At 32.6% G+C, this 72,089-nt stretch overlaps 5 protein-coding genes and 2 long non-coding RNA genes across 15 annotated transcripts; 3 read left to right on the top strand and 4 right to left on the bottom strand.

Moving 5' to 3' along the window:
* Positions 1–2,375: 2,375 nt before the first annotated feature.
* LOC112278961 (blue copper protein 1b) lies at positions 2,376–5,190 on the bottom strand. 2 transcript variants are annotated; one of them, XM_024512921.3, is made up of 7 exons: positions 4,591–5,190; positions 4,406–4,509; positions 4,186–4,256; positions 3,749–4,066; positions 3,374–3,492; positions 3,098–3,190; positions 2,376–2,982 (listed from the first exon to the last, which is right to left on the bottom strand). In XM_024512921.3, the coding sequence occupies exons 4-7, from the start codon at positions 4,020–4,022 to the stop codon at positions 2,818–2,820; spliced, it is 651 nt and encodes a 216-aa protein (XP_024368689.1). In that variant the 5' UTR covers positions 4,023–4,066; positions 4,186–4,256; positions 4,406–4,509; positions 4,591–5,190; the 3' UTR covers positions 2,376–2,817. The 2 variants fall into 2 exon arrangements, with proteins under 2 accessions (XP_024368689.1, XP_090104624.1); XM_090248498.1 differs by having other exon boundaries at positions 4,406–5,138.
* Positions 5,191–6,927: 1,737 nt separating this feature from the next.
* On the bottom strand, positions 6,928–9,807 carry LOC112281282 (uncharacterized). 4 transcript variants are annotated; one of them, XM_024517636.3, is made up of 9 exons: positions 9,608–9,803; positions 9,167–9,278; positions 8,802–8,945; positions 8,528–8,640; positions 8,252–8,344; positions 8,048–8,150; positions 7,676–7,750; positions 7,454–7,549; positions 6,928–7,101 (listed from the first exon to the last, which is right to left on the bottom strand). In XM_024517636.3, exons 2-9 carry the CDS (start codon positions 9,191–9,193, stop codon positions 7,033–7,035), a joined length of 720 nt encoding a protein of 239 aa, XP_024373404.1. In that variant the 5' UTR covers positions 9,194–9,278; positions 9,608–9,803; the 3' UTR covers positions 6,928–7,032. The 4 variants fall into 4 exon arrangements, 3 of the variants coding, with proteins under 3 accessions (XP_024373404.1, XP_024373397.2, XP_024373387.1); XM_024517629.3 differs by lacking the exons at positions 8,048–8,150; positions 9,167–9,278 and adding an exon at positions 8,000–8,047 and having other exon boundaries at positions 9,608–9,807; XM_024517619.3 differs by lacking the exon at positions 9,167–9,278.
* A 717-nt stretch (positions 9,808–10,524) lies between these two features.
* On the bottom strand, positions 10,525–13,452 carry LOC112280294 (protein BOBBER 1). The gene is made up of 7 exons (XM_024516043.3): positions 13,289–13,452; positions 12,547–13,126; positions 11,868–12,040; positions 11,635–11,683; positions 11,281–11,450; positions 11,022–11,105; positions 10,525–10,798 (listed from the first exon to the last, which is right to left on the bottom strand). The coding sequence occupies exons 2-7, from the start codon at positions 13,118–13,120 to the stop codon at positions 10,760–10,762; spliced, it is 1,089 nt and encodes a 362-aa protein (XP_024371811.1). The 5' UTR covers positions 13,121–13,126; positions 13,289–13,452; the 3' UTR covers positions 10,525–10,759.
* Positions 13,453–26,703: 13,251 nt separating this feature from the next.
* On the top strand, positions 26,704–28,012 carry LOC112283309 (uncharacterized). The gene is made up of 3 exons (XR_002970071.3): positions 26,704–27,234; positions 27,377–27,464; positions 27,652–28,012. It is a non-coding gene; the product is annotated as an uncharacterized LOC112283309 (long non-coding RNA).
* A 2,876-nt stretch (positions 28,013–30,888) lies between these two features.
* LOC112283302 (D-3-phosphoglycerate dehydrogenase 3, chloroplastic) lies at positions 30,889–33,686 on the top strand. The gene is made up of 2 exons (XM_024521847.3): positions 30,889–31,017; positions 31,403–33,686. Exon 2 carries the CDS (start codon positions 31,458–31,460, stop codon positions 33,363–33,365), a length of 1,908 nt encoding a protein of 635 aa, XP_024377615.1. The 5' UTR covers positions 30,889–31,017; positions 31,403–31,457; the 3' UTR covers positions 33,366–33,686.
* Positions 33,687–36,445: 2,759 nt separating this feature from the next.
* LOC141045138 (uncharacterized) lies at positions 36,446–39,091 on the bottom strand. Of its 5 annotated transcripts, none has more exons than XM_090248512.1 (4): positions 38,933–39,091; positions 38,743–38,844; positions 38,023–38,536; positions 36,446–37,732 (listed from the first exon to the last, which is right to left on the bottom strand). In XM_090248512.1, exons 3-4 carry the CDS (start codon positions 38,025–38,027, stop codon positions 37,129–37,131), a joined length of 609 nt encoding a protein of 202 aa, XP_090104638.1. In that variant the 5' UTR covers positions 38,028–38,536; positions 38,743–38,844; positions 38,933–39,091; the 3' UTR covers positions 36,446–37,128. The 5 variants fall into 5 exon arrangements, 4 of the variants coding, with proteins under 4 accessions (XP_090104638.1, XP_073388588.1, XP_090104636.1 ...); XM_073532487.2 differs by having other exon boundaries at positions 38,023–38,232; positions 38,434–38,536; positions 38,743–39,091; XR_012217081.2 differs by lacking the exons at positions 38,743–38,844; positions 38,933–39,091 and adding an exon at positions 37,881–37,945 and having other exon boundaries at positions 38,323–38,601.
* LOC141045142 (uncharacterized) lies at positions 38,289–39,167 on the top strand. The gene is made up of 3 exons (XR_012217082.1): positions 38,289–38,425; positions 38,593–38,654; positions 39,033–39,167. It is a non-coding gene; the product is annotated as an uncharacterized LOC141045142 (long non-coding RNA).
* Positions 39,168–72,089: the final 32,922 nt, after the last annotated feature.

A 72,089-nucleotide genomic window follows, 5' to 3' on the forward strand; every position in this document is an offset into this window, starting at 1 on the left:
TTTTCTAGCAATTAGATCATTTAATGGAATAGAAACATTGACTATGTATGCAATTCTTTATGTATTTTAGTTTACTTCATTGGTTTTATTAAAACTTATATTCACATTTACTTTATCATATTTTTATTAGATTAATGAATAATGGCCTTTACTATAACAATTTATGATTAATATTATCATTATAGCTTATGTCACTAATTATATATAGCATTAAATGTTTCTAATTTATGGCTTGTGGCAAGTTATTTGCTCAAGTTTTCTCCTCATAAATATAGATGATGAGTTTCATAGGTTTCATTTTGACCATGTAATTTAACAATGTTTTATTTACAATGGCATTTTAAGGACCTATTAGAATACTTTCTTGTTTCAATCTCTAAGACTCCTTAAGTGTTAAAGCCACTTACACAAATTTAGTTCCTACTACCAATTAAATATATTCTTAGAGAAGGGTTTAAATTAGGATCTATATTTATAATTTTATAAGAATTTAGAAATTTTGATAATATCTTTACATTTATGGCATATATTTCTATCTTTAGTACCAAAATTTATTGCAAAAGAATTTTTCTTTGTTTGATCACTACTAGTATAAAATCATTTGCATTTGGATAACTTTATGATTTTTTTGTCGACTTTGTTTGATATTTTTGCACCTTGTATTCTACTATTGTTATTTCTTTTAACATAAAAAGTTTTATTTAAATTCTTATTTGAATTATTATTTTTTAATAATTTAAATTGATATTTAGAGCATTCTTATTTCTTGTGATATATTAGTATTTAATATTACTTTTGGGTCAAACAAGGGATTCAAAGGTTAAAAGATATAAAAGACATGCATAATTTAGTATAGAGATAAAATAAGAATTATTTGATTACTTCCTAAAAAATCAATCTTTTGATAGAAGAATCATCTTTTCAGCACTTTATTTAGCAATATAGGACCCTCTCCAGCTAGGTTTAATTCATGTAGTCATTTCTCTAAATTTTCAATAGAAGACAATTCTTTCATAAAATACAATATAATAATATGTTGTTATAAATATCATATTTTTATTTGTCACGAGTTTTTAATTGTAGTGATTTCACAAGATATTTTTCTTATTAGGAAATTAGACAGCTTCTAGCATAACCAAATAGCAAATTCTCTTCTAGCATGGCCTTTGTTAGGTGTGGCTATCCCATTTGCTACTACCTTCTTAACACTTATATCATTTATTGTTGCCGGTTAGGACATGTGTTTATAAGATTTGTTTGTTGGTCCTTTTAATGTTCTTTTCTTTCTTCACTATTATTGTAAGAATATCCAGTGATCTACCTTGATGCAAACTAAGAAATTCTAATATTATCCAAATTTTTATTGATTATTTTTATTTTTCTTTTATATTTTTTTTCTTGATCAAATTATATATTAAACTATCTTTAATTATAAATAAAACTAACCACGTGCTCTTCTAAAAACAAAAATCTATTAAGCACAGCCAAAGTTGCACCAAATCTTATTATTATTATTATTATTATTATTATTGTCTTTTTTTTAATCTTTCATTGCTTTAATAAATGTGTACCCACTCTACAATTTCAAATCTTTTGAAGAAGATTTAGATAAAATAAATAAATAAACAATTCTTGTATTAGTTATATTAAATTTATAATACTATAATCTTTTCTTTAGTACCATCTTGTTTGCTTTCAAACAATCCACTCTTTATATTTCTTTTTCTTTCTTTCTTTTATCATTATTATTTGTATTATTTTACAAAGCTGAATACTACTTCTCAAATTTCATCAATGGATACTAAGTTGTGTATCACTAATTTTACTTTCATGTAAATGTATTGATTTTATATAAATCAATTAACAAGCTTTGCATTCATTTTCACGAGTTTTGTTTACTTCTTTTTATATTTTCTACACTGGCAGTTATTATTTACAAACATGGAGCTTACTAAAATCGTTTTTCTATAGGTGAGTTTATTTAAAATTTATAAAACTATGAAATATATATGTCTAAAGTGACACACTATATATATATATATATATATATATGAATTAGGTGGATAGTTTACACTCTTAAAATTACTATATTATCTTGACTTGTAAAAAAAATCTAATATTTTAAAAATTAAGAAGTGATTAAAATGTGTCAATAGAATTGTTTAAATTTGAAAAACAGAATATGGTTTTTCAGAACATCTGCTTACATGTACATGCAAAAAAGAAAATAGTAGAAAAAAAAAAGCAAGACCGTAAAAAACAATAAGATTACAGGTGTCCTTTGTCTAGTTATTTTCACCATCATTCACAATGTAAATACTTGTTTCAGATACTTTCAAACGATTTCCAAAAATAAGTCATACCAAAGTGCAAACTTTTGTCGCAAATCAGGCGTGCCCACTCATCGCAATTGCGAGAAAAAATGCTCAACAAAGTCATAAATTGGAGCTCAACAAATTTGAAACTCCATCCTAGAAAGCTCCGCCGAACCTACTTCATATAAGCGTCGGTGGCCTTCGAATTCAAGACTCTCTGCAAAACCTGGTTTCAGTCTCTGAAGTACTTCAAATAGCTTTGTGAATTCCACAGAAAAACGGTGCAAAATGTGTATCGTAGCTCCATCATGCCCATCACCATTTCTGTACACGAGCTTGGAAGGAAGAATGGATCTATAGCGATCAGTTTTTTGTTGTTTCACCGGAGGCCTTTGTTGCTGTTTAGCCACCGACAGCAATTACGCATCGCTCGATTCTCCAACCTCGCCACCTCACCGTGATCTACAAGGATGAATGCCTGCAGATTTCGCTAGGTCGTGTTTTACAAAGTTACAGGCGACTTGCTACCGTAGCTTTGAGCTTGAAATATGGAAAGAAGCACGAGGAGGAGCATTGCAATCGTCCCCATGCTTGGGCTGGATGCGTGAGCCGAATCCGGAACGTTATTAGGTGGTAGAGGAGCTGGGGTGGGAGAGACTGTGACTCCCTGATCCCACAACAAGCCAACATTAGTGAACAATGTATGAACTCACGTCGATCCTTGTCCTGGATCGTTTCAGTCCTATAAAGAGGAGGCGGAGTTGAAATGGGAAAGGGCTTACAAATGGTACGATCTTCACTTTCTGTCCTGCCCGACAATGCCCAGAAACGGTGCAGGTGAAGTACAGTACGACGTCGGTGTCTTTGATGGTGTACTGTTCAACAAACCATTCCACAAGCAACTCAGCGCCAAGAGGCTTAAATAACAGAGTTGTGTAAATCAGAGCCTTCATTCAACATCAATAACATGAGTAGCCTCTGATGGAAGTATGGACTCAGTTCAGCGGCCCCATACGTCCCTGAGGTGGACAAAAGGTTGACAATAAAGGGTTTCTTACAGTTGTCGGGGTTCCATACGGGAGGGTTTGTCCTGAACCGGCAGTGAGAGCGCAGCTCGTGTAAGCTGACTTGGTATCGACGAGGTACACAGTGTGTTGTCCTCTCTCGTAGTCAAAATCTGGACGTCACGAGCACAACACTACGGTAAGAAATCAATCGTGCATTGAAACTCGCAGTTTAAAGCATCATCAATTGTTGGGTCAAAATGGCAGCTCTGCTTGAGCGCTGAAATGGCCTTGGGTGAGGCAGTAGCAATTAGCGGCTTTGAAAATGCTCCTAACCCTAACTCAGCGTGGATTCTAGAAGCTCTTAAAAGTACAACATTTTATAAATTCTGAAAATCGAAATGTATCATTGGTGCACAAGAATCTCACTTATTGTGTCGCCCACTGTAAAATTCACCGAATCGGCCCACTTCTGATAAGCGGCCTCCAGAGCAGCAGGTTGCGACAATCCGTTAATTGTGTTCGTCCAACTAGCGTTGCCTACGACATTCACATAATCGGCCCCTACGGTGTAATTTTTGCCTTGAACATTGTGAATGAGTCCTGTTTCTACGCTTATCGCTAGTAGCAGAACTACCTTGAACAGAGCGGGAGCACGTGACCAGCTCCATGACCTCAAAAGCATGTCTACTCTAGAGGTCATTCTCTGAATGCGTTGCGCTCTTCGCTGTTTAAAGAAAATTACGCCTGGTTCAAATGCAAATCAGAGAGACAATATTAATCCAAAGTGCTGCAAAAACCTCAGGGAAAAGAAATCTGAAGAGCTTTATGAGTGAAGCCTAACGGATTTACAGGTCATTGCATACCCGCACGATCTGGCGAAATGAATCTCGTCAGCGTCGCTGCGAGCTCTTTGTCGAGGATTCTATCGGATTATCTGCAAGTACACGCAAAAACACACTGAGTGAGAATGCTTTCCAACAAGGTTACGGCTGTAGCGATGCAGGCTACTATGGGTTAGATCATAACCAACAAAAACTTGTCCAAGAATAGAAGAGACTAGATTCGGTATTATTTATTGATCACCTTTGCAGAGTTCCGCACACGGATACTACTTCTAATGCTTCCCAGTCCTGCAGAAGTCTGTGCTCCCGATCTTCACCTCATTCCTTGTGTTCTAGCTTTGAATGCTACACGTCGATATCAGTAACGATCATACACACGAATACCGATACAAATGAGTGATAGTAAGGTCCATAAATGAGCTATACCAACAAATGATCTGCTCGGCTTGCGGCAGACGAAATCATGAAAACGGAAGAGATCGTGGCAACCGTCAGAGCAGAATTGAATGGGAACGTGTAGCCAGAGACTGATGAGCGTCTCAAAGCTCAACAGCGTTATGTAAAAACCTGTGCGTTACTTCAACACCTCAGATAAACCATCAAATTTTCTAAACCGAATTTCCCTATCACTAAGCACCCTCGTCAAATCATTTACTCTGGCGATGTAGCAATCCCACACGCGCCGCATGAGTTTAATCACAACTACATATGCAGAGAACGAAGTAAGACATTCTCAGAGGACAGTCTACGAGTACAAAAAGTCTTGAGACAGTGCCATTAGCCCCCTCCCCTGAAAGTCCAAGAGCGCACAGTCCGCGACAAACATGGGGAATCTCCGATTCAACTCCAAAAGCGGTTCCTACCAGCGCTGGACCAGTCGGGATCCGCGGAGGACCGCAACTATACCAAATACTGAGAGGGGTGGAAATCGGTACTACCATACTTTTCTAGAAATAAAACAGCTATACATCATTATTCTCATTCCTATTCTTGTGCCAATGGGGGGATGCTTTACACCTCTCCACAATGGCTAGCAACATGCGGAGGCACACAGTGATCGGTTAATATCAGCAAAGCGAGGGGGCAAGGTTCTCGTTCTAGAAACGGCACTTGACTAGTTCTCCTCCCTCCTCCTCCACTGGTTAGAGGGTCTTCCCTGGGCGAGTCAGTGTTGGCGTCAGATGCTTTATTATTATTGTTATTATTATCCTCTCTCTCATGCCTGGAACCCCAATCCCACCCCACCCACATCTTATAATTTTCCCTTCCCTGCTGCTTTCCTGTTGGACCTCGTCTTCTCCCCAAACCCCTAGTGGTGGTTTCTATTTGTGTGTTTGTGTTGTGTTGTGTTCCTTGGGATTTTGAGGTGTTTTCCACTCTCTCAATGATTGATTGATTGCTTCTCAGCACTGCTGAGAAGTTGTTCTGGGTGCTCACCCCATCACCATTCCTCTCTTATGTTCTTCATCTCCGCAATATTGGATCTTCGCCGAGAATCCGCCGCTGCCGTTGGACCTGGTGGATGAATGAATCGATGTTGGATGTACGGTGGATGGGTGGTTGTGGATGGATGTATGTGTTGTGGATGGATGGTTGCATCCATCTACACTGGTGGGCAGGGGGGCAGAGGAGCGGGGGCCATGGCTAACGGCCCCCCTTCATTAATTATTTTGAGAATTATAATTATTTTTACAAAATTTATTATATGATTTCAAGAAATTAAGTTTCAAGAATAAATTTATTGATAGGATTTTTCACTTGGTTAATTTTTTCTTGTATAAATAGGATGTTATTTAAGATAAACCTTTTTAAAAGAAAATTAACTATGATTTGGATGAAACTATTTTCTAAAGATAGGTGATAACCTTTATTTTATTTTGTGCAAAATAGTTCAATAAAAATTCTAATTTTACTGTTTTAAGATTTTTTTTATTGTCATATTTTTATATAGCAATATTAAACTCATGTATTTAAAATAGTGTAGTAAGTATTGTATTTTTCTTTCAATATTTTACTTATTAATTTTCATAGTATAGAAGTAGTTATCTTTATAAAAACCATCAAAAGATTAGACTTGACATACAATGTTCAATAGAATTCTTTATATATGTTTTTTAACCTTATTTGATTTCTTAGTGCACCTTTTTGTGTTCTTTAACTCTATAATTGCTAATAATATATTCTTCAATGACTAAAAAAATATTATATATATATATATATATTCTATCTATCTATCTTCAAATCCTAATCTCACTTTCTTGTTGATAATTTTTTATTTTTAAAAATAATATTTAATTATATTTTAATCTCTTTTGGTCAATAGATTTAAGATAATAGCTTGTAATTGTTATTTAATCTTAAAATCCTCTTTTTTAAGCTTCATAATATATCAAGCTCTATAACTTATTTAATTTATCAAATATACTTTATAATATGTAATGAATGTTTTAATTATGTAGAAGAAATTCGATATAAACCATGAGTTTTATCAGTATAAAGAACAATAAATAAAAATAAATGAACCTTATTCAACTCATTTACATAGCCTAATTTAGATTATAAATTTAAATAGCATGCATCATTTAACAAATTCCTATCAAATTCTAAGGTTCTCTTGCAACAACAAAGTCTGTTCTTTTTACATTAGAATATAGAATTTAGATTGTAGCTTATTCAAACGAATCTTCTAATTTTATATAATATAAGTTTTAATTTTATTCAACCTAAGTAGTGAGAAGAGAAGAACCAATACTTGTATATATATTATCTTTTGAGAGATTTGAACTTTCATTATTGTTTTTATAGGAGACCACCCAAATGAAGAATATATGATTCAATCAATGCAATGAAGTCTACTTGCATTGAAACTTATGCCTCACTTTTTGGCAGATTGTAGTACACCTTGGTGACTCCTTTTCTCACACGAATTTGGGAGACCTGCATAAAAAATCAGTATATCATAAAAAGTCAGAGTCCTGTGACCAAACAGAAAACTATGCGGTAGTGTTTCATTTACAAAGATGAGATTTTTGGTCACTTGATCCAGAAGCTTTGCCTACAAATGAAATATTGAGACTGAGCACTCACAATGAAACAATGTTCAGATATATAATAATCAAATCGGAATGGCTCAGACCTAGCTGATATGGCTGCATAATTTCGCTACAGCAACTAACATATTCAAGAAATCGGGAATTACTTTTACAATCTTGAATAACATTCCTGTCAGAGGACTACAAATTTCACAACGTGGGTGTAGAATATTAACGACATGACGAGATTCACCTACCTTGATTTCTCCAATTTCAGAGATGGCAAGAACATGAGTTCCTCCACAGGGGCACCCCAGGTTTTCACCCAAGCAAATAATCCTTGGACAGCTTTCCTGCACCATGTGAACTTTTGAATCAGCAGATCAACATTATCGTCAGCTAAATATTATATCAACATTTGAAAACTGATATACTCAACAACATTCCCGGTAAGAGACAGAGCTAATCCTGCTGACAACCTTGGCAATATAGTCGGGCAATCTTCCACCACACAAAGCTGCAGCTTCCGAATAGGATGCGACTGTTGCTCGTACCTGCAGAGACTTGCCACATGTAGCTTCCATTAGAATAAGATTAAAAGAAGTGCTCAGACAAGCGGGCATTCTTCAGACGTTCCATAACAATACGCTTCTGAAACCAATGAAGTATGCAACGGTAAAAGAGGATTTCGAAAAGCAAGTTGTTGAAACGTCAAGAAAACAGTTCATAAAGAGACACAACTGAAGAGCACACAAAAAAACAGCTTCATTAATCCTAGAACGTTACTGAAGCAAAATATTTACCAAATAGAGCATGGTGTAATAGATTTGGAGCCTTCAAGTCGTACATACCTGGCCGCCCAACGCGATCAGATGATTAGCTTCGGATTCTAAAGCATCTCGCTTGTTTTCTAAATCTGAAGATGGAATAGTTCCCTTGTACTCTACAAAAGGGCTGCACAGAAAGTTCACGTCATCGAGACACTAGACCATAACCAGAAAATGCAAGATTTCTTTAAGTGAGAAATCAATCACTGCAGAAGCAAAGAAACATACCCATCAGGAAAATGATAGCCCTTTCCAGGCTCCAGTGAACCAAGTCCAATATTGCTCATGCACGCATCCAGGAGATGACCAGCAGAATGTAGCCTGTTCCTCTTCAGAATAACCGACTACCCTGATCAACGAGACATTCTGGGAAATTCTTCAAAAAACAGAATCGCCGTTCTGACGGGTAGATTGACAGCAAAATTCTACGAAATTGTTTCATCAACCAAAAATATCAGAAGGATATTTACTGTTGCTTGCAAAGAATTGGGTATGTCAACAAACCTGGAATTAAGTGTACGTCGAGCGCCGTCTACAGAAATTTTAACTTCGTGTCCAGGCTCGAAGCCGGTTGCCTCCATCACCCTGTTCTCATGGTAATTTCCATAGTGATATACCTGTGGATGTAAAGCCAACTGAGTGATCAGACAAGTACAAAGACGGAAGTTCAGACATGCTCTTGAACCTCACACGTGAAGTTACGGTTTCGGAAGAATGTCCCTAAGAACTCTTCAAGTGACTTGTGAATCAAACTGTGATCGAGAACTTTAGAGCTTACCACACCAGACTTTGTACGAACATCGGTGACACAGAACTTGATCGTTCCATCTACAGCTTCAATAGAGCCCGTGTCGAATGGTTGGCCTCCTCCCTGAGGATGTAAAATGGTCTGGTCTAGCACAACTGCCAGCCGCTCTCCTTCCTATCTTAAAGAACACAAACCAAAGAAGGAAAAAAATAAAAATAAAAATGTCAACAAATTAGAAGGGTTTTGATATAAACACAACCCAAAACAACAACAGCATGCCGCATGGATCTGGCCCTTCATCATCACCCGTGCAAGTACCAGATATCATTTATCACACACAAAGATGCAAAACCCGCCAAATCAAGAAAAGGTGCGAAGATGAGAAATAATACTACCCAAGTGACATAAATGACACCCGCCATGGCTAGTGACGTTCTAGTAAAGAAGATGCGCCACCAAACCCCGTCACTGTGGCAACAATTTCTTCAACAAGACTTAAAGGTAACACTGCACGAAACAACGATCAAACTGCAATTGAAAACTCCCACGATAAGGAGCGTCGCAATGCAACCGCAATGCAGGCAGTCCCAACAACCATTCACAATAATCTACATCACAGAAACTAACGCTTTTTTCCGATCCGTCTAGCACAACAGGGAGTGCGAGACCCAAGTTCTTCACATGCTGCGAAAGAGCAGCAGAAACCTTTAAAAAAATCATAACTGAATCGTCACCTACAGTTGCTCATCAGGTCACAATCAAAACCCGTTGTGTACAATTGAAGCAAAGTGTCATAACCGAAACCCACAACATGCAAAAACCTTATTGTTCCTCACCGTGATGACGCCAGCCACAATGGCATTGGAGTGGAGCTTCCTCATGTCATCGAAGTAGGCTAAATTGGTAGGTGGGAGAGCACCATCACCGCAAGAATGTGAAGTCCCTGGCACACCCATGGCAACGAGCTCCAACGTACAGCAGCACAAAAAGCAAAGGAAAGCAAAGAGACGAAGACGACGAAGAAGAAGAAGCATGCCGAGTCCGATGTGGAATGAATAAAGCCCATAGGGCCATGGAGATCGATTAGAAAAACCTTTTTGTGAATTTTTTTGGAAATTTCAATTGATGATCTCTAGATCCGGCAACGTTTCTACTGAACTATAATTGACACTCTAGTTGCTAGTATATATATTTTTATTAAAATTTATGTTATTTTTTCTATATCTGTTAAAATATATATATATATATATATATATATATATATGTATATTGAGTAGGTGGCGAGTTGTGGTGACATCAGAAATACCCTATTACAGTAAGATTCTTGATAGAAACAATCTGTTTTACTAAATCACATAGTTTAAGAGTTGGTTGTTTGAGGAAAATTTTGGTAACATCACTGGTGAAGGTAACATGTGAAGAGTTGAATGCAATCTCAGTTGAAAGGTTATGGATTGTTAAAAGCTTGTACGAATTCAAGGGAAGACCTTTGTCTTAGAAACCAGGCATTAGAATTTGTTTCAGGTAATCATTCAATCCCAGGTTGTAAAGCCTGATGATGGCCTTAGATTTTTCTTCCATGCAAATTGAAAAGTCGTAAGAAATAAATTAAGGTACAAATTACAAGCAAGTGGTCCGCGCATAATATACCAAAATTTCAAGTATGAAATTCTGCAAAAGTTTAGGAATGTAGAAACACATCATTAAGGATGGCAAAACACACCCAAAACTCGACACTCAGAATTACAAGTCGTTTTCAAAAGCACATGCAGTGTGCAGCATCCACATGCAGGTTTATTATAACACGAATCATCTGTTTCCGTCCGTTTGTTTCCTGTACAATAAAACCTGCAACTGTGCTCTATTAAAAAACGCCACTGATATGGTTCGTGTTTGCCTACATTAAAGACTGTATTCTCGGCCTCCTGTATTGGAACGGATTTCATGTTCACTTAAAACTCCAATTGCTGCCGTTGTCCTTCCAAAGATCAACATATTTTCGCCTTGGAGAAGTCCATCTCAGGATGCTGTTTTCATAAGCCAGAGACACATGTAAACCTAAGATAGTGCTCTGGTAGCAACAAGGGTAAGGCAACAGCTAGGTATTGATTTCTTAGAAATTTCCTAGGAAGTGAGTCCCCTTGAAAGGATCTGATTTATCCAAAATAATATATCATATTGTTCAGACCTGGAGAAACTCAGATACAAAACCATTAACATCCAGAGATAGCTCATAGTCAAAACCTTTACCTGAGCCATAAATTTCTTCAGGATGTCGGCTTTGTTTTGTTCGTCACTCGTGGGTAAATTCATAGCCTTCTGACGTTGGTCATACTGATTCAAAAATAGAACATTTCGTGAGTACGAGAGCAGGCGTCAATACTCCCAACTATACTTGCTCAAGGTAACTCAGTTAGAAATATATAACACAAATAGTTCTTAGCAATCAAAGTCACGAGGACAAACCTCGAAAATAACATAGGAATCGTCATGTATCCACTGTACTTACCATCATCTTTTCGACTGTCTGGCGGGTCTCAGGATCCAAATCCTCTAATTTGCTGTTCGCAGGTTCTACTTTCTGCGTGTTGATTTCAGGTTCACCTTTCAGCACACTTTTCCACCACTCCATTTGGTTGTGCTTTGTCAGCAAAATAGAAAGTGTTGAACCATTGTCCTCTGCATCGAACAATAATGTTCACTAGTAAGCACAAGTTCAAATTCGCTGTATGTCCCTATACTGAACCTCAGAAGTAGTAAATTTAGCGCATTTGACTTCAGTCAAAAGCACCAATTAAAAAAACCTCTAAGTCGCCCTCAGTTCTAGAAATAAAATAACTCAAGCAACCGTACAAATGAGTACCTAAACTCCAAAAACAGTCATCGGCCTTCACTGGATTATAGAATTCGCCCTGCAAAATAGAAAGCACCGTGTAAGCTTTCTTCTTTAAAACCCGTAAACAACAAATCCAGAAGCATATTCGAAACCAGGAAGTAAAGAGGAAACCAACAAGCACGTCCTACACGACAGCCAAATACATTAAGTGAGCAGTACAGAGGCATAAATATACCCCATCAAAAAGTCTACATACGCACCGCTAAAATTGGAGGCTGGCCCTTGAGACCAGCTTTCATGCTTTTACTCTTGATATCACATGCCACCATCCTCGACTTAGTTCCTCCTGGAATTTTAATTTGAACAGTAACCTCTTGAAGAGTTTGCGTCCAAGAATACTTTTCGTGATCAAACCCGTTTCCAGCATTAGGTTCTGCAATCGATAGTAAAAACGTAAGAAAATGGGTGACCAATAATGCCACGAAGTCGACTTTCCAACCCTACGCAACCCTAATTCTTTCGTATCCACCCTGCAATAAAAGATCTGTCTGAAAACGACGAACCCATACTTAATCTATGAGCTACACCTCTGAATTCGACACATCGCCTAGCAGACTGAATTTGAATTACGACTTTGAAGCAAAACATGCGAGTCCGTGACCTTCAGTTCCGGATCCTCTGATGTACTGTGACTGACCGAATGCTCCCAGATATCCTATTAAGCTATTGCAGTGACTACAATCAAAAGGCATTTGCAGTATAGTCTTGTATATGCGATGACCATCCAGTGCAAGCTCTACATGTACACCCTTTGATAAATGGCACTGAAGAGGGAGACGGATGCGTATGAGCTCATCGAACAACGAGCTCTACAGGCTTTCAATCACCCAAAAGTGTCACATCTCAGGCCGACAGAAATGTCAAGAAGAAAAAACTTACTCAAACCCTTCCCATCGATTTTTTCATCATAATCGTCAACTCCGGAAACAATATTCTCCGTCGCACTTGCATCGGCAGCTTCAGGCTCATCCTCAACCTCAGCCTCAGTCACAGGCGACGATGTTATGTTCACCTCTTCCACGTCTTCAACTTCCGGCGCTAGGTTGAGGTCTACGACCACTTCCTTGGGCGATTGTTTCACGCTCGCCTCGACCTTAGCAATCTTTTCTCTCGCAGCAGCATCCTCTAGATCACACTCACTCTTCCTCTTCTTCGCCGCGGACAAAATCTCAGAAACCCTAGATTCTACTCCATCTTGCTGGGCGAGGTCCGTCTCCCTGAATAAGTAATCGATCACGGTGGTGAGCAGTCCCAGCGGCTGCTGATTGTGCTCGTGCAGCAAGGTACTCAACACCACATCATGCCGCTTGCTGAGCTCATAATCCCCCACGGGCGTGTCCGCGGGAGGCGTAGCAGTCCCCGGCGTGAGATTGATTTCTTTCACCTCAGCTGGCGCCTGCGGCGACGAGGTCTGCACCGGCTCCTCCTCCTCGTACTCGGAAATCACAGCCATACTCACCTAAACCCGTTCCCAAACCCACAAAAATCAGCATTAAAAAAGCACACAAACCTAACTCCCACAATCGACGCAGACTTATCTCAAGCACTGCGGTCGACACAGGAACCCTGAACGTCGATGATTTGAAAGATGAAGATGAAGGTGGACAGCTGCGAAACTTACTCAAAACACAACCAAATCGAACAAGAGAAATGTCGTAGCAATCAGCGAAAGCCGAAGAAGGTGGAAACTCGCTTCGATTGAGGCGACAGTGGTGTTGAGTGAAATGGTTATTGAATCGATAGCAGCGCTTCGAAATCCGGCGGGGGGTAGTGGAGGGGTGGAATATGCGCTCTAGAAATATCGAGGGGTCGGAGGAGCATGCGGATGCAAATACTGAAGGCGGCGTTACTGCCGTCTGTGGCGGGCTACATTCTCCTAATAGTAAAAGTAGTCAAATCTTTAAAGTTTAAATGAGGGGAGATGGAAACAAAAAGGGCGAGGCACAACATAAAAAAAGAAAAAAAGAAAAAAAAAAACGGAAATAAATGAATCAAAAGGGCTCAGCAGCAATTGTGAAGGTTGAAATCAAATCGGATTTTTGTAGATGTTAGTTTTCATTCTATTAATGTAATTATAATTATTATTTTAATTCTTAAATGTCAAGTAGTTTATATTGATAAAAATGATAAATAATCAAATAATAAAATCTATTTAATAATATTATTCAATTTTATAGAAATAATTAGAAATAAATAAACGTGGATTACATATAAAATATTATTTATATAATATTTTAATAATTTTTTTATATACATAATGAATTTATAAGAATTATTTTATATAGCATGTAATAATAGAAACTTCTCTTAGAAGATTTGTGGATCTAAAAGATATTATGGATATATCTTTTAAATTTAATATTTTTTTGACATCTTTATGGTTTTTAGAAATGTTCTATTTAAGTATTTTATTAATTAGTATATATAATGATAAGATTAAAGCTATTTTTGGCTTTACCAATACTCTTCTTGTATTATAGTTATAAATTATATCGGAAGTATATATGGCTCAATTACCAAAGGTCTTTTAGGGATGATCACCACCACATATCTTACATAGTAGCAAGTAATCATAATAGTGTCTTAAGAACATGTCTCTCAAAGAACTAAAAGGATAATACACTCTTATGTCACTCAAAAAGACTAAAAAACTACTCAAAGATTATAGAGTATTAAATTATAATGGCTATTGCCAAAGACAAGAAGACTAAAAAGTCTTGAAATAAGACTACAGATTAAAAATGCATTGATAAGAATAAAGAAAGCTTCACTCTTGCTTCCATATATGCTTTCTAACTAGGAGTTATATGGCGATCTTCTATAGGATCTCCAACATGTGTTGACTTTTTTAGACATATGTCTTAACTTGCAAGGCAAGTTATCTATATAAGCACCACATAGTTAGTTTCTTCTACAAACTACCAACATGTATGATACGTAGTTAATTTGTTGACCAAATTTCTAATCTACAAATCAATTACAAACACATGTGAAGTCAAATTGCATCTATGAAGCTTCTAGGAAGCTTTTCAAGAAGATATTATGAAATTAATCTATATTTATCTATTTCTACTTAATCATATAAGTAACTATTAGAATAAATGTGTATGTTTGTGACATTATCTCACCTTCTAGAGATAAGTTCTATAAAGAGAGATCATTATTTTTCATAGATCTTACTTTTCTTCATCTTGATTTTAATGGATGTCATTGATAAAAAGTCTCAACTTTCTTTATTGTATTTGCTAGATTCTATGTTGGCTTCTATGTAATTTTACTAATATCATATTTGCACTAATGAATAAGATATTCCAATCTATTTTCATGATGCTTTAAATCTAAGACTTCTTCTACTTCAAATTCTTGCTTATTATCTACTTTTATAGGAGGATGTGGCATTTGTCTTCTTTTCGAGATATTCATTGTCTAATATGGCTCAAAAAGAGACATGTGGAATATAGAATAGATCTTCATATACTTTAGTAGATGTAATCAATAAGCAACAAGATTGACTTGTTCACATATAAGAAAAGGTATAAGCATATTATAGCCTAACTCGTTACAAAGACGAGTAGTCTTGATATTACAACAAAGTAATAATATCTTTTCACTACATTGGATTGTAGTTGTTTCTTGTAATAAGCATCTCCATTCATCTTTAGTCGATCTTGAACTCCCTTTAATTATGTCTTCATAATTGTATATAGCTCTAATAAAAAATTAGTCAAATCTTTTGTTATACAATTATGAACTTTTGAAAAGTCAAATGTATTAAGAAATAGATGATAACCACAATTGATAAAGAAAGATGTTTATTGAGTAGAAAAATATATCAAATTATTTTATACAAATTTTACCAATGGCAAAAGAATTGTCCAATCATCTTCATAATAGTTGATGGTAAACCTTAAATACTTCTCCAAAACTTGATTCATTATTTTTATTTGTCCATCAATTTGATGATCAAAAGTCAAAGAGAGCTTTATATTTATCTTTATAATCTTGAAAAGAATTATCTAAAATCTTAATACAAATTGAATCCTTCTATCTAATATAATATCTTTGGACAATGCATAATAGTGATAGATATTGTCAAGAAAAAACTTAGTCGTTTCTTTACTTGTGATAGATTTTACACATAATACAAAATATGCCATTTTGGTAAAATAATCTACTATTATGAATATAGAATCATATGAACCTAAGACTAAAAGATCTATGATAAAATTCATGGAAATAAAAGACCATGGTTGTTTTGAAATAAGTAATGTTTATAAAATACATGTTCTTCTATATTTTAAGAGTAGATTAGAATATTGTTTAAATAACAAATAACAAAATCATCAAGAAACTCACAAAAAGAATCATTTATGATATGTTAAAAAGTAATTGGTGCATTTGTAAATCCAAAATATATGACATTATATTTGAAATGTCCATATCTAGTTTAGAAAGCAATCTTTTATTCATTTCTTTCTTTGATATAGAACAAGTTGTATGCTTTTTATTAATCTATTTTTATATAGATCTTTATTTGATTGAGTTGATCAAGAAGTCTTGATGTCTATTCTTAATGGTGATCTTATTGTGTCTCCAATAGCCTATGCACATCTATAGAGATCTATCATTTTTCTTCATAAATAAGATAAGAACTCATGCTAGAGATTTTGAATGGTGTATGAAGTTTTTAGCCAAATTCTTCTCCATATATTCATTTTCCAATTAGCTATAGATTAGTCCAAATGGTAGTTTAGTTCTTTTTTACAAATCAATTGAACAATCATAGGATTAATATTTTAGAAGAATATTTATATATTTTTTTAAAAAATATCCTGAAAATCCTAATATTAGCTAAAGATATCACTTGATGTCTTTCTACCATTAGAAATAGAAGTGACATATTTAGCAAAAATGATCCTTCTTTTGTCATAGTAATAAAAAAGAATTCATCCAATAGTAAAGGTTTGGATATATTTGATATATATATTTTTACTTAACTAAAAAATTTTTGAATCAAACCGTAAGAAAAATTAAGATTACTAGAAATTCAATTAACTTGAAGATTATACTTTTCTGAGCATGATAATTCTAAAATAATCGGATTGGGTGGAGATCTTATTATATTAAATATCATTACGCTATTATGAACTTTAATTGCTACATTTGAAGGAATAATCTAATCAATAATATCTCCAAAAGATAACAAAAAATCATTTATAATCTCTACATATATGAATTTATTTTTCTTGATTAACAATATATCTTATTATCTGAAAAACAATTGTCTATAAAACAAGTTGAAACTTGTGAATCTAAGAAGGCTAAGATTTTGTGATTTTTTTATTCTAAAATAAATTTCTATTGTGAAACAAGATGAAGGATTTGAAGAGAGAAAAAGACTTTTATTAGGTATTATGCAAGATTTTATTTGCACGATTCCTATTATAACAAGAAAAACTTGTTGTTCAATACATGGTCTTCTTTGGAAACCATGCTCCTCATTTTGTGATTATGTTACTTCTTTAGACAATGTTGAGCATTGTGCTTGGATTTTCTATAATATAAGCAGAAATCTTCTTGACAACAACAAGTCTTTTTTTTCTCAACAAGAGATTTAAAATGTACTGTGTCGATTTGTACAAGCTCTAGCTTAAACAAATAAGCTTCTAAAAACTTAGAAGGTGTTGCTATGGCTTGACTTGTACTTCTCCAAGAAAATCTTTGTTTTTAGCATCTTTTAAAGAATCAATTTTCACATGCAATGGCTTAAGTAATAAATTACTTAAGTAAATTTTTTCTTGGCATTGCTACTAATAAATCTTTAATAATATCTTTTAACACATATCAAAACTGATTGATAAAGTCTTTTTCATTCCAATCCTTGTTGCAAGCAAGATTTTGGAATTCAACTACATATGTAGTGGCTAAACATGATCTTTATTATAGCAATATATGCTTAATTTGTATTATCCTTTTTTGATCATTTTCTCCAAATGCAGCCACAAATACTTCTAAAAATGAATTCAAATCATAAAATAGTTATGAATCTTTTTCCATCAAAGATGCAAACTAAAATAGAGTACTCTCTAATAAAAATTCACATATGAAACCTACTTGAATAAAATCCATTGAGATATTCAAAAAGATGTAATCTTAAATAGACCTAAATTTGTTGCAAAAATCTTTGAAATTTTGATCTTGTTCTATCAAACTACTTGGGTATACTAATCCTTGCCTCTCTTGTACTTATAGAAGCAAGACTTTTTGAATTTGGTTGAGAGACTAATCTACTTGCTTCTTTCAACAACACAACTTCTTTGCACAAACTTTGGACTTCTTCTATATATATATATATATATATATATATATAAGAATAGTACCTCCATGATTCATATTAGAAATATATGAGATTTCTATTCTTAGAGTGTTGACAAGCTCATGAAGATCTGTAATGGTTACAAATCTATTTTTACTTCCATTGAGAGTAGGATCTATAGTCATTTCTCATGTAAACAACTCAAACAAATTCAAAAAGTTAAATTTGAAGAGGGTAATTTGCAACCTTAAATATCCAATGAAAATTTCCACAAAGAGAAAAAATCTAATCTCTTTAAGGAAAAAATTAGTGTTAGAAAATTAAACTATTTGTTTAAAAATGGGTAGTTTGTAACTTTTAAAATACAACAATAGAAGTAAATAATTCATTCACTTCTAAAATAAGATAAAAATAATAAGTTAGCACTTTTGTTAAGTTGTCATAGACATGACCCTCAAAAAATTAAAAGGTCAATACACTCTTATGTCACTCAAAAAGACTAAAAAACACTCAAAAATTATATAATATTAAATTAAAATAGCTATTGTCAAAGACAAAAAGACTAGAAAGTCTTAAAATGAGACTAAGGACTAGAAAGGCATTGATAATAGTGATAAAGGCTTCATTCTTGTCTCTATATATATTCTCTAACTAAGCGCTACATGGTGATTTTTTATAGGACCTTCAACATGTGTTGACTTTGCTATACACATGTCTTAACTTATAAGGCAAGTTATCTATATGTGTACCACATAATAAGCTTGTTTCACAAGCTATCAATATGTATGATACATAGTTAACTTGTTGATCAAGTTTCTAACCTATCAATCAACTACAAACACGTGTAAAGACAAAACTACATCTATAAAGCTTCTAAGAAGCTTTTTTAGAAGATATTATGAAATTAATCTCTATTTATCTACTTCTACTTAATCATATAAATAACTATTGGAATAAATATATATGTCTATGACATAGCGTGAGTACTTGTAAGAGAGATGGTAAGGTTGGATATTATAAAGTTATCATTTATGGTGTCAATTATTTCCACAATGTTGGGATGCATGAATATAGACATTTGAAAGTATGCTACAAATAAGAGAGGCTTTTAGAGCTTTCTTATTTATTATTTCAATGAATAATGAAGTCATATAATTAATGTTGTATTAATTCTACATGTTCATGATCTTTGGTCATTTTGAGAATCTTAACAAATATGACTATTAATGTTTTGTTTCATTAACTAAATAATGCAGCTACTTTTTAGTGCTTCAATTCTTGTTGGTTTCATGCAACTTGATGGGACATCCAATTTTTCAATAATTAAAGGAAAAATCACATCTAAAACAATGTATTATGAAGTTGATCTTGCAATAGGGTATTCTAAATAAAATTAAGAGCAATGCAAACATTGTCACAACTCTTCCTACAAATGGTGTAATTACCAATCCAAAACACTTGATAAGTTACATATTTTGTGTTTTTTGAATAATGCATATTATTACTTGGTTGAATCCTTGTAAATGAATGAACTAAAATGAGAGCTAATAATCAAGCTAGAAATAAAGAGGGTCGAGCAAGAAGAGGGAGTATTGGCATGGAAGTTACAAACAAAGACAATGGAAGTTAGAAATAAGAAGGTTTGAATGAGAGCTAAGAAAAAAGAGAGCATGGCTCAGAATGAAGGGGGTATAGATGATTGTAATGATGGTTTTTATAGAATTGGATTGCTTTAGTAAAAGTTTAAATTGCTTTAATATTCTTCCATATATATATATATATATATATATATATATATATGTGTGTGTGTGTGTGTGTGTGTATGTGTGTATTTATGTAAGTATATACCTTGATATTTTTAATTTTAATTTTTTCAAAGAACAAAATTCAAAAAATGCCTTTATAATAATTTGGTATTTTGTATATTATTTCTACTAAGAAAAAAAATATAAGTCACAACCATAAATTTATCTCATAAGATGCTTATAGTAGAGATATATTATTTTTAATAAATATATATTAAAAAACCATATACAATAAAAATGTTATTTTTAATAAAAGCTAGACTCATAAAAAATAGTTATATATAAACAAAATTATTTTTGCAAAAATCTCATTAAATAATGAATTATTTATATCTCTAAAACATTAAAAGTAATGAAAACTTAAAAAAATAGGAAGTCAATTCTAATAAAAAAAATAATAATTACTAAATACATTTAATTTAAAACTAATAATATATATTTTTTGTTACATAGAAAAAAACATTCTACATATATTAGGCCTTGAGTATTTTAATTGAAATATTAGTAATAAAAATAGTAAGATATGAATATTAAGATATAAATAAGAATAAAATTAATAAAAATGATTCTTTAAAGAAAATACTACCTTGTTAAGAATTAAGAATCTATAATAAAATCAAATACATATGAATACTTAGTTTTTATAAAAAAAGGTCACCTGTAAAATAAAAATAAAAATAAAAATAAGGTTAATTTTTAAAGTAAAGTATCTACAAAACGACACTTAAAAAATATTAATTAATATTATGAAAAAAAATTAACAAAATTTTGTATTGTTAAATTATTTTAGAAGAAATCTAATAAAATAAAATAAAATCTCCCTATTGAATTGTAAATAAATTGATACCTAGAATATATATTCTTTATATCTTATTTATTCTAATTAAGATTTATTGTATTATTAATAACACAAATAAAATACTAAAAAAAAAAGATAGATTAGGTAAAGATTAAATTTTATCAATTTTTATAACACATGATTAATTTGGCATGTTGTAACAAAAAACTAAAAGTAAGAATTTTTTTACAAAAATGATAATATAAATGACTGTAATATTTTTAAATATACTATTTGATAATTATAATAAATGTGTTTTTCTAAATAATCTGTGAGACGTTTATTCTATAAGATTAAACTTACATTATGAGTCTGTGAGGATTAAAAATAATAATGCTAATCAACGGATATTTATTATTTTATATTTTTAGTTGATATCTTTTAGTTATAAAAAAATTCATAAAACACATTTGGACCAAATGATTAAACTAAATAATTAAATTATATTTCTTCAAAGCTAATAAAATAATAGATTAGATTTTTTATTTTAATATTTAAAAAATATTTATATATGTGTAAATCTGAAATTTATTTTCAATTTTTTTTTGACAATGGTCAAAATTTTGTAAGGTAAATCTGCTAGAATATGCCATAAAAATAAATAAATAAATAAAATAAAATATTAAGAATCTTTTTTATTTTTTTATTTTGATAAATTAAATATACAACCTAATGAAGCATAAAGTAGAGTTTAGTAAAATCTTATACTTCGTAAATATCTAATTTTATATAATAAAAAGGTTGTAATCTTGTCATTGGTCTAAAATTTTAATTACACATCTTCATAATTTATCTTTATGTTTATTATTCTAATTTTAAGAATACTTGCATCTATATTATTTGTATTGTATATATAAAATTTTAAGCACTAATTTTTAGATTTTTTTATAGACAATTGTGCTTAAATAAATAATAGATAAATATATTATAATAATTTTAAAATATGAGTTATAATTTTACTATCTAATTAAAGTATAATTATAATTATCTAAATAACTATGTTTATTTAAATATTAATTTAATTATCATGTAAATAAACTATAATTTCATAAATGTCTTTTGATTCTATTACTCATTTATTTACTTGTTTTAAAAATTAATACCATATTATGTAATATATTTTTGTTTTTAAGATTTATAAAATAATATTTACATTAACTCTTATTTTACACCATATATATATATATATATATATATAGTTTTTAAAATGATGATTATAATATCTTAGAATATATATCGAAATAGACATTAAATCTAATAATATGGTTATTATATGTAGAAATAATCTTTGAATAGTAATTAAATTATCTAAGTACAAAATAAAATATATAGAATTTACTAAATTACATATTTTAATAATTCACTTTTTATAATCGATATTATTAATATTATTAATCGATATATTCTAATCGATATTATTTTACTATTTTTAATATTTATTTTTAAAATAGAATAAAAAATAAATCACATATAGTATAGAATAAATGAATTTTTTTGTAGAAGAATATTAAATTGACTCCACAAACTGTTATTTTGATCCATCCATTATCAAAATGACTAAAAACTGCATCATTATCCAATGACAACAATATACATGTGAATATCATATTTGAAATTAGATTGTCAGGGTGCAACATGTCACAATAATTATCTCTGGCTTTGCAATTGGATTAATCATGGACACTCATTTTTTTTAAATTGATTTATTGAGGATTTTTTATGAAAGTTGTTTTATCAATGCCTTTTGTAATGTTTGTCACACTATTGTTGGTGATAATAGTAGCACTTGATGGGATTGAATACAATACAAACATGCCTTGCAATCCATCATTTAATACTTGAATCTTTACTTTGAGTTGCAAGAATACTACCAAAGTTGCATAGTACAATATTGGAAGTTACAAACTCTAAAAAGAGAAATAAATTATAATATTAAAAATAAGTTTTTTGAATTATAATAAAGACAATGATAAGAGTTTGAGTATTGCAGATACATCATAATTCTTTAATAAAAATCTTAGATAGGTAAATCATATAATAAATTAATAGGTAATGTATTGACTTGTAATGAATGCTTTAAAATTAAATTAAGCTTTCAACCAGCATTGAGCTAAACTGTGCATGGCATTAGCCCCATATTGTACATCAAAATTGTACCTAAAGTTTGTTATGAATTTAAATAATATTATGATATCAAAGCAAGCTTTGATACCTACAACATCACTAAAGTGACTTGACAATGATATTTCCAATTAACCAATATCTATAATATCTATTATCCAATAAAATTGAAATCTCTTTGATATCCATTTATTAACCAACATCCACAATGTCTACAATCTTATTAGTTCAATATAACTAAAAGAATTAGAATTTAGTTGATTGAGAAGAAAGAAGGCAAAAAATTGAAAGCCCTAATTTTCTTTATATTTCTCTTGCATTCTTTACTTTAAACCTTAATATCATATATAGAATAAAAGAAGATAATCTCTCTCAACAACTTCAACATCATGCCACTTTCATTTTGTTATGTTACTCTAGCTCTATCATATGCTCTTGCTTTATCATGCTGTATTTATTTTGTCGTACACTTTTGATATCTCTTGCTATTTGTTGTGAATTTTCTTGAGTTTATCATCCTCAAATATTTTAGTAGCTAAATAGTAGTGGCCTTATACACTATTATGATAAATAACCTAGTTTAATGCTACCACATGATCAATTCAAGAATGGAATTTAACATTATCGTGTAGTAGTACATCTATTTGGTGAAAGAAAAAAGAAAGTATTTTATTATAGAAGAGCCTAATTAAAAATATATAATTAAAAAATATGGATAAATGATGGACAAGTACTAAAATCTATTAGTATTAAAATTTTCTTTTATGAAAATAGATTTTATTTATTTTGTAGAGCTATAAGTAAGATAAACAAGATAGATAAAAAAAATAAAAAATATAAACATGTGTAAGAGAGAGTTAAGAGTTGATTTTAGCAAAAATTACTTGAAGAAGATAGAATTGATATCTAGAAAGGAATAATTGCTAATCAAGGTTAAAATTAGATCTCAAGGCATAAATCTAAGTAACTATAGCAATTCTATGGTTTTTTTTGCAAATCAAAGAATAGAATTTGAGAGCAAACTTGAAGAGAGATTTTTGAATGTTTATTTCATATAATTTGGATTAATATTAAGATTTTCAAGGATTTTCAAAGTTAGTATTGTACTTGGTGAGTTTAGATTTTGAGAAACAAAAATATGTTTACAAATTTAAAGGTTTCTTGAATTTGTAGCATATATTTGGGTGAAAATTAGACAATTTTTTATTGTACTTGTTGTAAATGTGTGTGAAAAATTTGAGGTCTATTGAGTGGTTAGATTGAAGCATATGAGGATTTTTGTAGGTTATGATTTTGAATAATTGAGATTTAGAGTCAATGAAGGGTTTTGCAATCTGATAATATTTGCTAGTTTGATTGAAGAAAAAATTGGTGAAACAATTTTGACTTGAATATCTATATACAATCCCAATTGTAGAACAATTGAATAGTTCAGCAATGAAAAATCTATATTGAAAGATCAACGTTCAAGTTAGTAAAAGAAGGCAGCCAACACCAAGAGGTTTTGTGAGCTTTGCTTGCCATTAGTATGAGTGATCTTCTTCAAATTTTTTATGCTTGTTGCTTACTTAGTTGTTGCAAGATGTGCAAATTTTGAGTCAAAATCAATAGTTCAATCATTAATTATTAAATTTTTAATCTACCATTATTATACAATAACATGACTATATAGTAAAAAATAAAAATATGGATGTTATTATAGAAGAGCATAGCAAAAAGATGTAGTAAAAAAATAAAGATAAATGATAGAAAGTTATTAAAGGATTTAATCTCAATGCTATTTTTTTTTTTTTTTTTATAGAAGGAGCTTTTATTTAATTTGTAAAGGAATAAATGAACCAAATTAAAGTAATTTGAAATAGGCATATTTAAAAGAGACTCAACAATAGGATAAAGCAAAATTTACTTTAAATTACTAAAAATTGATACCTAAAGAGGACCAATTGTCAACATGGGTTGAAATAAGATCTTGAGGCATAAAATCACATCTATATGGCAACTTCAAGATTTTTTGATAGATTGAAGAATAAAATTTGAGAAAAAACCAGAGGAGAGATTTTTGGGCATTGGTTTTATGTCAATTGAATCAATATTGAATTTTTAAGAGATTTTCAAAATTAATAATGTTCTTGGTTGGTTTTGATTTTGAGAAATAAAAATATATTTTCAAATTTGAAGATTTCTTGAATTTTTTAGTGTAAGTACAAGTGAATTTTGGATAGTATGTTGATGTGCTAGTTGTAAATATATATACAAATCTTGAGATCAATTGATAGTTAGATCAAAGTGTCTAAAGGTTTTTGTGGATTGAGGTCTCAAAAATTGGAATTTGAAGGTTAGTGAGTGTTTTTTTTTTTTTTTTTTTTTTTTTTTTTTTACATGGATATTAGACTTGATTTCGAACATTTTAATAAAATTTAAATGTAATTCAACAATTCAAGAAAGAGATATTGGTGTTGGAAGTTCAACATTTAGGTTGCACTAGGAAGCCGCCTAATACTCAATTGGATTATCTTGCATTTCTCTCAATTAGTAAGTGCAATGGATTTCATCTTTCTTGTGTTTGTTACTAATTAAGATATTAAAAAGTGTGCAAATATTGAGTTGATATCAATGGTTTAATCATTAGTTGTTAACATTCCATTTTACTATAAGATTTGATTTGGAATTTGTCTATGATTTGATTAGGGCATGGATTTGATTTAAGATTTGATTAGAATTAGGATTTTTTAGGAATTGGTTTAAAACTTAACTAAAAATTGATTGTGGTTTGTTTAGGATTTTATTAGAATTTAGGATTTTATTAGGATTTCAATAGAATCTAACCTAAGATTTAATTAAGGATTAATTAGAATTTTAATTAGAATTTGACTTAGGAATTAGTTAAGATTCAATTAAAGTTTTTATTTTTAGTATTTTTTTGAGATAATTGTTATTTTTTAAAAGATTTATTTTTATATTTCTTTAAGATTTTTTGTTTTTTTTTTTTTTTATTTTATATTTTTTTTAGATTAATTTAGGACTTCTTTGTGTTTCTTTTATAACTTCTTTTAATTTTTTTTTGGATTGGTCAAAGTTTGATTAGGATTATTAAAGTTTATTAAAGTTTATTAATTTTTACTTAAGATTCTATTAGACTTGATAGGATTGTTGTTACATTTTTACTTACCTTCCATAGTTAGATGCTTGGTGCATTCTCAAGTAAGAACACACATAATACAACATTGTAGGATTGTTAAGATTTGTTTAAGATTTAAAATTTGATTAAAGATTGATTAAGATTGATTTAGGATCTAGGTTTTGATTAAGATTTGGTTAAAGTTCAGGATTTGTCTAGGATTTGATTAAGATTTAGGATTTTATTAGAGTTTAATTAAGAATTGATTAGAAATTGATTAGGATTCGTCTAAGATTTGTTTAAGATTTGATTAGGATTTTACTAGGATTCATCAAAGTTGGTCTATGGTTTAAGGTTTTATTAGGATTTTATTAGGATTTAACTAAGAATTTAGTTTAAATTTATTAAGATTTTAATCAGAATTAAATTAAGATTTAATTAATATTTTAAAGATTTATTAATATTTAATAACCTTTATTGCACTTAAAAAAATACCACCTTTGTCAAAGCAACGTCAAAAAACTATATAATTGTAGACATCCAAAAATTGATCTAAGCATCTCTTCATTATATGTGTCAAATGACTCTTCTAGAAGAAGGCCCATATCTAGCACATTTCTTATTTTAGAATAGAAGAATTTACATGGATACTACTATCATCAGATAATGAGGTAATTTCTAGTCATTGTGATGATGGGTTGGTTAAAATAATGGCTGGTAGATAATGAGGTAATTTCTAGTCATCGTGATGATGGGCTGGTTAAAATAATCGCTGGTGGGATCAATTTAGCATTCCCCTTTTTGTATTGTGTGTCGTCAATATTTAATTTAACTACATTGGTGTCTTCAACATTCATTGCCATAAAACGTAGTGTTTTACTCCCATTTTGCAGACAAGGATTTCAGCAACTTCGGTGGGTGCCAAGCGGAAAACCCAAGATGCTTCATGTGTGCATCAGTGTCTTGCAGGAATCAAAATTTTCCAGTACCACACAAAAGCCTGATGAATTGACACTATCACTTGAAATTAGTGTATGTGAATCTCTCACACTACTAAGTTGTTTACTGATCACAACGTTCGGCCTGAAATTTGCTTTGTTCATTGTTTCCGCCGACTACTTGCTACGTCTCTCGTCACTCCTGGAACTGCGAGAACACTTCTCAAATATTTTGACTGAATTTGTGACAACGGCGAAAAGTAGAGAAGTATAAGAGGGAGAAGTTGTCGACCCAGAGAGAAACTTACGAAGTACTCAGTTTCCAAGTAAAGAACTTGAACCACTAAAGATCGCGGAACTGCACAGTGATTCCCCAGTTTCCATACCCAGGATATCGACAGGAAAGAGGATCCCGACTGTTGAGATAATTGGTGAGTCGAAGGGAGAACAATTGAGCAAGTTACACTTTCGGTACACTTTCTTTTCGATCGATTTTTAGAGTTCTTGCTGAATGTAACGATCGACCCATGTTCGTGTATTTGATTCTTAATGTTCTTCCTCTCGGTTTCGCAGAACCTAATAACGGGAATGGACGTGGTCACGAGGAACATTTTTTGGCGCAAACTCTTTGAAGTTTCGTTGCTCATGTGTTTGATGATAGGTACGTAAGCAAACACAGTTTTATGCGAAATGAAGGCATAGACGTTGAAGTCGGACATCGAGGATTAGCAGCCCGCTCTAGAGATGGGTTTCCTGCTTCCGCGTAGCTCCTGTTGTGCTCTTCAATTGGGTCATCGTTCAAAAAGGTAAAACAATCTTCATGACGTTCTTCTCACATGGGTGTGCAGGGCAATGCTGAGAGTCATGAAATGTTCGCGGTGTAGGATTCGCTCAACAAGTGAACCTCACGTGGAGGGTCAGATTTATAATCTGGTGAAGTGTGAGGACTGCTTTGAGAGCATAGGTCACACCTCGAAACGCATGTGGGCTCCGGCAGGCTCCTGGGAGCGTCTTCTGTTAAGCTTGGGTTCCGAAGTTCTGGTCCGTTGTTTGATTGCGTGCGCCTGATTGATGCCTTAATATGTAGACGAAACAATACCAGCAGACTCAAATGCGCGAGACAGAATCAGAAGCGTTGCATTTTTGGTTAGACATGCGGCGTTTGGATTTGTCTGCGCACAGAGGAGGATGAAACGTCATCTATTCATTTTAACCAATTGCAGCAGAATGGAGTGGTGGAGATGCGTGGTGAGAGGAGAACATGAGAAGTGTTGGACATTTTCATCGCAACTCTCAATCTACCCTAATAGTCACGTACAGCTTGAAACAATAATAGCGTCTGTTTTCCGTTGAACAATTATTTTATTCGGATCATTCAAGATCCCTTAACCTCAAATCACAAAGCTGAGGGATATGTGATCCAAATTGCACCCCTAAACTTCGATTTATTTTAGAATCCTTCAGATTCTGAAAACTGGCTTGACCCTGATCACAGCATCCTTTGCGAGGTCTTCCCCTTCAAGACCTCGGAGGTGTTGGCACGAAAGAATGAGAAATCCAGGAGATTCTTGCTTATCCAAAAAAATGCCTTGCAGTGAACTCTCCCGACTAAGTCCGCCTTTTAAGTTAATGGAAAGCTCGTTTTCAGGAGGAACAATGCAGTGCCGACCTTGGATGATACCGTTGTCAAGTTTTGTTTAATAAACGATAACATTGAGCTTCACTTTGAAGAGGTTAACTCCACGATATCTACGTCATATATTCTCGGAGTAAGAGCTTGTTGCCTACCACGCATTCCAACTACTACAGCTGTCCGTGTTATTAGAAACAAGTTCTCTTCTAAAATCAAAACCTCCAAAGGCCTTCGAATCAATTAGCAGCCTGCGAATCGGCGCAAGCTCAAAATATCAATATGAAAGATTCTAATTTCCCCCGTCCTCTAAATCTGTAAGAGTACATCAAATTTAGTCGTCTCGAAGACAAGAATCACCTTATCGTGCCTCTGAATGCGCATAAATTGCAGACTTTCGTTTCTCCGATTGCTCGCTTGGAAGATGACTTGTTCCAGGGCCAAGCATTACAAACTCCAGTTCCTTTCAGACGAATCAAGTTGCTGCAGCCACTGCCTGAATTCACATTAGGTGAAACTCGTGAATAGCTAGATTCATGGAATGGGTCCGTAAAAAAGAAAGAATTAGGAAAATGGTGTACGGATGTTCAGAAATTAACTAGGATGGAGCATTTGGTGACTGGTTTCTGACAGCAAATTGGGGTTTCATGGCTGGCAATTCTCAGATTTCCCTCCCGGAGCCTATCGTGCAGCATTTCAGGAATGTTCCGACGATCGGGGCATCTTCATTGTCACGTGCATGAATCGAGGTGTCGTCAGTGGACAGCACAAGGATCTGAACCCACCCGACTTATGCATTACCAATCGAAATGTGGGTCCTACCATCTTTGTCCTTTCAGAAGCTTTAATTCGGGACCCAATTAAACTGGCCGTTCACCTCTTTACCTCACAAACCACGCTTCAGAATTTCTCATCACGAGTTCGTCCTGTCAGTTCCATCAGTTGACGTATCAGGTGAGTGGGGAGCAGGTCAACTTCTCAGCATTGGTGGTACTTTGCTCGTCTGGAGGTCGGTTATCATTCAAGCATGGGTCGCAGGTCGTGGTACGGTAATTACTAGCAGCAAGAAATCGAACTACGCACGAACCCCCTCCCCCCACGAACGATATTGAAGAGTTTGTACGGTTTTCCCACATGCGAAGGTATATGCTCACAGATCTCTTGCGTAAGAATCATATCGACCTGATTAAATTTACCTTGCAGCAAACCGGATCAACGTCCAGTTTCGCTCCCATTCGCGGAGCTACAACGATGGTTCATTCGTAGGCCACTAGCATTACTTCTAAGTCTAATTTTCTGATAAAACATAAGACTGTAGCCACGTTCTTCATGCCACAAGATTCATACTAAAACCTGCACTGGTCCTCCGTTTGATTGATCGTTTTCTCGCTTAGTTTCATTGCCGACTTGATTTGCCACACGTAAAGCTAGGTCCGTATGATTGTTTATACTTCGAAAGGAAAATTTGTCTGAATCGGCAGATTCTGTCGTTTTTCAACTAGGACTTCACAATGCTATGTCCAGATGCGTGAATTTATCAGTGGATTTTGCCGTCAATCGCCTCTGCAGTCCAGGTGTTCACTGTAGACCTTGAGCAAGAGGTGCTTTCAAGTTAAGTGATGAAGCTCCGTTGCAGATGCAGGTTAAGGTCAGGAGGTTGCGTAATAGAATGAATTGAGTCAATAATAGCTGGACCAATCTGCGACCCTGAGGAATCTCTCCTGCCCTTTCGTTGTACTCTCAGTGCAGTTCCCAAATTTGTCCTTCCGAATAGTTGTGAATTTTAAACTTGGTAGCGCAATTTGATGCCACTTACTATTTCTTATGGTTTCTATTGAAATCAGCGAACGGAAAAAGCTCATGATGCGAGGACAACTTATTTTCTGCAACTTATTCTGCACAGTACTGTCCGCAAATAGCCATATACATCGGCTTGTCTGTGCATGGATATAAAATTGTTAGCAAAGCAACGAATGGAGTAGTCCATTCGGATTCATTCAATCGACCCATCCGATGCGTGTACTTCGAAGCAAATGAATTCGCCTTCCTTTTTTATGGGTCGGAAAAGGTTCAAGTAATTGTGTCAATTGTCAAGAGCCACCATGAGGTTTCCAGCAAAAACAAGAATCAGGTGGAGTGCCCCGAGGTAGATAGAGTTGAATCGAGAAACTGCAAGGTTTGTTCGCAGAGAAGCAGGTTCACAAGAGATCCTAAAAAATATACTTTCTCATCTACAACGATCTCACCTGGGAGGTGAGTATCGCATGGATGAGGCGACCAGTCAATTCTATGACCATCAGTCATCAGTTATGATGAATAATTCGATTTCTATCGAGTCTAGAGCCTATGATTTTTGATTCTCGACTCATTCTTTACGGTCTATTGTTATCCAACGGGGCCTGCCAGTTGCATATAAAGAACTATTGCCCTCTCGGTTGGGAGAGAAGACCTTCATTATTTATTAGTCCAGTTCAATGCCCTCTGGCTCTTCTGGTGTCCCTCCAATTTCTTGAAGCCTTGGAGGAATCACAATCGGAGGCAATCGTTTCAGTGATTGAGGTGGGAGTGCCTGCTTGCTGCGGAGGTGAGCATAAGTTTGTGCACGTGACCTGTTTTTAGTATGCTCACTGTGACACTGGATTGTTATGCAGTGTTTCTTGTGATGCTGGACAAGAATGAGACACAGGGCGATAGCACTGAGCAGTCTTCTTTGTGGCCTTGTTTTCTTTGAATTAGCTGCTATTCGGTGTGACGTGTCTGTCGGTGAATGCGTGAAGACAGGGTTGCCATAGCCGTGATTAGATCCTATTAATGAGTTCTTTGCCTTTCGAGGAGGTTGGTGGTTTGGGTGTGTTTCTTGAGTTTAGCATCTTTGGTGGTGTCAAATGCTTCGAGAGAAATAAGGAGTTGTGTGATCCGGAAAGAGAAAGAACATGCATCCAGTGCTGATGATGATTTGGGGTGTGAAGGTTGCACGAACTCTATTGTGATTCCGTAAAAGATTTTACATCAGCTGCTTATTCCATGGCGACAATTGCGGGGCTAACCATGGCAGTAAATGTCAAGGAGATGTTGCAAAGCGTCACGGGACTGAGGCAGCAAGCACAGTGCAACAACCAGCTACTAGCATCCCGTGTGTCGCTCCACAAGAATTCCTTGGAAACTCGTCGCCAGCCAGTTTGCAGCCGGAGGCACTCCGTGGTGATGAACGTGACCACCACGCATTCATCATCCCCCGCTGTGACACAAACTCTGTCTGAGCAAAGCAATCAGAGTCGCAACCCTGATCTTGCTACCGTCTTGGTGTCTGAGAAACTCGGAGATGGCGGGCTTGACATCTTGCGCAAGGTTTCTAATGTTGATTGCATCTACAACCTCACCAACGAGGAACTCTGCGCCAAGATCTCGGACTACGACGCCCTGATCGTGCGCAGTGCTACCAAAGTCACTCGTAAGGTCTTCGAGGCTTCGAAAGGCAAACTAAAGGTTGTGGGCAGAGCTGGTGTAGGGATCGATAATGTGGACCTCGAAGCAGCAACTGAATTGGGCTGCCTGGTTGTTAATGCGCCCACAGCCAATACTGTCGCTGCTGCAGAGCATGGAATCGCTCTCCTCACGGCCATGGCGCGTAATGTTGCACCATCAGACTCCTCCATGAAAAGTGGCAAATGGGAGCGCAACAAGTATGTGGGAGTTTCTTTGGTTGACAAGACCTTGGCCGTGATGGGATTTGGTAAGGTGGGTTCTGAAGTAGCTCGCAAAGCCAAGGGCTTAGGAATGCACGTCATCTCCCACGACCCTTACGCGTCCGCCGACCGCGCACGTGCAATAGGCGTGGAGCTCGTGAGCTTCGACGATGCACTCGCTCGCGCTGACTTCATCTCGCTCCACATGCCTCTGACTCCCACCACAAAGAAGGTTTTCAATGACGATACATTCCGGAAATGCAAGAAGGGTGTCCGTCTCGTCAATGTGGCACGCGGAGCTGTCATTGACGAAGAGGCGTTGTTGCGTGCCTTGGATTCTGGGATCGTGGCGCAGGCCGCATTGGATGTGTTCGCGGTGGAGCCACCAAAGGGAGGCGACAGTTCGTTTGCCCTGGTACAGCACAAGAATGTGATTGCTACTCCCCATCTTGGGGCCAGTACTGTTGAAGCCCAGGAAGGCGTGGCCCTGGAGATTGCTGAAGCTGTGGCAGGAGCGCTGGCAGGTGACCTCGCAGCAACTGCTGTGAACGCACCCATGGTACCCGCGGAGGTAATCGCCGAGCTCACCCCGTATGTGGTTTTGGCAGAGAAGCTGGGAAGGCTCACTGTGCAGTTGGTATCGGGTAGTGCCGGAGTGAAGCAGGTGAAGGTGGTGTACAAATCTTCCCGGGACGACGGCGATTTGGACACCAGGCTATTGAGGGCCAGGATCTCGAAGGGGTTGATCGAGCCCGTGTCGGACGCAATCATCAATTTGGTGAATGCAGATTATGTGGCCAAGCAGCGGGGTTTGAAGATTAGTGAGGAGCGGGAGCCAGCTGATGGTGAGAGCGGAGTACCACTGGAGAGTGTGTCCGTTACAATTCAAGATGTAGAGTCAAAATTCGCCAGCGCAAGAGGGGATCACAGCCGGAGCATCACCTTGGAGGGCAAGGTGAAGGACGGTGTGCCCCATCTTAGCAAGGTCGGAAACTTCAGTGTCGACGTGAGCTTGGACGGCAATGTCATCTTGTACCGGCAGGTAGACCAGCCAGGCATGATCGGGAAAGTGGGTTCCATTTTGGGTGAGGACAATGTGAACATTTCATTCATGAGCGTGGGCCGAACCCTGCGCGGCCAGGCCGCTATTGTTGCCATTGGCACGGACGAGGACGTGAGCGACGCCACCATCCAGAAGTTGAAAGAGCTTCCTGCGATTGAAGAGCTGGTGTTTCTTCGGCTTTGAGTTTCTCCCGAATGTAATTAAGTGTAGATTGTTCACTCCTTTGTAAGCCAAGATGTATATTATCCAGGATAGGTTTCACCCATCACATAATGTTGTGAACAGCGCAAGCATCTTGAGGTAATCCCACGAAATCCTACACAATACATAGGAGACATTGGCACTTTGCTCTCAATTAGGTAGAAGGTCTTGAAAAGTGACTGACTGAGTGGCCATCAGCGTCGTGCACCTTTGTTGTTGGAGGTGGCGGCAACTCTTTGTTTAGAGTGTTCATTTGTAAGAGTTAGGTATATTCTATATATGAAAACAACACTAATTGTCAAAGTTTGCGACCTTTTCCATGGCAGTGTCTGGTGTAACATACACTCACCCAAACACGCGCGCGCGCACGCACGCACGCACACGCACACACACACACACATATATATATATATATATATATATATAGATATAAGTAAATAAATGCATATGTGGCATTCTGGTATAAATACCACTGTTTATGTCACTAGTGTACTTTTAACACGTTTACAGCTTTATAAGGTAACAAAACTTATACAGCATTTACAGTGTTTGTGAGATAACAAGCAGATTATACACATCAGCTTTCTCTGCTTTCTTGATTGCCAGAGAGGTGATGCCATGGCCGTGCCGTGCATAGCTAAGAAGCTCCTAACTCCTATCATCGTCACCCAATCATCTCAGTATGTAATTAGTATATTACACAAGTTTCTGCACATCTGGATTGGTGAAGAACAGTCCTTCTCAACTCGAGACGCCTGATTTAAATATAGGATACTGACAATTTCCAGCGGTTTATCACGCTTTCAGAAATCTTGCAAGACGAAGATGCTCATAAGAGCTGTTCAAAAGACACTGCAGATGTGGCGAATGGACGCACTGAAAAGCTGAGGTAAGATAACACTTCCATTCAGAGAATATTTTATTGCAAGTGACATGTCTGGTGCCCTGGTCAGATGCAACCAACGTGCTGCACAAACCGACATGTATTTTTATCTTATTATGTTGAACTTGTCAATTTATCGTTTTTTAATCTAAAGTGGTTTGAAAAGCAGCATCGGGAAAATAAAAACAAAACAAAACAAAACAATATAAGGAGAAACAATAGCAGAGCAACAGAGAACGGGCTTCTAAAAGAGAAATAACAGATCCTTCCTAATGTCTTGTCGTTATCGGAATTTCTCCCCGGCCTCTGGGTGCAACCTCGTTTTTGTAGCATACAGTGAGATCAACCTTGGATACCTTGCCACGTCGTCAATTTATCACCAGGACACGGTCTGAGAAGAGCCAGTTCGGTAGATTCTTCTGCTTGCTCTCGTCTCGGACCTCTCAGAAGTCGCAGAGCGTGACAGAGCCATCGTTATACCTCACCATGACCAAACTAGTGCAAGTATTATTGGGAAAGACCCTCCGGTGGTTCTCTTGGTCAGAAATCAATGCAATCAACCTTCGATGTATAGCTGGCGTTCGTAGCAACTGTCGCCAAGCTGGTAAGGAAGCAGGTTATCCCCATTTTCACCACCGCCACCAGGGAGGTTGACATGCGATTCATCGTTACAGACAACGATATAGAGAACGTTCATGTATGATCAGCTCATGGCACTGGCAGTGGTTTTGAAAGCTCTCCGAATCAAAACATCGATACACCAAGAAGTTCTCAGCTTGTCGAAAACATCATCACGATTTACTTACTGGAACATATGAAACGAACTGATCAGATCTTTGCAAGCCAGCACCCATTTTGACTCAGCCCATATATCAACTTCAGCTGTACACTACGACGCAGTGCAAAACCTCAGCGTATCTACACACATCTAGCATGAAAACCGCGAATGACAAGTTCGGCTTGCAGGTTCCGGATCCACGAGGTACCAGTGTGCACACTCCGCTTCGGAGTGCCCCACCGTAAGACGGGCTGATCGGTCGATTGCTCGACAACAAAGTGTGGACTCAAACCACGCCGATCTAGGAGCGATTGAATCAAGAAGGCTCAGGATCGAGACCATCGTGACTGAACGAAATGATCTGGATCAAGCCTTGAGTCGATTCTGTGCCACTGTCGGTGGACCAGTCACCGACTCGGGTCCCGTTCGAGTCTGGGATAAACTTATCGGGGGCTACTTGTGAACAATCTGGGCCGTTCTTAATTGAAAGCAGAATTTATCGGCCGAGTTGAGATTTTTGCCTTCTGTGAGTGTAATTTTTCTTTTATTTCTCAACACAATAATAGGTACATCAATCGATCAATCGCAGGCGATGACGAATCTGGAGCTTCTTCAGAAATCCAGCAAGAAACAAATCGGGAGCTTTTTCGTAAGAGTCGGCTATAAACGGATGAAAATGTTTAGTAGATGTTATTCTAAATCAATAATTTGGGTAAGCTTTAAACTCCTTTTGGCATGTTTCGTCAAGCTGATAGTAGAAAGATGGTACGGTCAAATGAAAATACATTATTTCTAATTGGTGTCATATGAATCGTGTAAATTGATAACAGAGGAATGTCAAGCCTCAGGTAAAGGTTTGTGTAAAACCACGATCTTTTATGTATATTGAGAATCATTCTTACTGCACATACAATGTTTTTCTTAGCATGTGTGGTCTTTTTGAAATCAAGGAATATGTATAGAATTTATGGTGCAGTAGAAGAGCAAAATTCGTTAATTAGATTCAACTCCACTGATGATAATGTGCATGATAGTATTTACAAGATAAGATTGGAAAAGTTCTTTTGCCAAGGCTATTCAATGATTGTCAAGAGATGAGGCATTTCAATTCAGAAGGTGTTTACTCACATTGGAATTTGATTTGATTCTAGTTTTTGTTTGTTTGATTGTTTGTGGAGCACAACAAAGATTGCCTTTACACTCAACCTTTATTTTTTTGTTTAGTGATAGTTTTGGATCTTTGTATTAGGATATTAGGTATAGATAAAGATTACACACCTTAGTTGGTAAAAAAGTGATATAATAAAATGCATCTTTTTTCACCTTATATCTCTAATTTTTTTTTCCTCAATGAATATTGTAATTATTTAAATCTATCAAATCTAAATTATAATATAATCATTTAGATCTAATAGATAAATTTTTGTATTTTTTTTGAATATTCAATGGAATGGTATTAATTATCTATTAGATAAGTTTTTGTTTTTATTTTTTTAATCTAACAAAACTAATAATCTAATATCAACTTCTAAATATTAGAAGTTGAAATTAGATTAGGTTTTTAAAATGAGTTTTTTAAAAAATAACTTTGTTTTCAAATAATATGATTTTGTAATTTCTTGTTATAAATAATATAAAATATGTAAATTATTTTAATTAATTACTTAATATTTATATAAATTTAATCATAATATCAATATTTTATCATTGTAAAGAAAAAAAATATTATAAGAATGTATTCAATATTAGACAAATAAAAATAATAAGAATACAATAATAAAAGTTATATTTATTTCTTATCTTCAATATTTATGTAATCAAATTCTACATCTATAGTTTCAAATAAACTAAATTAATAGTAATGTAATTATAATTTTACTCATTATGTTTAGGAGAATAATAAAGCAACCCAAATTTTTACTAAAGTGACCCACCTTATCTTAACCATCATTACACCTTTGTAGCCCCTATCCCTGTTCCCAGCCCGAAGCAAGTTGGGGGCCGTTCCCTGTTCCTTAAATCATGTTGCACCAATAAGCCCATCACGCCAACAGGCCCTGGGGCTTGACTATCCATCGATAAGCCTACATTGCTATCTGTCGCAGAGGAATGATGCTCTCTTCTCTCGCATCGCGAGCGGAGGCAACTGTGCGGTGGTGCTCGTGAATTGTTTCCCTACACCAGAAGCGCAGTACCCGATCCCCATCGAAGAAGCCTATGCAGCGACCAAGTGGATTGCGGAGAACGAGAATGCAATTGGTGTTGATATCTCGAAGCTTGCGGTTTGTGGAGACAGCGTGGGTGGCAATATGTCCATTGCTGTGACCATCATATACAAGGAACAATGCTTGTTCTACCCGATCACCGACGTATCGTTCAATACCAAATCGTGTAAGGAGTTTCACGATTGGCCGTGGCTCACTCTTCAAGCCATGCAGTGGTTCTGGGATTAGTATGCATCGGATCAAGGTGTATGGAGGGAGCCAACTGCTTCTCCATTGAGGGCACCGATGGAAGTATTCAAAGGCATGCCACCGGCTCTCGTTATAATTGGTGAGTTTGATGTGCTGCGAGACGAGGGAGAGAACTTTGCAAAGAAGCTCATTGAAGCTGGCGTGACTGTCACTGTTGCTAGATATCTGGGCACCATCCACGACTTCGTAATGTTGAATGCTCTCGCTCAAATACCTACCACAAAGGCAGCCATTGCTCAGGCTTGTGTCTTAAGAATGCATTCAAGTGAAATCCACCTTTGAAAGTTGTTTTCGTTTATTAATCAACTCATTGTTCATTGCAACTTGACATTAGGAAACGTCAATTTTAAATTATAATCCACCTAAAATTGGCTTTTCCCACAGCAAGAACTTCATGTCAACTCCATTAAAAAGTTATTTTTGGTATCTACAATGGAAAAAGGTTAAAAAGCTGCTAAAGTAATAGATGGGTTCTGCGAGATCAGTTGGAGATGCGAAGCTCACTTCATGTTAAGAATGGAATCAAAGATTTCAAAATCACTCTTTCACTTTTCTTTCACTTGAAATTCTAGAACCACATGAGTGTCATTTTACAATTAGACGACTACTGATATTCAAAAAAGTGGTCTAATCTGTCCAGGGTATTCAAACAGTCGTCAGAGATGGATCAAGTTTAGACTGTAGCGGCAATGTCCTTGTTACAGCGCAAGAAATCTGTGTGTCAATAAACGACATAATTTAGATATTTTTATCATTTTAAAACAAGAGATCACGCGGTGAAAAGAACAGAACTAGGTGGTTCACCATTCTCTTTTCCATGAAAATTTGTGCAGAAAAATGAACTCAAATTGGAAAGTCAAGCAATCAATAGCATTCCAATTTTATCCTTCTTAGCCCTCTGTTTCTGGTGAGTACTTGATGCCACCCTCCTTGCAGCTAATCTGAATTTCGCCTCTCAAACCGAATAGTTTTCTTATTTGCGGTATTACACCTCCAATCAACTTCAGAGAACCAAATGCTACAAATGTACAAAAGTATAAGTATTTGACTCAAAAGGCATATTTCACATCGCAGAATATCGGAACTGAACTCGAAGCATGTTCCGCCGTATCAATATTCATAAACAACTCATGCTGGTAAGCTGTACATAGAGAAATGTTCCAAATCTAAGTTGAAGTGAGCACTGGGTTCAAGATTGACTTCTTCTGCCGTTTGCTCTTCTACCTGAAGGAGGCTCGCTCACGGAAGTAACGAACAAAAGGGCTTAACAGATCCATGTTCCCTTTGAAATCCATGCTCCACATGTTGAGGAAACCCATGTTGCCCCTGTTTGAGAAATCAGAGCTTTGGTTCGTCTAAATTTGTGTCACAGACAATTGGTGTCAATGGAGTGATCAGGGTGTGGAAGTCTTGCCTTGCTCATGATCCATAGTCCATCAACAGCGTTGAGCGATCGCAACCAGGTGAATTTAAGAATTTTTGCTCACAATCTGTACTCTTTGGTTTAATTGCAGGACTCAAATTTTAAAACTTTGCTCAGCCACCATGAACTTAGAGTCGAATTAGTGATGTCCTTGAAATGAGGACGGAGGCTGGGAGGTCGAATTGGAGACAAGGACAATAGGGGCAGGGGATGGGAACGAGGGGAATGGTGGAAACGGTTGAATGGGGAATGGTGACAACGGTTGAGGGTTGCAGAGGTGCAATGATGGTTAAGATAGGATGGGTAAATTTAGTGAAAATAGTAAATAGAAAAAATTGAATACAAAACTTGACCATTTTTTTTTTTTTAAAGTCTCTTTTTGCTAGAATTTTAATTTTGAAGTGAGTACATAGTCATCTAATGAAAAAACATGATACTACTATTATCTCTATTTTCAAAATTATATATATATATATATATATATATATATATATATTTGCTAATAATATTGTATTGGAAAATCAACATCTTATCAAAAAGCTTGTTTTTATAACTTCTAGATTTTACATTTGAACAGTAGGAATTAAAATCTAGAAGTTATAAATACAAGCTTTCAACAGTAAAACAAGTTACACATCCCAAAAAAAATATAAAATTATACATAACTATTTTAAAACACGCTTCAACAATTAAAGTTGCCAACTGTACACCAAATGAATCATCATCAAAGAAAGTGACATATCCTACCCAGATTATCCCAATACGCACCGATATAATGTCAAATTAACCATTTAAATCTCCTTTTAAAAGAAGGGGTTTCACACGCCATGGATCACGTGTAATTTTACATTGAACATTACTGGTCACACTCCAAAATAAATTAATAAACTCCAGCAAAGGCCAGGCAACGGTTTACTTAAAATACTTATGGAATTTAGGGTAGTCAAGACAGCCATGTGGAACGATTAACGAACGGGGGCCCATTCCCGTCAGCCTCACGGTCATACAGCCCCCCTCCCCGCGCTTCAAACGTATTATACACTTCTGAAATAATACCGCTCAAGTAAATACGTAATGAGATACGATGAGTTTGAGTTTTATAGCGAGTAATTTGAGTTTGATTCCTGAAAGATGAGTACAAATGAGTGCCAGCACCATCTCTGAATGGGCGAGAACGACGACTGCTCAAATTCAATTTGCGGCCAAGGCATGACACACACGTTTCCCTCCCCCGCGCAACGTAATCTTCTCGCCTTCGTATTTTCGTCGACTTGCCGAATCCGCAACCGCTACTTAAAGACCTTCACGGATTTTGTAGATTGAATGTTGCCATGGCGAGGTTCGATTTGGTAGACGAGGCAGCGTGGAGTGTGAGCCGTGGTCGTTTTTCCAGTGGATTTCAGAGTAGGAGATCTTCGCTTGTAAGAAGACGTAGGTAACTTGCTGGAGTTTCAGTTGGATAGATAGATCCTTGCGCAAGGATCTAGAGGCTTCCAGAGTCTGAAGACTTTGAACGAGCTTGGTTGACTGGTTATTACGGCGCATGACGTGTGTGTGATGTTTACGTCTCGGGTGGGAAGCTTCTTGAGGCAGTTTATGGCTTTGAAGCATTAGGTGGTTGTTGTTTCGAGCTGCTGCCGTTGTAATGCTGCACTAGTGGAAGATGTGAGCGTCTTGAGCTGTCTCGAAAGTATTCTGATGTTGCAGATCCTGCATAGCTGGGGTCCTTGTCAAGTGTGCTAGGATTCCCCTTCTTGACGTGGAGTTGGTGCTTCAGTTGGGAGACAATATTTGTTAGGTTTGGTGTTCAAGCAGATCAAGATGCTTCACTTTGCCGCTATCTTGGTCGGGTTGGTGTTGTTCGAAGCCACAATGGTGATGACAACGTCACTGTGCGGAGGATGCACAATGAGGAAAAGGAAGAAACTTGTAAGACATGACGTCCTGTGCTGTGGAGGCCGAAGTGGGGTGGGCGCCGGTCCTGTTGTTAGAGCTGAGGTTCGAAAGGACTTGTTTCAATGATTATGAGCGAGGATTGACTTCTACTACATGTCTGTTGTGACTTTTTCAAGTTTGAAGGGAATCCGGAGATTTATGGATGACATACAGCGCTCATTCTTGCTCCTGCAAGATTCCTTCTGATGTACACCTGTGGAGCGGGAGCAATCCAGCCATTGAAGAGCGATCAACTTAGATATTCTTGGCTTTATAATGTTGTGGTAATTCATCTCCTCATTCAAGAATGATTGCGGGAATTGCTTCTTGATGGGCCTGACAATCGTATCCTCAGAATACATTAGTGGACAGGTTGCAACCGGTGCGATTTTTACAACTTCTCGAATCGTTACGTTTCTTAACATTCTTTACTTGTACTATTATACGTGTTAGCTACCAGACCGATGATCCACCTTCGCTTGATTCATTGCGAAATTCTTGTGCGGATCATTGAAACTTCTAGTGTATATTTTCTGTATCACATTTGCCCAGGCGACTTCATGGAAATTCCATATGGTCGTGTTGCAGCAGCAGAAGGATTTTTGCTCCACACTTGAGAAGTAAATGAAATTTTGTGCCTGAGCATTGTCATATTACGACAGACTCCTGACATCTGAATCATTGGGTTTTTCTTGTCCATGATGCTGAAATCCAGCACTGGAAGATTATCTTTTCGCATTTTTTTTCGAGTACCTGTGCAGATTGCATTCTGTATACTAATTGACAGATGTATGGCCTTGACCTGGCGCTTGTTGCCGTTTTCCCTCCAGGCATCTTCTGTTTTTAGCAGTCCGAGGGCATCTACCTCACCTTCTTTATCTTCAGTTGATCAGATAACCAACACCCCATTACTTTATTATTTTTTTTTATCAAATTGGTCATTGGACTGGGGGTTGATGAGGAAAGTGATACTCCTCACTGTCAGTGTTCTTAACATACGAGGTGCATTTTCATTACTTTAATATATTTGGATGATAGTCGTTTTCTATTCTTATAGACATTCTCTCAATACTGTTGTTAAATGAGGATTCGTTGAACGAGGATTGACAGAAAGATGTGCCCTTGCTGGAAGTAATAATTTTCACCTGATTGTAAGTTTGTGAGTTTTGACAATATATTTTTCAATATCTTTGTGAGACAATGTTCATTATCCTTACAAAATTTCGCAATTTTTGAAAAGGTAAACATTAAAGTAGAAAGTCTATTTACAAAATAGTCATTTAAATTTCATTTGCCATGATTTGTAAGTGATTACAACATAGGTTTTGTGCATCTTTCAATCTCCATTAATTGACATTTGAAGTAACTTGTATTTCATTGTATTTTGCATTTTCACTCTGATTGTTTTCACACCTTAGAATGATGCAGAAACACACAATTTCAAATATCAAAACCTATTAGCAAACTTAAATAATTTGATTTGAAAAGAAATAATTCCTAAAATTATTTTGTATGAAGTGAAAAAGCTTATAAGTAGTAATATATAAATGCAAACAAGCATATTTAATTTTAAATTATCAAAATTAAATACATGTGCATACATTGTATAAAGAACAAATAAAACAATCTTCAAATTAATTTCAACATACATGTAATCTTAAAGATAACTATTCTATTGGACAACAATGTAGACACTTTTGACAATGGTAATCTTACTAGAGTTGTTATAGACAAGTTTAATTACATATATATACTAAAGCCACTAACAATATTTATTAAGATGCAATACAATGATAATATCGTAAATTTCCATATAAAAGCATGTTATCTAAAATATGTTGTACTAAAATCAGTCTCTTTCTAACATTTACATACTTGATTCCAATTCCAATCCCAATCCAATCTCTTGAGGTCAACAACATTAATATTGGAAGTAGCCACTTTGACTCAATCTTTTGGCCATTGGTGTAGTGACTACATTACTTGATATATGAGATGTCACTATCATCACTTAAAAACTATATCATATCAAAGTGACAAGATTCTAAACTTTGATGTTCTATTGAAGATACTATATGAAAGCAGTGGTGGTGTGTAAGGATGCTAATGGCAAGACTATTGTAGTAAAGGAAGTAATAGTAGAGTTTGAGATAAAAGACTTCTCTAGTTAAGAATTGTGAGTTGATTATTTAAACATTTGAGATGGTAATGACTTCTACTCTTTGGCCAATTGTAGCCAAGGTTGATTTACTTTTAAATGTTCTTTTTATTAAGCTATTTGCTTACATTACATTGTTGCATACTTTGTATCAGATCAAGATTATTTTTTCTATAAAGACCACTAAAATGATTCCAATTATCAAAAGGGCCTAGTAAGCCAATGATATAATTAATTATATACTCAATCAAAATAGTATTCCAAATAATTGGATCAACATTGATAAAGCCTTGAACTACATTGTAGGCATGAATCCACTTGGTTTTACTCTACAAATATGCAACGGAGAAGATTGTTGCAATAAGTTTGCAGAGGAGAGAGGACACCTTATGTTTGCTACTTAAGTCATTTTGAAGCATACAACTTGTTACACATCTAGTACCTAGAAACAATATGTTGTATTTTTCCTTATATACCAATCCACCAATATTGATTCTATAAAAGATTATAAGTTTATTTCATATAAGGATGTTCCAACTCTTCATGGATGTGAAGCATCAACTTTTCACATTCTTGTAGCCTTGATACTATATGTTTCTTTTAGTTTGACATCTTCCTAAGTAAATGGATCTCCTTCCATTCACTTAGGAAGATTTTGTTTGGCTTTTTGTAGGATCTTATCTGTCTCTTTAAAAATTATATCCAATAGTAATTCCATTTTTTTAGAATTGGTGCACAAACCAATCTAGCCTTAAATTCTATAATTTTTTTTTTTTATTTTTTATTGCTCTATATTTTTTTTTATCATTTTTTGTAAGCATGGTTAAAGATTTTATAATGTAGCTAAAATTTACAACAAACTTTTGATAAAAATTGACTAATCTAAGAAAAGCTTTTAATTTATTCATATTTTTGGATTTTGAAATACTTGCTAAGACTTCTATCTTATTCTTTATAATACCAAGATATCCTAAATAAATTATATGCTTTAAGTATTTTACATGTAAATAAAAGAATACACATTTATTTAGATGCAATTTTAGTCTATTTTTTTAATTTAATACTCTAATATCATTTTAAGATATTTTTTTATACTTCTTCATATTCTTATTATAAATAAAGATATTGTCAATATAACATCTTACAAAAGTTAATCTTACAAGTACTCTATCCATCATCTTTTAGAATTCAACAAGTATATTTTTTAATCCAAATAGTAGAAACATCTATTAATATAATTTATATTTTTTAAATTCATCAATCTACCAAAATACTATTTTATGTCTATTATCTTTTTTCATTGGAAGTTGATATTATCTAGATTACAAATCTAATGTACTAAAGATCTTTGTATGCCTAGTAGTATTAAATATTTCTTCAGAGATAGGCAAAACATATCTATCTGACTTCATTCTTTTATTGATAGGCCTATAGTGACTACATATCCACTTCTTTGTTTAGCTCCAAAAAATGTGTTTTTTAAAATGCATTGCAGTAGCTGATGCATATTCTATGTTAAAAAAGTCTACTAATTTGGCATCCAACAACTCTTTAGTTTGAGCTTTTATCAATTCTTTTTTTACTTTATTATACTTATAGAATTTTCAAAAATAGAAGCATCATCTACTAAATCAATTCTTATTTCTTATTTCTTATTTCTTATTTTTTTTAAATTCCTAAATCTTTTAATCCAAAAGTGAAGCAAACCTTAAATTTCTTCAAGGATTATTGTCCTTGATTTTTTACTCCCTTTTCAAGCCACATATTTGATTTTAAATTCTCTGGTATTAATAGAGGCAAGTTCTCTTTTGGAATGGATAACACTCTTTGTCGTTGCTATGGATTCCTAATGGATACAAAGTTTTTTTTTAACTGTGTGCCAAATATATTCAATAACTTCTTTCTTTCTAATAAAAATTCTATCCAATCTGATGTCTTGGCATTTCTATTAACAAACAATTTTTCTATATACTCTTAAAGGATTTTATAATCTTGTGAAGATGAAGCAAAATGTCCTTCAAGTGATTTTTTTTGTATTTAACAATTTCGAAGGATATAATGGTTGTTGATCTTTGCTCCTAGCTATAACATCATGTTTCTCAAGATAAGATGGATTTTGTATTGTAATATGTAGCTTTAAATATGATAGTACAATGACTTTGTAGCATGCAAAGACTACTGCTCTTTTACAACCATAGCTAATATCTATGTCAAAAAATTTAAATATATTACTTATTCAAGTAACATCCTTTGTTAATACTTAATAATCAAGCAATTGGATAATGCAAGCAAAATATTCTATGGCACACTTTTGCTCATCTTTATTGGATTCTTTAATAAAATATTCTATACCACTTGTATCCAAAATACTGATTGATCCATCCCCACAAAATATATATAATCTTAACAAATATAAGAAATAATCTTTCTTACTCTTTGAATATATTAATTATTATATAAGGTGGCTTATTATTCCATCTAACATTACAAGGTCTATGATGAAGATCCAATTTTTTTTACACAAATAAATGAAATGGTTTCTTAGTATAATCATAAGTGATTTATATAACAACTATTAAAATCAAATTATTCTATTATTGAAAAGCCTTATGAGTTCATGATCCTATCTTGACTGTTTCAATAATAATTGATGAGCCTTAAAGAACATAAATATATTTTTTACTTTTCAAGTTTATCTATTTAGATTCTAAAACCACAAATACATTTTCAATAATATAACTTGGAATGCTTGGTTGTATAACCTAAAAAATCTAAAAAACTCTAATGAATTTTCAAAATGAAGTATATTGCTTGTCTTGTAATCCATTTTGATTTCCTACCATGCATAAGTCTTGATAAGGCTAACATATGATAATTAAATCTATTGGACCATATACTTTAAGTTGAGCATCATCAATCAAAGTAATGCCTTGTACTAATGTAGTGAAAGAAGTCTTAATTTCTTCTCATTAAAATAAATTTGGATAGTACTTTATGAGCTTCTTAATATATTTAATAGCTATGTTTTTAGCTATAAAATCTTTTTTTATATATATTACTTCTTAAACTTATAACTTGTTTATAAAACAATTGTTAATCTAGTATTAATGCTACCAAAATAATCTAATAAATAAATATCTTTTTTTAAAAGGCCACCAAGTAATTGATCTAGTCACAAATAGAGAGGGCTTAGAAGTGTCATATGTACCCCTAACTTCTTTAAATAGCAAAAAATCATTACTCTATATCTTAATAAATATATTCTTAGCTTGTTTCAAAAGTTCTTCTTTAGACTTCTATACCAATGTTACCTTGTGTATTTTGGTCAAATGTGTCTTTTTGCTATTATATTTTGTAAGAACTATTGAAGATAAAAAAAATTCTTTATGAGTAATTCATTTGTTTAAAACTTCATTTGATTTTGTATCTATCATAACATACTTCACATGGTGACTTTCTTCCTCACTTTTAAACTGTATAAGTAGAGTGGCTTAGCATCTATAACGAGCTTGCCATCTAGATCTATATGAAGCTATTTTATTATAAAAATCCAAAGTAAAATCCATAGAATAAAATATTATAGTATCCTTCAATATATCATATGACTTAGCATGAGTGACAATAGCTTTAGTCTTAATGATTACTACATCTATAATAATATTAGATTATAGTTTAATCAACAATGGTTAAATTATAATTTCAACAATATTCTTTGATTTTATCATAGATGTATTAATAATAAAAAGATAATTTTCTAAAATACATTTATATAAATCCAAAGTTTTAATGGGAGCCTTGTAAAATATCAATGGTTAGGCTCCAAAGTCCAATAAAGCACTTTGAGGTGTAAAGATCCTTCTATTAGATCCTAAAATCTACAATAAATTATATGTATTGTCTACTACTATAATTCTTGGTGTAATAGAAGTTTTTTCAATGGTTGGTCTTTGTAGCATGGTTGAAACTTATATTTGTTGTTTTATAAAGATTCACTTTTTTTTGGTGATTCATTCTTTGATTCATATTTTTTAAGTGTTTATATGTTCATTGTTGCAATGGATTGGCATTACTTAGTCTTACATAGAATAACAAGTATCTCCAATACTTTAGCTATATTAATTTGAAGTGCCCAATTATATGAGCAAAAACTATGGATATATAATAAATTGTGGCTAGTAAAGATGAAATCTCATCTCTATTTGGCAACTTATTATTATTTTTATAAGAAACTATTATCTTTGCATCTTTTTGTACTATTTGTAGTACTTTAGAAATCAAATCTTCAAAGATAAATTACTATGACAATCTAACATGTTGTTGTGCCTCTCTAACTTATTAATCAAATAAATTAGAGACATTCATTCGTATCTTTTGTTATACATATGTCATAGTAGTTATTATATAATTTAGCTTATACATATTATAAAAAAATATCATTCTATACTCCATAAAGTGATATATATATATATATATATATATATATATATATATTTTTCTTACAAAAGTAACTTTGATTTTCAATACAGCTATAAGTGATGCTAATTGAGCTTCAATTATCTTCAAATTAGACTCATTCATAGTTTTATTTATATAATTTTTTAATTTTTTTTTCAAAAATTTTATCTTTAGTTTTTTTAGTCTTATTTTTTATGTATTGTTATCTTTGGCTTTTTTCTTAGATTTCTTCATATAAATTAGCCTTAATTTTAGATGAAGAGTCCAATACTTAGCTGTAAGATGATAAAAAGATCTATATTTTAAGTAAAACTTCCCTTTAAGTGATTTAGGTTTGTATTATTATATCTTTTTGACCAAAGCATGTAAATATGACAACCTTGGCAAAAACTCCATGGCCAAGAAGATATGCTTGAAGGTAGGTAGATTGCTAGAAAGTAAATTGAAGATTCTAATTCTAATAAAAATTTTGAGGTTAGAATCTAAGATATTATATTAGTGGTTGATGGCTAGTATAATTTTGATTCTTTTTAAGTTCTCTACTAATCTTTTGAGTTAGTATTATAATACATTATCTTTTTTGGAAATGCATTAGGTACTTGGCTGAGAAAGGTAAAGTTATGTTTTACAAATATCTAAAAAACCTTAATAGATTTCATCCATATAAGAAGAATGCAATTCAAATTTTAATTCAAAAGTACTAAAAGCCAATACAAAGTGCTCAAGAACACTCTTCTTAGTAACCTCAATTATACATAGATCCCAATTGCCTTATTATTTTTATAATTAAGTAATTTTGATTTTTCTTTGCAACCCTTAACTCTAGCTAATGAGCTTTGGTAAGCTATAACTCCTAATTTGGCTCTCTACTTGGTGAAAAATTTTGCACGAAAATGCTACTATGAGCTTCTTATATATTCAAAAAAATTCAATCCAATCCAATTTACAGATTGTGAAAGAAGTCCAAAAACTACATTGATGGCACTTGGCCACTAACTTGAAAGTTGATGCAAATGTTCTAGGAGCAATTTCTCCCTCTTGGACTATTAACTTCAACTCAAAATTGATATGTAGCTTAATATTGAAGTCTTTTAATACCTAGCCAAATTCCACCTTGATTCAACTAGTAGAACTTTGGATATCATAGAAACTCTACCTAATCCTAAACTACTAACTTCTAATATCTTCTTGTACCAAAACCTAGATATCTCTCAATTTTACTATTAAATTAATATAAAATTTTATATACACTTAGTACACCTAATTAAATAAGCATTATCAAATTTTGAATTGTAGATGTGACACCAATTGCACAAACTACTTGAGAATGCTTGTCAGGGACAAGAACTTGATGAAAGCTAAAGAGTAAGTGAGACTTTTCTCAAAAAGAAATAGGACAAAATAGAAATATGTATATTAAGAAAGAAACTGGAATGGCTATTGCCAAAATACAAGAAAACTAGAGACCCTTGAAACTAGACTAGAAGCAAGAAAGGAGTTGACAAGAGTGAAGAGGGCTTCACTCTTGCCTCTATATATACTATCTAACTAGAAGCCACGTGGCGATGTTCTATAAGACCTCCAATATATGTTGACTTTCTAGGCCACATGCCTTTGCTTGCAAGGCAAGTTTTCTATGGATGGACCACGTAGTTAGCTTGTTCTTTAAGCTTCCAACATGCGTGGCACATGGCTAACTTGTTGACCAAGTTTCTAACCTAAAAGTCAACTATAGACTCCTATAAAGTCAAAGCAGCGTCTATGAAGCTTCTAAGAAGCTTCTCTAGAAGATATTACACAATTAACCTACTTTTACATACTTTTATCTATTCATATAGGTAATTATATGTATGTCCGTGACATTACCCCCCCTTCTAGGGACGAGTTCCACGAGGAGCGGTGATTATATATTGAGAAAATCTAATATGCGGCGAATTGTATTTGCTACATACTCTGATCTTTGTTCTCTTCGAAGATAGTTGATGGGTCCTCTTAGCCATCGATAGTGTCCCATTCCAGGGCGAGAAGACCACCCTGTTATTTGATCACTATTGAGGCCTTCATAACTTCCTCAATCTTGTGTCTTTTATAAGAGAGGTTTTCATCTTGGTTTTGATGGATGTCGTTGATGAAAAACTTTGACTTTAGCTGATGCATTTGCTAGATTCCTGGATGGCTCCCATGTGCGCTCACTAATATCATATCCGCGCCAATGAACAAGATATTCCAGCTTATTTCGGCGTCGCCTTGAGTCTAATATCTCTTCCACCTCAAATTCTTCATTATTATCTACTTCTATAGGAGGCGGTGGCATTTGTCTTCTTCCTTGTATATCCACTGTCTTATATGGTTCAAGAAGAGACACGTGGAATACAGGATGGATCTTCATTGACTCCGGTAGATGTAACCGATATGCAACTGGGTTGATCTGTTCAGAAACAGAAAAGGGGCCAAGCCTACGATAGTCCAATTTGTCACAAGGTCGAGTGGTCTTGATATTGCGATGAAGTAGCCATACCTTATCACCCACGTTGAGTTGTGGTTGCTCTTTACGATATACATCTGCATTTATCTTTTGTCGTTCTTGAGCTTTCTTCAACTGCGCCTTCATTATTGCATGTAACTCTGACAACCGATTTGCCATATCTTCTGCTGCAGGATTATCAACTTTTGAAAAATCAAAAGTATCAAGTCGTGGATGATAGCCATAATTGGCAAAGAAAGGTGTTTGTTGCGTGGAGGAATGTACCGTATTATTATAAGCAAACTCTGCCAATGGCAGAAGGTTTGTCCAATCATCTTGTTGGTAGTTGATGGTACACCTTAAATACTGTTCCAAGACTTGGTTTACGCGCTCTGTTTGTCCATCAGTTTGAGGATGGAAAGCTGAAGATAGCTTTATGTCCACTTTTAAAATCTTGAAAAGAGTCCTCCAGAATCTCGACACAAATTGAGTTCCCCTATCCGATATGATATCTTTAGGTAATCCATGATAGCGATAGATATTATCAATGAAAAGCTTAGCTGTTTCTTCACCTGTGATAGATTTTGTACATGGCATAAAATGTGCCATCTTGGTGAAACGATCTACTATCACAAATATAGAATCATAAGATCTTGAGTTTGGAAGATCTGTGATGAAATCCATAGAAACAGAAGACCATGGTTGTTCTGGTATAGGTAATGGCTGAAGAAGTCCGTAAGGTCGATGTCGAGGAATTTTTGATCTTGAACAAATATCACATGATTGTACAAAGTCTTTGACTGACTTCCACATTTGTGGCCACTAAAAATCTCTTGATATGAGTTCCAGAGTCTTATTATATCCAAAGTGACCTGCTGCTGGAAAGTCATGACGTGCTTGAAGAACACGCAAACGTGCTTTTCCTTCTGGAACATATAGGCGTCCTTCAAAATATAATAGATTATTCTTGAACTCGAACTTAGAAGAATCATGAGACTTGGAAGAATTATTCTCGATATCATGAACAAGAGGGTCTGAGGACATACTGGACTGGATTTGCTTGAGAAAAGTTGAATCAACAGTCAGTGTTGATTTCACTGCTCGGAGATGAAATTGCTCCGGTTTCAAGAGGACCGTTCTTTGTTGCTCAAAAGTTGCATCTCCTTCTTTTGGTGCAAAATAAGAACGTCTAGACAGGGCATCGGACAAACCTTGTTGTTTTCCTGGCCGATAAGTGATAATGAAGTCGAATCTTGACAAAGACATACTCCAACGAGCTTGACGACGATTCAACACGCGTGCTGACATGAAATACTCGAGGTTCTTGTGATCTGTATACACAGTGACTGGACTAGAAGCACCTTCTAGATAATGACGCCATTCTTGAAAGGAATCCACGATTGCAAGAAGTTCTTTATCGTGGATCTCATAATTGATCTCGGCTGCTGAGAATTTTCTTGAATGAAAAGCTATCGGATGAAGTTTGTCATCTGTTCCCATTTGTGATAAAACTGCACCCAAGGCAAAATCCGATGCGTCTGTTTCCATAAAAAATGCCTTGGAAAAGTCAACGCGATATAAGACTGGTGCAGAGACAAACGATGTCTTCAAGGCTTCAAATGCTGCTTCCGCTTCTTGATTCCATTGGAATTTATCTTTACTAGTCAAGCGTGTTAGTGGAGCTGCAACTCGTGAGAAGTCTTTGATGAAGATCCGATAGTAATTGGCAAATCCCAAGAAACATTGGACATCTCTCACAGTCTTTGGAATCTTCCAATCCATGATTGTTTGGACTTTCTTAGAATCCATCATAAGACCATCATTTGAAATGATGTATCCTAAAAAGTCAACTTGAGTAGTGTGAAATACACACTTTTCCATCTTGGCGTACAATCCTGCATCTCTGAGTTTTTGTAATACTTGACGAACATGTATTTCATGTTCTTCAACATTCTTAGAATAAATCAGGATATCGTCTAGGTAGCAGACGACAAAATTGTCTAAGAATTCACGAAATACATCATTCATGAGATGTTGAAAAGCAGCTGGTGCATTCGTGAGTCCAAAAGGCATGACATTATATTCAAAATGCCCGTACCTGGTTCGAAACGCAGTCTTCCATTCATCTCCTTCTTTGATCCGTACTAGATTATATGCTCCTCTTAGATCTATTTTTGTATAGATCTTAGCTTGATTTAACTGGTCAAGGAGTCCTGATATCAAAGGTAATGGATACCTGTTCTTGATGGTGATCTTGTTGAGTCCTCGATAGTCAACACACATTCGTAAAGATCCATCTTTTTTCTTTACGAATAAAATTGGAGCTCCTGCTGGAGATTTTGAATGGCGTATGAAATTCTTCGCTAAATTCTCGTCAATATATGTCTTGAGTTCAGCCAACTCATCTTGTGATAAACTGTAAATTGGTCCAAATGGTGGCTGAGTTCCTTCCTTGAGATCGATTGAACAATCGTATGGGCGATGCTCAGGAAGAATATCTGCATTCTTTTTCTCAAAAACGTCTTGATAATCCTGATATTGACTTGGAATGCCACTTGAAGTCTTTACGCTTTCAGAAATAGGTGCAGCATAAATAGCAAAAGTTGATCCTTCTTTTGCTGCGTGTATAAATGCTTTTGCACCTATAGGTGTGAGTTTTACTATACTAGACTCATGGTTTTTTACTTGGTTAATAGAACTGTTACTAATGCTCTGAGGAAAATCAAGTTTACGAGAAATCCAATCTATTCGAGGATTATACTTTTCTAACCATGATAAGCCTAAAATTACTGGATTAGAGGGAGATCTAATTATATTAAAAATTACGCAACTACTATGACCATTTATTACTACATCTACAGGAAGTGTTTCGTGAGTTACATCTCCAGAAGACAACGGACGACCATCTATGACTTCTACGTGTACAGGTTTAGTTTTTTGTATTAATGATATTCTATGACATCTAGCAAATTCTTCATCTAAAAAACAAGATGAGGCTCCTGAATCTACCAAGGCAGAGGCTTTGTAATTATTAGGTCCTAAACGCACATCTATTATAAAACAAGGAGATGGTTTTGAGGAGAGGATAGGACCTTTATTAGAAGTTGTACAAGATTCCAGCCGCACGGTCCCTATTGTAGCTGGACGTACTCGTTTTCCGACATACTGTCTTCTTTGACAGCCGTACTCCTCATTTTGTAGTTACGTCGTTTCTTTGGACAATGTTGAGCAGTGTGCTTAGGTTCTCCACAATATAAGCACAATCCTTCTTGTCGACGACGAGACTTTTCTTGCTCAGTAAGAGGTTTGAAACGTACCGCATCAATTTGCATATCCTCTACTTTCGAAGGTATGTGTTGAGGAGACGTCGGTGTCGCCATTGAATTGTAGTAACGTTGAGGCCCACTTGTGCGACTCTCGGATCGAAATTCAAAAAGTCGATTGTCGCACTTCACAGCAAAGTCAATTGCTTGACTCAATGTTTGAGGATCAGGTAAATTAAGCATCAATTTCTTTACCTCATATTATAATCCGTAGAGAAATTGACTCACAAGTGCGGCATCATCCCACTTGATATCAGTTGCAAGTTGTCGAAATTGCGAAGCATATAATGTTACTGATCGATTGCCTTGTCGCAAAATACGGATCTTGTTGGTTGCAACACGAATTGCATCATGTTCTCCAAACATGGATCGAAACTTCGCCAAAAAAGCCTCCAGATTATCCAATATTGGATCTCGTCGTTCAAAAAAAGATGAAAACCATGACAATGCTGAACCTGAAAGAAGTGTACCAATGAATCTTACTTGTGACCCTGGAGTTGGATAGCTCTGGGGTTGAAGTTCAATCACTAGTTGGACCTGATTGATGAATCCTCGAAACTTGGATCTGGTACCATCAAACTTCTCGGGTAAGGCAACTCTCGGTTCTCTAACACTCGAAGGGTGTTCCATTCTGGGAGAAGGGACATGGTTTGGTGCAGATGTTGAAGCAGCCCCAATCATCTCTATATCTTCACTTCCTACCATTCTTGTTGCTCCTTGTGGTGGTAAATTGAGTTGATGCATCGCAAGCATTAACTCCCTCAATTGTTCTTGCATCTGTGCCATTGCACTCTTCATTTCAACAAGCTCTGCCATAGTAGCACTTAGAAAAGAGAAGATGTCTAATAACGCTCAAAACAAATAGAAGAGAGGAATTGATAACAAAGAAAATACTAAGAACAATATCAGTTTAAAAGAGGGTAATCCGCAACTTCTAATGCGCTTATGTCTTATCAAGAAAAAGGGGTAATCCACTCTTAATCAAGAAAAGACAAAGCTCTGATATTGTAAGTGTACTCTTGTCAATCTGTCAGGGACAAGAACTCGATGAAAGCTAAAGAGTAAGTGAGACTTTTCTCAAAAAGAAATAGGACAAAATAGAAATATGTATATTAAGAAAGAAACTGGAATGGCTATTGCCAAAATACAAGAAAACTAGAGACCCTTGAAACTAGACTAGAAGCAAGAAAGGAGTTGACAAGAGTGAAGAGGGCTTCACTCTTGCCTCTATATATACTATCTAACTAGAAGCCACGTGGCGATGTTCTATAAGACCTCCAATATATGTTGACTTTCTAGGCCACATGCCTTTGCTTGCAAGGCAAGTTTTCTATGGATGGACCACGTAGTTAGCTTGTTCTTTAAGCTTCCAACATGCGTGGCACATGGCTAACTTGTTGACCAAGTTTCTAACCTAAAAGTCAACTATAGACTCCTATAAAGTCAAAGCAGCGTCTATGAAGCTTCTAAGAAGCTTCTCTAGAAGATATTACACAATTAACCTACTTTTACATACTTTTATCTATTCATATAGGTAATTATATGTATGTCCGTGACAATGCTAGCCCTATTTATATTGCTTAAATCTCAAGTCACCAATACAAATTGTAACTTTGTAAAAACAAGCCTTATAACCTTGAAATAAGTTTGAAGCTAATTTATAAATCTTAATTTTTGAGCTTCAAATATCCTCTTATTTTGTCCTAGGTGGTGGTTTTAGTAGCTGGAGGTTTGATTTTGACCTTTTCTCACAAATAGTTGATCATTGGATATCAATCCAATATATCTTAAGAATTTTTTAGCCCAATTCTATCTTCAATTTAGCCCTAGTATCAACCATGCTAATTACTTACCTCTTCTAACTTAATTTTATCAATTTATAATCTTTCTAAGATAATATAAGAATTTCTATAATCTAGAAGGTAAAATTACTAACCAATCTTTAATCTACCAACTATTAAGACAAGAAAATAAATTAAGAGGCTTTTATAAAAGCCGATTTTAAATATCTTGAATTATTATTGAATCAAAATAATTAGATATGAATTAGAAATTCAATTTTGATTATATTTTCAATGTATAGTCGTATTATAATATGATACCAATGATAAATATTATAATATATCTCTTATCTTTCAATTAAAATTCTTAGAACTTTAACATCTTGTTATAGTAGTTCAATTAAATTATCTTAAAAAACTTAAAATAAGATTCTATAAAGGTTTTTATTTTTCATCCATCTTAGTCTTATCTTTATCTTCTTTTAAATTATTTCCACCTTCAACCCTTATTTGAAAGTCCAATTTTTTCTAATTGACAAAATGCAACCTCTAATTCTTTGACTTCCAATTCTTACTAGTTATCCAAATAAGTTTTTAAAATTTGACACCTAATAATCTCTAAATGCCTTAATTTTGGTTTTTATTGGATTTCAAATTCTAAATAATTGTGCATTAGAGAATCCTCTATATATTAAAAGAATATTGAGGTTTGATTTAAAAAAAAATCTCTACAACTTTTAGATTGTACATTGGAAAATCTTCAACAATTTTTTTGAATCAAACTTCAAAGTGACTAAAAGTTGTTGAGGTTTTTTTTTTTTGAACCACCATAATTAATCAACTTTTGCCAAAATCCATGTAATTTTTAACCTATTGCCACAATCCATATGATTCACCCACCAATTGATGACTCATTTAGAACCACTTCTATCTTCATAGATTTTATATAATTAAAGTAGAGTCTTGCTATGTAGTGCACATCTACAAGTAGGTGTCTTAAAAGACTTATCAAAAACTTGCAATCTTTACAATTCTCTCTTCATTCTCTATTCTATATATTCTCCAAATCTATTCTATATAATCTAAACTTTAAATCATAATGAGGTCTTAACTAAATAGGTAAAGATTAATATAATATATAGGTGGTTTAAATACATTGATCACCATATATTAAAAATAGTAAAAAAATTTTTACTATTGCCATTACTTGCTTCATAAATTTAAACCAATATGAACTATTATGAATTTTATGAATATATGTATATATATATATATATATATATAACATGAAATTAATAGAAAAGATAATAAGAAGAATAGCCAAAGAGAGGGGAGGCAAAAAAAATCCTTTTCTATTACTTTTTACTATTTTTTTTTATTTATAATTTTTTTAAAAAAACTGAGCACAAGACTGTCCATTCCATAAGCACAAGACGAGATGATTGGATGGACCAATTACTGTTCATTTCTGACTTGTGGTCACCAATCACTACTTGTATTTCTAATCATTGTTTATTTTTTTTAGATTGAGCTTTGATTATTAGTCATATCATGTTTACAATCTATTGTGTCAATCATGTCTCTCAATGTTGATCATCAATTATCAAACCTTGAGGTAACCGTCTATAACCAATCAATATCAACAAATATTTTTTTTTATCTAATCACCTCTTTTAACCTCTTGGAATTAGTTTTTCTTTCAAAAATAACCCCTAATCACTAATTATAGGTCATAGATCTATGCTTGAGACATAAATTTGGATTTTGGGATTTAGGCATAGATCCAAAGTTTGGCATGTGAAAATAGAGCTTTGACGTAAATGCATATTTTGTTGCCGTGGTTGTTGTGAGAGGACAATATCGTTATTGGCTTCAAATCTTTTAATATTGATACTTCTTCTTCCTTATTTATACTACTTTTAATCATTCTTACTATTATAAATGTGGGCCAGCCTCCTTCTATTAATGAATTATTCTTGATAGTCCACTACAAATTTTATTGATACTATAGTATTTTTAACTTTTTTCTAATTATAAATTAAAGAAATCCTAGTTGGAGATCTCAATAGATGTATTTGTCAATGTTTCTTATACTTATATCTTACTACTAATATTATTGAGCAATCTTTTTTAAATTCACTAAATTAATATAGTTGAAGTACTTGATGATACTTGTGATTGATAAAATGGATCACAATTTTGTCCTTGTGTATGTTAACCTCTTCAATATTAGGAATGATATTTATTCCAAATTTCTTTGAAATATTTTATCACTTCTTATCATTAGTGATTCTCATCGTCCATTAAAATATTGAGCTTTGTGTTATTATATAGCTTTACCTTTATGAATTAGCATTTGTCACAAAATTTGATATTCATTATCTTGTTGGTCTCTAAAACGTTTTTAGCTATTAGCTATTAACCTCACTCACAACTTTCACACTGTTTATCAAATCAAAGCTTATCCTAGTAATGAAGATACTTCTTTATTTGATCTAGTTAAAATATTTTGACTTCTTTGTACATACTCAATTCCTTTATGTTCTTTTTAATTCTACACATGGCTTTACTCATGTGTTTGCTACTTTTATAATAGTATTGCTATAAGACTTACTAGTCACACTTACTTTTGGTGCATATTTCAGCTTAGAATAATCATGTACACAAAAAATAATTTTTTAACATACATTCATTCTCCCACAAGTCCATGCAACAAGGTTTAGACTTTGCCACAAAGAAAATGAATTAAGTCAATTAAATGATTTTTTCTTTTTAAATTTATTTTTATAGATATCTATTTTTTGGATAAAATCTATGTAGTTTGGATAAAAAAATTTGAATAATTTATATGAGGCATTAAAGCATATTTTATATATCTAAAGTTAATAAATGAAAGTTATGGTGTCAATGAGCTTAAAATACTTGCAATTTCAGCACTCATTAATTTCAATAAAAGACACATAAACTCATATTTTAGCCAAATCAAGTATACAAATCTACTATGTTTGGTCTAAACACATGGTAGGATCTTTTACAAATATGATGAATAAAAAAAATCTCTCTAACAAGAAGAAGAAAACTCTACTATAATATAATATAAGTCAAATGATATTTAAATACTATAAAGAATTATTAACAGGCAAAGAAAATATAAAACACTCCTCAAAAGGCTCAACTTATAAAAGGTAAGTCTTCGTAGGATTTTAAAATATTAATACACATATAAAGAGGTCTTAGGATTAAAGTCAAGTCTTTATTTTAAAGTCCCTTCTTAAGTCTACATCTTAGTACTAATTTTAAGACTATCAATTAATATAGTGGCTTGCCACTATAATACAAACTATCAGTAATTGATATATTTATGACAATAATATCAAGAATAAATTCAAAGAAAGAGTCTATTTTAAAATTCATAAATTATAGAAGATTAAGAAGAATTTTAGATCTAACATTGGATTAAAAAATTAATTGCAAAAATATTCAAGTTGGTAAAGCTAAAAAATTAGACATGGTTTTTAATTTTAACTTATAAAAAGTTCAAATAAAAGTCTTATTTAAGATAGAAAGTTTGTAGAAAATAGTTGAAAGAAAAATTGTACTTAGTTCATATATAATTTTTTTATGAAGATTGAATCTAAGAAGAAAAAAGAAAAAAGAAAAATTATCTAATAAAGGCTGATGCATACTCAGCTATTGTCATGCTGGTGAAGGATAAATTTCTAAAAATCATAGCACATGTAGATGATCTTACAAATTAGTGGTTATAATTATCAACTAAGTTTCAATCAGATGGCATGTCTCAATTTTTGATGATTTAAAAAAAATTTCACTTGACCAAAATGAAAGAAAGAGAGAAAATCAAATTATCTTAGAAACATCAAATATTTTAAGGATTAGATGTCTTGTATAGAATAAGACCTTCTAAAAACAAATTTTATTTAGTTGATACTCAACAATCACTCTCACACCTATGACACTACAATCTCTACTATCTCTAATAGAAAAGAGCTCTCTTCTTTCAATGCCTTAAATACTAAGCTACTTGCTTCCTCACATTGGATCAAATTCAAAAGCTTGTAGCTTGAAGAAGAAGACTTAGAAGTACTAATAACATGATTTCAAATACACAAAGTTAGCAAGAATTCAACTTTGACTTTCAAGAAAGGTAATAATAAATTACAAAAAGTTTTGTATCCTAGGCCCATATGTTATTGCTATAGAAAAAAAAACCATATTGCTAGAATTTTTTTCTAAAAAGAAAATATTTTTGTAATGAGAGATGTACAAAAAAATATGAATATAATAATAATAAAAAAAAGATAGTGATAATGAACATAAAAATCTAGAAGTCTTGCTTGTTGAAATCAAAAAGTTTCTAGACCAAGATGAATGGTTCTCAAAATTTGGTGCTTTAAAGCATATTACAACTAATAAGAGCAAATTAGACATAGTTTCTAAAAACAACCTAAAGAAAAAAAATTAGACAATTAAAAATAAATCTTATCTAGTTGAAGTAAAAGAAAGTACTACTATTTTAACCAAAGTTGGAAGAATAAAAATTACAAATATTTTCTATATTTTAAACATTATTAAAAGTTTCAAATTTGTATGCACTTTAATTAATGGAAGAAATAAAATTGTATTTATAAATTCACAATATTTGATATAAAACAACCTATAAAAACATAGTGTATTAGTTGTAAGAACAAGAGAAAGAACAAAAAAAAATCTATAAAACAATATCAAAAGCTAAAGCAAATATGGTAGTGGCAAAAAAATTAAGTATAATTATGGCATAGGAAATTTAGATACCTCTACCATAGAGTAATTTCTTATCTTTCATACAAAGAAAGAGTCCATGGTATGTCTCACTTACCTTTTTATTATGAAGTTTGTGAAATTTGTCAATTGAAATGGCAAGACATGAAATAATTCTCTAAATGCTCTTTATATCAAACAAAAAAGGTAATAGAATTAATTAACTCTAATCTTATTGGATTATTTTATAAATAGTCATTCATAAAATCAAAATAAATACTAGTAATTATAGTTAATTATTTTCATAGTCATGGATTTAATTTTTAAAGGCCAAATTTAAAATCTTTTTTAAATTCCATCTATTTAAAAAGCTAGTTGAAAATAAAATTGAGAATGAAATCCTTAAATTTTATACAAAAATGAGAAGTAAATTCACCTCTATGACATCATTGAATTATTATAATTAAGATAGAGATATAAGATAATTATCAAAAGTTAGGATTCCACAACAAAATCGAATTGCTGAATATTGTAATTACTTTTTAGTCAAAAAGATGCATTACTTGATGTATGACAATAGAGTCTCCAGGTTCTTATGGTGTAAGAATATAAACACTATAAATTACCTAATTAATGGAGGACCTACTTGTGCAAATCTAAAAGTCACATTAGAAATTAGATACAACAAATCAATTCCAAATATTAATTATTTGAAAATCTTAAGATGTATGGTATATGTTAATGTTTTTAAAGAAAAAAGAAAGAAACTTATAAGCAAGACTATCAAAGACATGTTTGTAGAATATGATGAATTATCTAGGGCATGAAAGATCTACGTATTTCAAAAAAATATCGTAAATTGTGGTGTTACTTTTAATGAATTTCTTTTGGAGTTGAAATAATTTTGAACCTCATAGGATTTTAGAACTACTTTTAAGAACTTATAGTATTTGTTTTGCAATACATATATATATATATATATATATATATATATATATATATATATATATGTGTGTGTGTAAGTCATAATTTTATTTGTTTCAAATAGATCTTAAAAATTAAAAGAAATAATAATGGTACATAAAATAAAATAAAATAACATATATGATTAGTTGTTTAAGGAAATGAATAAGAAAAAAGAATAGATTATTTTGCTACTTATGTACTAATTATTAGATGCAAGACTATCAAAATAATTTATATACTTATAAGTTCAAAAGAATAGAAGATTTATTACCTTAATGTAAAAAAAAACTTTTTTAAACAAAGATTTAGACAAAACCATTTATATAATGATTCTACCTAGATTTTTGTCTTTTAAGAATTATGGCATGGTGTATCTTATCTACAAAGCCTTATATAAGCTAAAAAAAGCTCCATAGTCTTAATATAATGAAATAGATAAGATATTAATTACTTTAAAATTAGTCAAAAAGATAAAAAAAAATTATATACATATATATATTAAAGAGATGGAAAATTTATTGTACTTCTACTCTATATTAATGATTTTTTATTTATGAGTGATAATGATGTTGTAGTCTAGTAAATCAAACTTAAATTCATGGCTAGATTTGAAATATCAAATTTAAAAGAGGTAGAATTTTAGTAGGAAGCAAAAATATTCATAAAAAAAGTTGAATTATGGATGTATCAATAAAGATATATTATTCAAATATTAGAAAAGTTTGACATGAAAGATCAAAAATCTTCAAACATTCCTATAAAATCATAGATAATATAATTAATTAATATAAATTTACTCAAGTATGATCTTTACAAGTATTGAGCCTTAGAAGCCTTACTTGAATTATAACAATATAATATGATATCAAATTTGTAGTAGGATATTATTCTAGATTTTCTATTGTTTCTTAATATGCATATTTAAATACAACAAAATATATCTTATATTACTTAAAATATATATTAGATTATAATATTTTTTTAAATATAATATTTTAAATTTCATTATTTTTTCAGATAAAAATTATGGAAGAAATAAAGATATCAAATAATTGATAAGCAATATTGCATATAAAATTAGAGCTACTATCATTAGTACTTCAAATAAATTATAGTCCATTGTATCAAGATCTATTGTCAAGGCTAAATAGAAAGTTAACTTTGATGTTGCAAGTAATATTAAGTACTTACAAAAAATGATACAAGAACTAAGCATATCAAGAAATTAACCTACTAAGATTCTTAGTAATAATCAATCAAATATAAAGATGATTTATATCATAGTTATACATAAAAATATATATTATATTTGAAACAAGACTAGACTATCTAAAAAACCCAAGACCCTTCTAATCTATAGCAACATAAAGTCTTATCACAAAATAGGAAAAAATAGACGAAAATAAAAGTAAAAAAAAAGTAAACAAAATAGGACATGAAAGACAAAACTGAGCAAATAGAAACAGAAAAGAAGAAAATTAAATAGAAAGATATAAAACCAAATTTTACTAAGAGAAAGAATACGAAGTCATACCTGATTAGATGCCCTAAAAAATCCTAGCTAGTCTTATTTATACCTTGTTCTATTACCTTGGACTTTTTAGAATGTTCTTAGATAGTGGATCATATCTAGATAACTGCCTTAAACTTTTCTAAAAAATTCTATAATAGATTCCACCTAGATAACTATCCTAAGTATTTTTTAGAATATTCTATGATAGATTCTACCTAGTCCACTAACCTAACCTCAATTCTAAAAACTTCTACAGTTTTAACTATCTATCTCTATACAAATATCTTATCTATACCCTATTACAGTTAATCTCCCTCTACTAATGCAAAACGTCTTTATTTTACTTCTAATGGTACCATTCAAAATTTCCTCTTGGCAATGGATGAGATTTTGTGCAGATTTCCACATTGCATCGTGAATGGAATAACCTTTCCAAAGAACTTTGTACTGAAGTTGTAGACGTCTATTACCACAATAAAGGCAACAATGTTCTAAAATACTATCCACTTCATATTTTTATTGGTCATCAACTACAACTGGTAGTAGTGGTAATTGATATCAATCCGAAAAGCGCTTTGGCTTAGTACAAAATTCCTTCAGTTACAAAACATGGAAGACTGGATGGATCCAAATATGTGGTAGAAGCTCAAGGCAATAAGTGACATTAGAAATCAGTGCAAAAATGTGGAAAGATCTAAGCTTGTAATATATTAATTTATAGATTTGGATTGATGTAGCAAGTGGCAAGTTGGCATTGCAGAATAAGACCTAATCACCCTCTCAAAAGATCTTGTGTTGCCAATGGTTATTTGCATATTGCTTCTATTGATTTTGTGCAGTAGAAAGGCTATGCTATGTTTATTGTAAGGCCATTGAGAGATGTATATATTCTTCCATTGTAGGAATGTTGGTGTCGATGGAATAATGGAGAGTTGCTGGCATAATTAGATGTTGATTGATATTAAAAAAAAATAGTAAATGATTGGTACTTGCTTGAATACTATCATTGTGAGTAAACTCTAAAGGCATCAAATATTCATCTCAATCATTATGATGAACCACCACAAATGCCCACAACATATCCTCCAAGGTTTGATTTACATACTTTGTTTGCCCATTTGTTTGGAAATGGAAGGCTGTAAATATGGCAAGTCGTGTACTTAATTGCTTGAATATGACTTGTCAAAAACTTCTCATGAAGCTAGGATTCTGATCTGAAGTGATGACACAATGTAATCTAAGGTGACAAAAGATGGTATCAAAAGACACTCATGCAAGTGCTAGGGCATTAATATTGAAGCGCATTGCAATCAAGTTGCATTGAAAGTCAATCTACAAAGATGGCAACCGCAGTATGATTATGAGGTGTCTGCAGAAAATACATAATGAGATCTATAGTCACCTACTCCTAATGTGCTGTTGGTAGCAAAATTAGCTGCAATAGTCTAAGAGACCCTATATTGTGTCTTTTATTACATTGACATGACTTGTAGGAGCGTACAAAGGTTTAAACATCACAATCCAAATCTGCACAAAATCATAACCTTGAGATCTATTATTGTATTCAAATATGACTATATGGTGAAAATAATAATATGGACCTTATTATAGAAGAGTTGAGTTAAAAGATAAAATAAAAAAATATGGATAAAAGTTAAGAAGGTAAAAAACTTTTAGTAGTAATGTTGTTTTTTTAGAAAAGTAGCTTCTATTTACTTTGTAAGCCCATATATAAGACAAAACAAAGTAGATTAGAAAAATAAAAGATATAGTCATATATAGGAAGAAATTAGAAGTTGATTTAATAGAATTTACTTCAAATGGGACAAATATTGATACCCAGAGAAGACCAATTACCAACTAGGGTTGAAATCAGACCTCGAGGCACAAAACTAAGCTTTAATAATAATTTTGGAGTTCTTTAGATGATCGAAGAGTAGAATTTGAGAAGAAACTTGATAGAAATTTTATATGCATTGAATTTAGGATTTTTGGATGAATAATGACTTTATAAGAGCTTTGCAAAGTCAATGTTGTTTTCACTGACTTTGATTTATGGAAAATAAAATAGAGTTGATATTTTGGATAATTTTGGGAGTTTGGTAATAGATCTATAGTTGTAATTTTCTAGATTTGTGGATGTAGTTGTGTTTGATGTGTGCTATGAATTTATATTTGATCAAAAGGTTAGATTGAAAAGCATAAAGGTTTCTATGAGTTATGGTCTCGGATTCAGGGTTTTGACGACTAATGAGAGGTTTCTTAAATATCTATCAATCCACTATCATGTGATAACATGACTATATGATGAAAGATGATAATATAGATCTTATTATAGAAGAAACCAAGTTAAAAGATAAAGTAGAAAAATATGGATAAAAGATAGGGAGGTAATAAAACTTTTAGTAGTAATGCTGTCTTTTTAGAAAAATGACTTCTACTTACTTTGTAGGGCCATAACTTAAATCCAAACAAAATAGATTAAAAAAATAAATAATATAGGCATCTTAAAGAAGAAGTTAAGAATAAATTCTAGTAAAAATTATTTAATAAAACTAGATATTGATATCCGGAGAGGGCCGATTATAAACCAGGGTCAAAATCAGACCCTGAGGCACAAAACCGAATCTTGACGACAACTCCAAGACTCTTTGGTAGATTAGAGAGTGGGATTTGATAGAAGATTAGATAGGGTTTCTATGAGCATTAGTTTTGGGTGATTTAGATCTATATTGATCATGAGAAATATTGGCTTTAGGAGATTGGCATCAAGGTTGGAAAAGAAAGCTGACTAATATCCGAGCACATTTTTGAGGTTATCATCTATTTCGTAATTCTGATCTTTTTCAAATTTTTTGAGCTTCTTTTCAATTTAGTTTTTAAGAAGTGTGCAAAATTTGAGTTAAGATCAACAGTTCATTCATTAATTATTGTGGTTTGAATCTATTATGGAAATTACTAGGGTTTGATTAAGATTTGGTTTAAGGTTTAAGATTTGAATAGGATTTGGTATAGAATTTAGGATTTAGTTTAGGATTTAGGGTTTGATTTAGAATTTAAGGTTTATTTAGGGTTTGGTTTAGGATTTAGGGTTTTTTTAGGATTTAAAGTTTAGTTAAGGTTTAATTTAGGATTTAGGGTTTGGTTTAGGATTTGAGATTTGATTAGGATTTGGTTTAGGATTTAGGATTTTATTAGGGTTTTTTTAGGGTTTAAGATTTTATTAGTTTTGGCCTAAATTTTGAATGAAGTTCAATAGAATTTTAACTAGGATTAAATTAAGATTGAATTGAGATGTATTTGAGATATATTTGTGATCATTCTAATATTTCTTTAAGATTTCTTATTGTTTCTTTGAAATTTCTTTGAGGTTTTCTTTAATTTGATTAAAGCATTCTTAGCATTAGTATGGTCTAATTAGAATTTAGTTAGTATTCTATTAGAATAACGATTTTGTTGTTGCAATTTCCATTCTATTTTCTACAACCGGCTACCCGAAGCATTCTTAAGCAAGACTTCATGTATTACAACACATTTGGTGAACTCGACATGAAAAGCTTGAGGTGGAAGGTATTTGATTATTTTGGATTATTTGAAGTGTAAAAAAAAAAAAAAAAAAAAAAAAAAAAAAAAAGAAGACAAGAGAGTTGAAAGAAGAGCTTTGGGTGGTTCGTGAAGTAGGGCTTTTGAATTCTCGAAGCTTTGGAGACTATCATAAATTACAATGGCAATATTTGGATTATCACGGAGTACTATAAGGCTTATAGATATGTTGGAGTATTTTGAAATATCATAAGGTATTTATTGGAGCATTTCAAGGAACATTTTTGATCATTGTAGAACAAAATGGAAGATGTATCATCAAGGCCTTTGGATAGATAAAATATTTTGAATGGATCAAATATTAGTGAGCTTTTTAAGGCTTTCTGTATATTCATAGAGGAGTAACAAAGAATGCAAGTAATTGAAAAAGATATCACAAGGGCATTGCAAGGAATCATCAACAAACTTGGGAGATTTAAAGGATGCAACATCACTAAGTTTTTACAAATTTATACATGTCATTTGGAGATATGCCAAATCCGTGAGACAAAGATGACCTCAAGCTTCTATTTGACTATTGAACTTAGATTTCATAAAAAAGTGAAATATTGTTTGAAGGGGGTGTAGAAATATGGTAAAAATTTCAAGAACTTTAGCAATTTATTGATAGAGATGAGGATAGGATTACCAAGCGAAATTCTTTGAATTAGATAGATTATCAACCGGGCAAGCATATGAATCTTTATGAATTCTTGGAAGAATTTGATGGGAGATTTTATCAACTTACATCTTCAAAGAAACAGTCATTGATGGCTTTAAAGGTAGAGTTGCTTTTAAATGGTATTGATGATGCTTTGAGAGACAAGATTCTCATGCTTCTTATAGATGAGTCTATAAAGAGTGAATGTACCAATAATTGAGAGTAGTTGAAGGAAGCAATGGTTATTTTAGTAAGGCAATAAGAAGCCCAAGCTAAAAGAGATGCAATATGGCCTAAGTATATTTCTAAATTTATGTAACACATAAAAAACATGAGGTTTATCTTCTTCTATGTTTTTAGAGTAGATTAGAATGTCATTTAAGTAATACACAATAAAATCATCAAGAAACTCATAAAACACATTATTCATGAGATGTTGAAAAATAGATAGTACATTTGTAAGTCTAAAAGGCATGACATTATATTCAAAATATCCATATCTAGATTGAAAAGTGGACCTCTATTTATCTTTTTTTTTTTTTTTTTTTTTTTTTTTTTATGTGGGCTAGGTTGTATGCTCTTCATAAATCTATTTTTGTGTAGATCTTTATTTGATTGAGTTAGTCAAAAAGTAGTGAAATCAAAGATAGAAGAGATCTATTCTTGATGGTGATCTTATTAAGTCCTCAATAGTCTACTTATATTCCTAGAGATCCATCTTTTTTCTTTACAAATAAGATATAAGTTCATATTAGAGATTTTAAATGGTGTATGAAGTTCTTCACCAAGTTCTTGTTAATATATTCTTTTAATGCAGCCAACTCATTTTATAATAAGCTATAAATTGGTCCAAATGGTGGTTGAGCTCCTTCTTATTAATCAATTATACAATCACAAGATCAATGCTTTGAGAGAATATTTGCATTCTTCTTTTAAAAAACATCCTATAAATCTTAATACTAACTAAAAATATCACTTAATGTCTTTCTATCATTAAAAATGGATGTAGCATGTATAACAAAAGATGGCCCTTTTTTTGTTGCATGCATGAAAGTTCTTGCATCTATCAGTAGGATATATTAGACTTATCTATTTCTATTTTACTATTGAGATTTTGGATTAAATTACAAAAAACATTAAGGTTACAATGTTGTATTACGTGAAGTCTTGCTTAAAAATGCATCAAACACTTGGTTGTAGAAGATAAAAGAGAAATTGCAATAACAAGATCCTAATAACTCTAATAGAATCCTAAATAAACTCCAATTAAATCTTAATAATGTTAATTAACCTTTAATCAAATTCAAAAGAAATCTTAAAGAAATTATAAAAGAAATATGAAGAAATCTTTAAAAAATTGTAAAATAATTTCAAAGAAATTCTAAAGACATCATTAAAATAAATAGATCTTAAGAAAAATCCAAATAAAATCTACAAGAAATCTACAAGAAATCTACAAGAAATAATAAATAAATCTTAAATAAATCTTAAATAAATACCAATCAAATCTTACTTTAGTTCTTATTGAAATTCTAATAGATCTTAATGAAATCCTAGGTCAAATTTTAACTAAATTCTAAACCAATCCTTAGAAAAATCATAAATTTTAAACAAACCTTAAACCAAATCTTAAACAAATTAACCTAATCTTAGGGCAATTTAGAACCTCAATATCTAGTGATTATACCATTGATCTTGCTTAAGATTTTATACATCTCTTAAAAACTAAGTTGACAACAAGCACACAAAATTTGAAGAAGATTGAATTTATCAAATAGAAGATCAATCCTAAATTGTGCTTGGATGTTGGCCGACCTCCTACTCCAATCTGGATGTTGAACTTCCAGCACCAATATCTCCTTCTTGAACCATTGAATTACTCCCAAAATTTACCTAAATTATTGGAAATCATGTCTAATCTCCATATAAAAATATTTCTTTTCAATCCAATTGATAGATTGCTAAAGATCTTTAAAATACTTGCTCACCTTCAAACTTTAATTTTTGAGATCACAACACACATAAACCTTCATACACTTCAATCTAATCATTTGGTTGACTTCAAAATTTGCATACACATTTACAACTAGTACATCAATATTCTACTCAAAATTTATCCATACACATACCATAGAACTTAGGAGATCCTCAATTTTGTAAACATAACTTTATTTCAATATCTAATCCAACTAAGAATATCTCTAATTTTAAAAATTCTCCAAGAACTGAATATTTACTCGATTGACATAAAATCAATGCTCAAAAATCTCTTTGCTTGTCTACTCTCAAATTCTACTCTTCAATCTACCAAAAAATCCTAGAATTGCTACAAGGACATGGTTTTCTACCTCGGGATCTGATTTTGACCTAGATTGACAATCCATCCTCTCTAAGTATCAATATTTAGTAATTTGAGATAATTTTTACTTGAACCTATTGATAATTCTCTTCTAAATATGTTTATATCAATTATTTTATTTATTTACTTTAATTTGAGACATTTATATCTTTACAAAGCATATAGAAGTCTCTTCTCTAAAAAAATAGTATTAAGACTAAACCTTTTATTATCTTCCTATCATTTATTCTTGTTTTTCTATTACATCTTTCTAGTAGGCTCTTCTATAACAACATCCATGTCTTCATTTTTCACCATATAATAGTATTACTACAGAACAATGAGAAATCCAATCTATCTAAAGGTTACATTTTTCTAACGACAATAATTCTAAAATAATTAGATTGGAGGAAATTCTTATCACATTAAATATTATTATAATATTATAATCTTTAATTTCTACATCTAAAGAAATAGTTATATGAATAGCATCTTTAAAAGACAACAAACGATCATCTATGACTTCAACATATATGGATTTAATTATTTTGACTTAAGGTATTTCTTGTTTCTTGACAAAGTCTTTGTCTATAAAACATGCTTAGGCTTCTAAATCTAATAATACAAAGAATTTGTGATTTTTAGGTCCTAAACACACATCTATTATAAAACAAGGTAAAAGATCTAAAAAGAGAATATAATCTTTACTAAGTGTTGCACATGATTCTAATTGCACAGTGACTATTGTAGTTGGAGAAATTCATTTTTCAAAACATTATCTTCTTTGGTAATCATGCTCCTCATTTTGTGATTGTGTTATTTCTTTAGACAATGTTGAGCATTGTGCTTGGCTTCTCCATAATATAAGCACAAATTGTCTTGACAACATCAAGTCTTTTCTTACTCAATGACGGATTTAAAACATATTGTATCAATATGTATTGATTTTGGCCTTAATAAATAAGTTTCTAAAAACTTGGAAGCTACCATCATTACTTGGCTTGTTCTTCTTTAGCCAAGTCTTTATTCTTGACACCTTTCAAATAATAAATTGTTGCATATAATGGCTTGAGCAATAAATTGTTTCAAAAATTTTATTTTTGATATTATCAATAAAAAATTTTTGACGTTATCCTTCAATCCATATCAAAATTGATTGATGAAGATTTTATTATTCCAATCTACATTGCAAGCAAGGTTTTAGAATTTAGCAACATATATGATGGCTAATTGTGATCCTTGTTGTAAAGATAATAGCTTGGTCTTTGCTACTCTTTCTTGATCACTTTCTCCAAATATGGCCATAAATACTTTTATGAATGAATTCAAATCATGAAGGAGTCATGAATATTTTTCCATCAAAGGTACAAACTAAGAGAGAATACTTCTAGATAGAAATGTGCATATGAATCCAACTTGAGTAAATCCATCATGGTATTGGAAGAGATGCAACCTTAGATAGAGCTTGATTTGTTTCAAAACTCCTCAAAATTTTGATCTTGTTTCATCAAATTTTTAGAATACACTAATCTTTGTTCCTATTGTACTTATAAGATCAAAACTTCTTAGATTTAATTGTGAAGTCAATTTACTTACTTCCTTTAATTGCACAATTTCTTGATGCAGACTCTGACTTCTTTCATAGGAGTAGAATTAATATTTCTATGGATGGAGCTTGTGATGGGTGAAATTTCTATCCTAAAAGTATTGACAAGTTTTTAAAGATTATCAATAGTTGTAAGTCTATTATCAGTTTAGCCAAGTATAGCATCTATGGTTTTTCCTTCTATTCCAAACAACTTAATAAATCTACAAGTCAAATTAAAAGAAGATAATTTGCAACCTCTAATATTTAATAAAAACTTCTACAAAAAAAGATCAATTATTATATTTAGTATTAAAAAATAAATTTTTTATTTAAAGATAGATAATTTATAACCTTCAAAATACAAAAATAAAAATGAGATAATCAAGTCACTTCTAAAATAAGATAATAACAATGAATTAAAAACTCATTGAATTATTAGTGACTTAAATTTTAAAAAACTAAAATATCAATACACTCTTCTTTCATTCAAAAAGACTAAAAAATCATTCAAAGATGATATAGTATTAAAGTAGTATAGTAGTAATTTTTTTTAGTATTAATATTATTAAATTATAATATATATATATATATATATATATATATATGTATATTATAAAACCATTAATATAAAAATAAAGTAGATTAAGAAAATAAATCACATATGCATCTTTAGGAAGGAATTAAGAATAGATTTTAACAAAACTTACTCCAAAAGACTAAGAATTGATATCGAAAGAGGACCAGTTGTGAATCAAGGTCGAAGTTACATTGTAAGGCATAAAATTGTACACCTACAATAATTCTAGGATTTTTTTGATTGATTGAAGAGTGGAGTTTGCGAGCAAACTTGTGAAAGGTTTTTAGAAAGTTGGTTTCATGTGATTTGAAGGATTAGTGAGGATTTTTACAATCCTACAAAATTTTCTAATTTGATTGAAGCAAAAATTAGTGAGAGTAATTTGAACTTACAAATCTATATATTAGTAAATTTTTGAAAACATAAACAGTTCAACAAGAAAAAAATGTTGTTGAAAGACCATGTCTAATTTGAAAAAAGATGGTAGTTGATATTTGAGAGATTTAAGAGTTTTTTTTTTTTTTTTTTTTTTTTTTTTTTTGAATTGGTGATTTTAATTTTCATCAAATTTTATATGTTTAATAATTGCTTATGAATTGAAATGTAGGTGAAATTTTAATTGGAATCAATGTTTTGATTAATATTTATTGAGATTTTAAAAGAACTATAGAAATTGATTAAATTTTATTTTGGATTTTTTTGGATTTATTTAGAGTTTATTTAGGAATTGATTTGGATTTAAGATTTAATTAGGATTTGATTAGAATTAGATTTAAAATTTAGGATTTATATAGAATTTGATTAGAATTGGTTTAGAATTTAGCTAAGATTTATTAAGATTCGAATAGAATTTTGGTTAGGATTTAATTAGAATTGGATTAGAATTTCATTAAGATTTTGTTAGAATTTGTTAGAATTGCATCACGATTTTTTTAAGGCTACATTAAGGTTTTGTTAGGATTTACCTAAGATTTACTTAAGATCTATTTAAGATTATTATTTTTAATATTTTAAAAGGATTATTTTTTTGATTTTGTTTGTTTGTTTGT

This window comes from Physcomitrium patens, chromosome 1, assembly GCF_059467195.1.
Source record: "Physcomitrium patens ecotype Gransden chromosome 1, ASM5946719v1, whole genome shotgun sequence".
Lineage (NCBI taxonomy): Eukaryota > Viridiplantae > Streptophyta > Bryopsida > Funariales > Funariaceae > Physcomitrium > Physcomitrium patens.

Coding starts and splice junctions, on each gene's coding strand:
- LOC141045138 (XM_090248510.1), bottom strand. CDS start 38,837: ATGGGTTTCCTCAACATGTGGAGCATGGATTTCAAAGGGAACATGGAT. Junction 37,733..38,742: donor CGTGAGCGAGCCTCCTTCAG/GTAGAAGAGCAA, acceptor CCTTTGTGGTAG/GTATTTGAGCGAGAGCATTC.
- LOC112278961 (XM_024512921.3), bottom strand. CDS start 4,022: ATGACCTCTAGAGTAGACATGCTTTTGAGGTCATGGAGCTGGTCACGT. Junction 3,191..3,373: donor CGTATGGAACCCCGACAACT/GTAAGAAACCCT, acceptor TTTGTTGAACAG/TACACCATCAAAGACACCGA. Junction 2,983..3,097: donor AAGTGAAGATCGTACCATTT/GTAAGCCCTTTC, acceptor TTGTGGGATCAG/GGAGTCACAGTCTCTCCCAC.
- LOC112283302 (XM_024521847.3), top strand. CDS start 31,458: ATGGCGACAATTGCGGGGCTAACCATGGCAGTAAATGTCAAGGAGATG.
- LOC112280294 (XM_024516043.3), bottom strand. CDS start 13,120: ATGGCTGTGATTTCCGAGTACGAGGAGGAGGAGCCGGTGCAGACCTCG. Junction 12,041..12,546: donor AATCGATGGGAAGGGTTTGA/GTAAGTTTTTTC, acceptor TATCGATTGCAG/AACCTAATGCTGGAAACGGG. Junction 11,451..11,634: donor TGACTGTTTTTGGAGTTTAG/GTACTCATTTGT, acceptor TGTTCGATGCAG/AGGACAATGGTTCAACACTT.
- LOC112281282 (XM_024517619.3), bottom strand. CDS start 9,727: ATGGGTGTGCCAGGGACTTCACATTCTTGCGGTGATGGTGCTCTCCCA. Junction 7,751..8,047: donor TGATCGCGTTGGGCGGCCAG/GTATGTACGACT, acceptor AAGTCTCTGCAG/GTACGAGCAACAGTCGCATC. Junction 7,550..7,675: donor TGCCCGACTATATTGCCAAG/GTTGTCAGCAGG, acceptor CACATGGTGCAG/GAAAGCTGTCCAAGGATTAT.